This window comes from Tursiops truncatus, chromosome 4 (assembly GCF_011762595.2).
Source record: "Tursiops truncatus isolate mTurTru1 chromosome 4, mTurTru1.mat.Y, whole genome shotgun sequence".
Lineage (NCBI taxonomy): Eukaryota > Metazoa > Chordata > Mammalia > Artiodactyla > Delphinidae > Tursiops > Tursiops truncatus.
The window spans coordinates 21,445,605-21,509,309 of record NC_047037.1 but is presented as its reverse complement, the minus strand read 5'-3'; the positions used below and the strand labels follow the sequence as shown (position 1 = coordinate 21,509,309).

General features: G+C 38.0%; 1 protein-coding gene across 4 annotated transcripts; it reads right to left on the bottom strand.

Moving 5' to 3' along the window:
* Positions 1-29,297: 29,297 nt before the first annotated feature.
* On the bottom strand, positions 29,298-60,235 carry PLSCR1 (phospholipid scramblase 1). Of its 4 annotated transcripts, none has more exons than XM_004314009.4 (9): positions 59,693-60,224; positions 53,525-53,550; positions 50,933-51,013; positions 46,111-46,313; positions 44,084-44,126; positions 41,134-41,354; positions 39,448-39,609; positions 32,643-32,804; positions 29,298-30,298 (listed from the first exon to the last, which is right to left on the bottom strand). In XM_004314009.4, the coding sequence occupies exons 2-9, from the start codon at positions 53,535-53,537 to the stop codon at positions 30,245-30,247; spliced, it is 939 nt and encodes a 312-aa protein (XP_004314057.1). In that variant the 5' UTR covers positions 53,538-53,550; positions 59,693-60,224; the 3' UTR covers positions 29,298-30,244. The 4 variants fall into 4 exon arrangements, with proteins under 4 accessions (XP_004314057.1, XP_019789877.1, XP_019789878.1 ...); XM_019934318.3 differs by having other exon boundaries at positions 59,882-60,224; XM_019934319.3 differs by lacking the exon at positions 59,693-60,224 and adding an exon at positions 54,608-54,634.
* Between the last annotated feature and the right edge of the window lie 3,470 nt (positions 60,236-63,705).

Here is a 63,705-nt window from a genome sequence, read left to right as displayed (position 1 = left end):
GTTCTACCGTAAAAGATTGAAACATTTATCTAAAATATCAGAAAATCACCTTCCTGCTACAGTAACTGCATTGAGAAGCTGTGTTGACATAGATTGCTCCTAGCTCAGTCTCCTCAGTCCATACTCACTGACACCTTTGACATGTCTTCCACAGACTGGACTTGTCAGGAAGTTCAGGACAGTTTAACATGGACCAGCCATAGAGAAGCCAATTTTCTCAGCGGCTTTGGGAGAGTGAATCAGCTAGTGGACCTTATACAGGAATGTCCAGTTTTGTATCATTTCACAGGTACTTCTGAGAGAGTAACAATGATTGCCATTCACTTGAGTTACTAAACACCAACATCTTCCCTTAGCGCACACTTTAATTAGGAAAAGGTTGGAGAGGGCAGGGAACATGACTAGGATTAGGGCACAAGAGAGGAAAGAGAGGTTGGGAATACCATTAGATAAACTTTTTATCTTAGTTTTACTTCCGAATTACTCCCAAGAGGGACATTTGACAGGCCTATTATCTATTACACTTGAGTCCTTCCAGCAAAAGGAAAGAAATCTCCTTGAGGACAGACCGATCATACCTTATACAATTTTACATCGTTCCTAATTTGTGAACACAGAACATTGACTGAAATGCCATATTTCCTTAAATATCTGTTGTATAAATTAATGAACAAGTTAATGAATTTGGTGAATAAGTTAATGAATAGATTTTGAAATGAATAAAATTGAAAGTGACTTAACTGAGCATGAATGTTTAGTCATGTTGTTGATTACAGGAGGGTAGAGAGAACACAATCCATGCTTAATTCAAGACTTTTTCTTCTATGAAAACACAACCAGATGGGAGAGGGGTCTGAACGTGTCTTATAATTTTTCAAAAGTGGCCACTAAAATGGTTTATCATCCCTTTAAAAATATTCTAGGATCTTAAAATGTAGGATTAAACGATAAAACAGGGCTTTCCTGGTGGCGCAGTGGTTGAGAGTCCGCCTGCCGATGCGGGGGACACGGGTTCGTGCCCCGGTCCGGGAAGATCCCACATGCCGCGGAGTGGCTGGGCCCGTGAGCCATGGCCACTGCGCCTGCGCGTCCGGAGCCTGTGCTCCGCAACGGGAGAGGCCACAACAGTGAGAGGCCCGCGTACCGCAAAAAAAAAAAAAAAAAAAAAGTCCTGTACATTTTGTGCTCCTTGTTGATAACCTGAAAAGAGGGTATTTTAATTTTCTAGGTGTTTATATACAGGAAATGTAACGTTTTCTGTAGATTAAGATTAAATGTAGTTATCCAGTTTACTAAATTTTCTTAGTTTTTCAAATAGCTTTTCAGTTGTTTCATTTGGATATTCAAGGAATACAACCATATTATGCATAAAGGTGGTTTTTGCATCTTCTTTTTCCATTCAGAGTAACGTGTTCTACCTAATTTGCTTGGCTGTACAATTCACAGTATTATCACATTGATTGTGTGATGGTGAACATTCTTGTCCTTTTCAAATTTGACGGAGATGATAGTAGTGTTTTACCATTAAACATGTCAGAACAACAGAAGATTATCTGTATATTCCTATCAGAGAGACGTGCAACTTAAAATACTAATTTATAACGCTTTAAGTAGGTGAGAAATGAACTTAGTACACACATATTTTCTTCACCTAGACCTGTTTAGGTGGCTCCAATTTTAAATATGTGATATAAAATTTAAAACTCAATGCAGGTTCTCAGTAAAGGTAAACAAAGGGGGAGAATATAAAATTAAGAGAAAACCTAAGTCTAGAAATATGTTTTATTTTACATGTAAGTGCATCCCGATATAATTACATCTCTCCAGTATGCCTGAATGCAAAGGGATAGATGGGTTCTTCCTGTACCCCCGCCCGTCAGGCCCGCCCGTCAAGAAGTGATTACAAACCCTTTTACCTGCGAGTCGACCTGACCCGGTTCCCCAGAGCTACGCGGAGGGAGCACCCGCCGGAGACCGCAGCTGAGTCGCATCCGGCGGGACCCGGCCTGCGGGACAGAAACAGGCGGGTGGCGGGCGGCCCCGGGCGGCGGGAGGCGCGCCAGGAGAGGCGGGAAAGGGGCGCAGCTCGGCCAGGCAGCGCAGCCCGCTCTCCGGGGCGCGCTTCTGCGCAGGCACAACGGTCTTCCCAACACAGACTCCGTCTGGGGACCACGGCCGCCGACTTCAGATCCAAAGGACCCCGACCCCTACTCAGCGCCCGAGACCGCTCCCTCCCGGCAGTCCCGAAACTTCGGGAACCACCTGAGGATGTGGCGCGGGGCGGCCTCCGGCCTCGGGCCTTTCCTCGCGGCTCCCGCGACTCGGCTCTCCGCCCGCCCGGCCCCACTCACCTCCCGGCCCGCTGTCCGCACGGCACCCACGACGCCAGGACTGGGGGTCTGAGTTTATCCAGGGAGGAAAGAGAAAGGGACGGGGCCGGGAAAGGGAGAAGGAAGAGGAAGATTTTCTAATTAAAACCAAACAGAGCCCCGCCGGGCAGGGGACAGGGGGCAGGGGGCGGGGGTCGGGGGCGTGACCACGCGGGCGGGGACCCTCCCCGGGCGCCGTCTCCCCGCCCCGTCCCGCCCCCGCGCTGGGTGCTCCGCCGCCCCGGCTCAGCTGCCCCCTGGAGGCGTGGGCCGCCGCTGAAGCCGGCTTTCAAGTAAAAAACACACCGGACAGGAAAAGAGGGCAAACTAGTTGTCACCGCTCACATGTGAGGTGAAGAAAAAGATAAGAGCAAGTCGACGGCTGCCTCTAATCCTAAAGGCACTTTCTAGAGCCTGTGAGGCAGGGCTTCGTGGCAGAGATTAAAGAGCCCAGAAAGGAAAAGAAGAAGACACTTTTCGTAAGAGCCCTGTTAATTTGCACCTGTCAGTCCCTCACACGCTTGGCTTGGAGAATTGGCCTTGGCGATGCAATGTTGGCTGGAAACACTGGAGCGCGGGGGCTCGGGCATTTGTTTTCCTTTCCACAGGATTGGAGGAGGCCAGTTTGATGTTGGAGGGAGGGAGGAAGGGGTGCCAGGAAAGAGAGGTGCGGGAGCTGTGTTGCCTGTGTTTTCTGGCATTGGGAGAACAAAGCCATGTGTTAATTACTGTTGTTAGGCACAAGTATTGTTTTCAGACTACTGAAGTTCAGGTTTGTGGTCCGTGGGGAGGAACATAATTCACTTGTCGCTGTTGGGTCAGCGTGCCCTAAGTGTAGTAAAGCCAATCTACTGACCTGGGGTCGTGGTGAAGGAAGGTGCAGTGTTTCTTGCCGGGCGCCAAGCAAGCAGTCTAGGCAGCTAGTGCTTAAAAGACCTGAACTCTCTGATGGCTTTCAGGCAAAGGTTTTTAAAGCCAGGGTGAAGGAGGCAGGTTGTGGCCTGAGCCATCAGCTGGTGGACATTCTTCTGATTGGTTGGTTGTGAGGTAATCAGGAGTCAACATCATCAACCTTCTGCTTCCCATCAGTCTGGGGCCTGAGTGTTTGTGGGCAGCATACCGTTAACTTCTTCCACCTGGTGGCGGTTTCAGTATCTGCAAAATAGCTCAAAGATATGGCTCAGAATATTATGTATGGCCCTTGAGGAGGAACTAAAGGTCCTCGACTTTGTTTAATGGCTAAAACTATTATAGGATTATTTTGTCTTGCTTGACTGTTTTCATTTCTTTCTGCATTTTCTCACTTCTCTGATTAAATGTATTCTTTGGAACTCAGTGAAGACCTAGGAGGCTAAAGTTTTTCTACAGACAAGAGGCAGGTGGAGAATTTTGGGTGGGGGTGGTCTGTCCCAGAAAGGCCCCACAGAGTCCTGCTTGGTTACTCACTGGAAGGATAAGACTCTAGAGGTCCCAGACCTCTAGATTAAGCAATCAAAACTGGACAAAAATGGATTAAGCTCTGAAGAGTACTTCGCAGTGCCCCAGTATGGGAGAAGTTTGGATAGAGGAAAGCATATGGGAGGGGAGTTCTGCAATTTTCCATCTTCCTTTGTTTGCATGCTATTTGTCAGTATGTGTGTGAGAATAAATTTTTAAAATCATACTGTAGTTTTCCTTAGAAATTGCACAGGACATTTCCCTTTTTCTTTTTCTAAAATTTTCTTATTGAACAGGACATTTTTCAAATGTAGAAAGTGTGTTAAAATATAAAACAAAGAAACAGGCACCAAAGCTATGACGAGTTAAACTCAAGTCTTTCTCAAAGTCAGGATCTAATGATGTTCCAACTTGAATAAGTCATGTGAGAACAACTGCATCTTTTTTGTTTTATGTATTTGTTTCCACTTGTCTTGATGTTTTTAGCTGCATCTTTTTGTGTTGTGTGTTGTTATTTTTAACCAGTTGCTCTTATGTTGTCACAGTCCACTTAGAGTTAATATTATGTCACTTCGTACAAAATTTAAAAATTTGCAACAGTATGTTTCAGTTTCTCAATCCTTTATGTCATTGTTGTCACATATTTTACATGGACATATGATATAAATTTCACGTACATTGTTATAACTTTGGCATAGAGTCAGTTCTCTTTTATAGGTATTAAGAGAAGGGAAAAAAGAAGATAGATCTTATACTTACCCACATATACATAAGTCCATGTGCATTTTATTCTTTCTTGGACATTGGAGTTTCATATAGTGTCACCTCTCCTTGGACTAAAGAATTTCCTTTTGGATATCCTAAAGTGCAGATCTGCTTGCAGTAAGTTCTCTCGGCTTTTATTAATCTGAAAATATATTTATTTTGCTTTCATTTTTGAGATTCATCTTTACTAAATATAGAATTGTGGATTGACAGTGTTTTATTTTATTTCCGCACATTTTAAAGATAGTATCACTTTGATTTCCATTTTTATCTGTCGAGTAGGCTGTCATTGTTTTATATCTTTGGCTTTCCTGCAGTTAGTCTAAAATATGTTAAAATAGTTAGTCTAAAATATGTGGTTTTCTTTGTGTCTTTCCTGCTGGGAGTTCTCTGAGCTTTGTGGATATGTCAGCTGATTTTTTCCCCAAAATGTGGTTACATTTCAGCCAGTTTTCTTTTAAAATATTCTCTGTTCCATTCTTTCCCTTATTTCCAGGAATCCAACTGAATATATGCCAGAACTCTAGATAGTGTCCCACAGATCACTGAGGATTTATTTGTATTTTCTTTCTTTTATTCTTTTCCTAGAACTGGATATTTTCTTTGAATCTCTCTACAGGCTTTGACCTTTATTTCAATCTGCTGTTAAGCCTCTCCAGTGATTTTTCCATTTCAGGTGTTACACTTTTCAGTTCTATTCTTTTTTTACATCTTTATTAGAGTCTAATTGCTTTACAATGGTGTGTTAGTTTCTGCTTTATAACAAAGTGAATCAGTTATACATATGTTCCCATATCTCTTCCCTCTTGCGACTCCCTCCCTCCCACCCTCCCTAGCCCACCCCTCCAAGCGGTCACAAAGCACCGAGCTGATCTCCCTGTGCTATGCGGCTGCTTCCCACTAGCTATCTACCTTACATTTGGTAGTGTATATATGTCCATGCCTCTCTCTTGCTTTGTCACAGCTTCCCCTTCCCCTTCCCCATATCCTCAAGTCCATTCTCTAGTAAGTCTGTGTCTTCATTCCTGTCTTACCCCTAGGTTCTTCATGACATATTTTTTCTTATATTCCATATATATGTATTAGCAAACGATATTTGTCTTTCTCTTTCAGACTTACTTCACTCTGTATGACAGACTCTAGGTCTATCCACCTCATTACAAATAGCTCAATTTCGTTTCTTTTTATGGATGAGTAATATTCCATTGTATATATGTGCCACATCTTCTTTATCCATTCATCCGATGATGGACACTTAGGTTGTTTCCATCTCTGTGCTATTGTAAATGGAGCTGCAATGCACATTTTGGTACATGACTCTTTTTGAATTATGGTTTTCGCAGGCTATATGCCCAGTAGTGGGATTGCTGGGTCGTATGGTAGTTCTATTTTTAGTTTTTTAAAGAACCTCCATACTGTTCTCCACAGTGGCTGTACCAATTCACATTCCCACCAGCAGTGCAAGGATGTTCCCTTTTCTCCACACCCTCTCCAGCATTTACTGTTTCTAGATTTTTTGATTTTGGCCATTCTGACTGGTGTGAGATGATATCTCATTGTAGTTTTGATTTGCATTTCTCTAATGATTAATGATGTTGAGCATTCTTTCATGTGTTTGTTGGCAGACTGTATATCTTCTTTGGAGAAATGTCTATTTAGGTCTTCTGCCCACTTCTGGATTGGGTTGTTTGTTTTTTTGTTATTGAGCTGCATGAGCTGCTTATAAATTTTGGAGATTAATCCTTTGTCAGTTGCTTCATTTGCAAATATTTTCTCCCATTCTGAGGGTTGTCTTTTGTCCTTGTTTATGGTTTCCTTTGCTGTGCAAAAGCTTTGAAGTTTCATTAGGTCCTATTTGTTTATTTTTGTTTTTATTTACATTTCTCTAGGAGGTGAGTCAAAAAGGATCTTGCTGTGATTTATGTCATAGAGTGTTCTGCCTATGTTTTCCTCTAAGAGTTTGATAGTTTCTGGCCTTACATTTAGGTCTTTAATCCACTGTGAGCTTATTTCTGTGTATGGTGTTAGGGAGTGATCTGATCTCATACTTTTACATGTACCTGTCCAGTTTTCCCAGCACCACTTATTGAAGAGGCTGTCCTTTCTCCACTGTACATTCCTGCCTCCTTTATCAAAGATAAGGTGACCATATGTGCGTGGGTTTATCTCTGGGCTTTCTATCCTGTTCCATTGATCTATCTTTCTGGTTTTGAGCCAGTACCATACTGTCTTGATTACTGTAGCTTTGTAGTATAGTCTGAAGTCAGGGAGCCTGATTCCTCCAGCTCTGTTTTTCGTACTCAAGATTGCTTTGGCTATTCGGGGTCTTTTGTGTTTCCATACAAATTGTGAAATTTTTTGTTCTAGTTCTGTGAAAAATGCCAGTGGTAGTGTGATAGGGATTGCATTGAATCTGTAGATTGCTTTGGGTAGTAGAGTCATTTTCACAATGTTGATTCTTCCAATCCAAGAACATGGTATATCTCTCCATCTATTTGTATCATCTTTAACTTCTTTCATCAGTGTCTTATAATTTTCTGTATACAGGTCTTTTGTCTCCTTAGGTAGGTATATTCCTAGATGTTTTATTCTTTTTGTTGCAGTGGTAAATGGGAGTGTTTTCTTGAATTCACTTTGAGATTTTTCCTCGTTAGTGTCTAGGAATGTTAGAGATTTCTGTGCATTAATTTTGTATCCTGCTACTTTACCACATTAATTGATTAGCTCTAGCAGTTTTCTGGTAGCATCTTTAGGATTCTCTATGTATAGTATCATGTCATCTGCAAACAGTGACAGCTTTACTTCTTCTTTTCTGATTTGGATTCCTTTTATTTCCTTTTCTTCCCTGATTGCTGTAGCTAAAACTTCCAAAACTTTGTTAAATAAGAGTGGTGAGAGTGGGCAACTTTGTGTTTTTCCTGATCTTAGTGGAAATGCTTTCAGTTTTTCAACCATTGAGGATGATGTTGGCTGTGGGTTTGTCATATATGGACTTTATTATGTTGAGGAAAGTTCCCTCTATGCCTACTTTCTGGAGGGTTTTTATCATAAATGGGTGTTGAATTTTGTCGGAAGCTTTCTCTGCATCTATTGAGATGATCATATGGTTTTTCTCCTTTAATTTGTTAATATGGTGTATCACATTGATTGATTTGCATATATTGAAGAATCCTTGCATTCCTGGAATAAACCCCACTTGATCGTGGTGTATGATCCTTTTGATATGCTGTTGGATTCTCTTTGCTAGTATTTTGTTGAAGATTTTTGCATCTATGTTCATCAGTGATATTGGCCTGTAGTTTTCTTTCTTTGTGACATTCTTGTCTGGTTTTGGTATCAAGGTGATGGTGGCCTCGTAGAATGAGTTTGGGAGTGTTCCTCCCTCTGCTATATTTTGGAAGAGTTTGAGAAGGATAGGTGTTAGCTCTTCTCTAAATGTTTGATAGAATTTGCCTGTGAAGCCAGCTGGTCCTGGGCTTTTGTTTGTTGGATGATTTTTTTTTTTTTTTTTTTTTTTTTTTTTTTTTTTGGTTTTTTGTTTTTGCGGTACGCGGGCCTCTCACCGCTGTGGCCTCTCCCGTTGCGGAGCACAGGCTCCGGACGCGCAGGCCCAGAGGCCATGGCTCACGGGCCCAGCCGCTCCGCGGCATGTGGGATGTGGGATCTTCGCGGACCGAGGCACGAACCCGCGTCCCCCGCAGCGGCAGGCGGACTCTCAACCACTGCGCCACCAGGGAAGCCCATGTTGGATGATTTTTAATCACAGTTTCAATTTCAGTGCTTGTGATTGGTCTGTTCATATTTTCTATTTCTTCCTGAGTCAGTCTTGGCAGGTTGTGCATTTCTAAGAATTTGTCCATTTCTTCCAGGTTGTCCACTTTATTGGCATAGAGTTGCTTGTAGTAATCTCTCATGATCTTTTGTGTTTCTGCAGTGTCATTTGTTACATCTTCTTTTTCACTTCTAATTCTATTGATTTGAGTCTTCTGCCTTTTTTTCTTGATGAGTCCGGCTAATGGTTTATCAATTTTGTTTATCTTCTCAAAGAACCAGCTTTAGTTTTATTGATCTTTGCTATCATTTCCTTCATTTCTTTTTCATTTATTTCTGATCTGATCTTTATGATTTCTTTCCTTCTGCTAACTTTGGGGGTTTTTTGTTCTTCTTTCTCTAATTGCTTTAGGTGCAAGGTTAAGTTGTTTTTTCGAGATGTTTCCTGTTTCTTAAGGTAGGATGGTATTGCTGTACACTTCCCTCTTAGAACTGCTTTTGCTGCATCCCATAGATTTTGGGTTGTCGAGTCTCCATTGTCATTTGTTTCTATGTATTTTTTTGATTTCCTCCTTGATTTCTTCAGTGATCACTTCGTTATTAAGTAGTGTATTGTTTAGCCTCCATGTGTTTGTATTTTTTACAGATCTTTTCTTATAATTGATATCTAGTCTCATACTTTGTGGTTGGAAAAGATACCTGATACAATTTCAATTTTCTTAAATTTACCAAGACTTGATTTGTGACCCAAGATATCATCTATCCTGGAGAATGTTCCATGAGCATTTGAGAAAAATGTGTATTCTGTTGATTTTGGATGGAATGTCCTATAAATATCAATTAAGTCCATCTTGTTTAATGTATCATTTAAAGCTTGTGTCTCCTTATTTAGTTTCATTTTGGATGATCTGTCCATTGGTGAAAGTGGGGTGTTAAAGTCCCCTACTATGAATCTGTTACTATTGATTTCCCCTTTTATGGCTGTTAGTATTTGCCTTATGTATTGAGGTGCTCCTATGTTGGGTACATAAATATTTACAATTGTTATATCTTCTTCTTGGATCGATCCCTTGATCATTATGTAGTGTCCTTCTTTGTCTCTTCTAATAGTCTTTATTTTAAAGTCTATTTTGTCTGATATGAGAATTGCTACTCCAGCTTTCTTTTGGTTTCCATTTGCATGGAATATCTTTTTCCATCTGTATGTGTCTTACTTACTTTCAGTCTGTATGTGTCTCTAGGTCTGAAGTGGGTCTCTTGTAGACAGCATATATATGGGTCTTGTTTTTGTATCCATTCAGCCAATCTGTGTCTTTTGGTGGGAGCATTTAGTCCATTTACATTTAAGGTAGTTATTAATTTGTATGTTCCTATTCCCATTTTCTTAATTGTTTTGGGTTCGTTATTGTAGGTCTTTTCCTTCTCTTGTGTTTCTTGCCTAGAGAAGTTTCTTTAGCACTTGTTGTAAAGCTGATTTGGTGGTGCTGAACTCTCTCAGCTTTTGCTTGTCTGTAAAGGTTTTAATTTCTCCATCAAATCTGAATGAGATCCTTGCTGGGTAGAGTAATGTTGGTTGCAGGTTTTTCTCCTTCATCACTTTAAATATGTCCTGCCAGTCCCTTCTGGCTTGCAGAGTTTCTGCTGAAAGATCAGCTGTTAACCTTATGGGGATTCCCTTGTGTGTTATTTGTTGTTTTTCCCTTGCTGCTTTTAATATGTTTTCTTTGTATTTAATTTGTGACAGTTTGATTAATATGTGTCTTGGCATATTTCTCCTTGGATTTATCCTGTATGGGAGTCTCTGTGCTTCCTGGGCTTGATTAACTATTTCCTTTCCCATATTAGGGAAATTTTCAACTATAATCTCTTCAAATATTTTCTCAGTCCCTTTCTTTTTCTCTTCTTCTTCTGGAACCCCTATAATTCAAATGTTCTTGCGTTTAATGTTGTCCCAGAGGTCTCTGAAACTCTCCTCAGTTCTTTTCATTTTTTTTTTTTTTTATTCTGTTCTGCAGTAGTTATTTCCACTATTTTATCTTCCTGGTCACTTATCCGTTCTTCTGCCTCAGTTATTCTGCTTTTGATCCCTTCTAGAGTATTTTTAATTTCATTTATTGTGTTGTTCATCATTTTTTTGTTTCATCTTTAGTTCTTCTAGGTCCTTGTTATATGTTTCTTGCATTTTGTCTGTTCTATTTCCAAGATTTTGGATCATCTTTATTATCATTATTATGAATTCTTTTTCAGGTAGACTGCTTATTTCCTCTTCATTTGTTAGGTCTGGTGGGTTTTTATCTTGCTCCTTCATTTGCAGTGTGTTTTTCTGTCTTCTCATTTTGCTTATCTTACTGTGTTTGGGGTCTCCTTTTTGCAGGCTGCAGGTTCATAATTCCTGTTGTTTTTGGTGTCTGTCCCCAGTGGCTAAGTTTGGTTCAGTGGGTTGTGTAGGCTTCCTGGTGGAGGGGACTAGTGTCTGTGTTCTGGTGGATGAGGCTGGATCTTGTTTTTCTGTTGGGCAGGTCCACGTCTGTTGGTGTGTTTTAGGGTGTCTGTGGACTTATTATGATATTATGCAGCCTCTCTGCTAATGGGTGGGGTTGTGTTCCTGTTTTGCTAGTTGTTTGGCATAGGATGTCCAGCACTGTAGCTTGCTGGTCGTTGAATGAAGCTGGGTGCTTGTGTTGAGATGGAGATCTCTGGGGGATTTTCGCCATTTGATATTATGTGGAGCTGGGAGGTCTTTTGTGGACCAGTGTCCTGAAGTTGGCTCTCCCACCTCAGAGGCACAGCACTGACTCCTGGCTGCAGCACCAAGAGCCTTTCATCCACACGGCTCAGAATAAAAGGGAGAAAAAGTAGAAAGAAAGTATTAGTAGAAGTAGAAAGAAAGATAGATAGAAAGGTAGAAAGAAAGAAAGAAAGGATGGAGGGAGGTACAAAGCAAGGAGGGAAGGAAGGAAAAAATGAAAGAAAGAAGATAAAGTAAAATAAAGTAAGATGAAATATAATAAAGTATTATAATAAAAAATAACTATTAAGAAAAAAAGATTAAAAAAAAAAAGGACAGATAGAACCCTAGGACAAATGGTGGAAGCAAAGCTATACAGACAGAATCTCACACAGAAGCATACACATACACACTCACAAAAAGGAAAAGGGGAAAAAATCATAAGTCTTGCTCTCAATGTCCACCTCCTCAATTTGGGATGATTCGTTGTCTGTTCATGTATTCCACAGATGCGGGATACATCTAGTTGATTGTGGACCTTTAATCCACTGCTTCTGAGGCTGCTGGGAGAGATTTCCCTTTCTCTTCTTTGTTCTCACAGCTCCCAGGAGCTCAGCTTTGGATTTGGCCCTGCCTTTGCGTGTAGGTCGAAAGTGGGTGTCTGTTCTTCACTCAGACAGGACGGGGATAAAGGATCAGGTGATTTGGGGCCTCTGGCTCACTCAGGCCGGGGGTAGGGAGGGGCACGGAGTGTGGTGCGAGCCTGCGGCGGCAGAGGCATGTGACGTTACACCAGCCTGAGGCGTGCCGTGCGTTCTCCCGGGGAAGTTGTCCCTGGATCCTGGGACCCTGGCAGTGGCGGGCTGCACAGGCTCCCCGGAAGGGGGGTGTGGATAGTGACCTGTGCTCGCACACAGGCTTCTTGGTGGCGGCAACAGTACCCTTAGCGTCTCATGCCCGTCTCTGGGGTCCGCGCTTTTAGCCGCGGCTCGCGCCCGTCTCTGGAGCTCCTTTAAGCAGCACTCTTAATCCCCTCTCCTCCCGCACCAGGAAACAAAAAGGCAAGAAAAAGTCTCTTGCCTCTTTGGCAGGTCCAGAATTTTCCTCGGACTCCCTCCCGGCTAGCCGTGGTGCACTAACCTCCTGCAGGCTGTGTTCATGCCACCAAAACCAGTCCTCTCCCTGCATCCGACCGAAGCCTGAGCCTCAGCTCCCAGCCCCGGCTGCCCCAGCGGGTGAGCAGACAAGCCTCTCGGGCTGGTCAGTGCTGGTTGGTACCGATCCTCTGTGCGGGAATCTCTCCGCTTTGCCCTCTGCACTCCTGTTGCTGTCCTCTCCTCCGCGGCTCCGAAGCTTTCCCCCTCCAACCACCCGCAGTCTCCGCTCGTGAAGGGGCTTCCTAGTGTGTGGAAACCTTTCCTCTTTCACAGCTCCCTCCCACTGGTGCAGGTCCCATCCCTATTCTTTTGTCTCTGTTTATTCTTTTTTCTTTTGCCCTACCCAGGTACGTGGGGAGTTTCTTGCCTTTTGGGAGGTCTGAGGTCTTCTGCCAGCGTTTAGTAGGTGTTCTGTAGGAGTTGTTCCACGTGTAGATGTATTTCTGGTGTATCTGTAGGGAGGAAGGTGATCTCCACGTCTTACTCTTCTGCCATCTTCCCCTCGTCTCCCTGCCTGTTTTAAGCTACGGAGCTTTAGGGGTTCTTATGCATCGTTATTGTGGCAAAAACGGACACAAATCTCTTGTACAGTTCAGTGTTGCATCTTCTAATAGCTGCCATTTAAGCATTTGTAGCTAGTAAAGAAATCTTATTTTTAAAATTTATTTTTAATTTAAAAATATTTTTTAAAATAAAAAATATAGAAGATAATTTACCAACAACCATAATCCTACCACTGGACATAGCAGATAGTAACATTTCCCCATTTTGATTCCTATAGCAAGAAATTTTAAACTTCATCAAAAGTCATTCAAAAAGTAAAAATTATAATTCTTTATGGAAAGCTTCAAATATGAACAATGAGTTACAACTGAAAAGTAATCAGAACTAGGTGATACTTACCTAAATTTCAGATAGCCTTTTAAAAAGAGAAAATCCCTATAATAAAGTTATTTCAACTTTGAAAAAATTAATTGGTATTTGTGATGCAAGAAGGAATATATATTTAGTTTTTCTGTCTGATTCCTGGCATAGAGCTCTAAAACTCTTATAACTTTCTGAGTGATAGGAATTGTAGGAGAGTTTTAAAATTATAACATGTGATCTTTGTCCCAGGTTCCTGGCACACATATGCTAAAAGCTTTGGAAACTTCTGAGTGATAAATCTTTAGTGGGCTTATGAGATGACTGGCTGTGGGCCACTGAGAGCTTCAGGATTGGGGCTGGTCACCAGAAAGCCCAAGCCAAGGATTAGAGACTTGGCAAGTGGAAGGGGAGTGGGGCTTGTGGGGGAGAAGTCGGGGAGAGGCTACAGATTGACCTAATAACCAATGGCCAATGATTTAGTCAACCAAACTAAATGATGGGGTTCGGAGATCTTCCAGGGTGGTGAATGCATCCATATTCTTAGAGGTTGGTGCATCCCAGCACCATGAAGACAGATGTTGTTCTGTTCAGTACCTTTTCAGACCTCACCCTATATACATGCATACCTTGGATATATTGCAGTTTTGGTTCAAGACCACTGCAATAAAGTGCATATCACAATAAAGTGAGTACATGAAATTCTGGTTTTCCAGTACATATAAAAGCTATTTGTAAATTATACTGTAGCCTATTAAGTGTGCAATAGCATTATGTCTTAAAAAAATGTACATACATTAATTAAATATACTTTATTGCTAAAAAATGCTAACCACATTCCAGCCATCAGTAAGTCATAATCTTTTTGCTGGTGGAGGGTTTGAAATATTGTAAGAATTACCAGTTTGTGACACAGAGACATGAAGTGAGCAAATGCTGTTGGAAAAATGGTGCTGGTAGACTTGCTTCACTCAAGGTTGCCATGAACCTTCTATTTGTAAAAAGTGCAATATCTGCAAAGTGCAATAAAGTGAAATGCAAATAAAAGAGGTATGCTTGTACTTCATCTTGCTGTTCATCTGTATCCTGATAATATCCTTTATAAAACCCATTATCATGAGTAAAATGTGTTTCTGAGTTCTGTGATCCATTCCAGCAAATTTTTGCCTCTGAGAATGGAATTGTGAGAACCGCTGCTTTATAGAAGGTTGGTCAGAAGTGCAGGAGTTCTGGGACTTGTGATTAGTATCTGAAGTAGGGGCAGTCTAGTGTGACTGAGTCCTTAACCTGTGGGGTATGCATCAACCCCAATTAGTGTCAAATTGTAGGACAACCAGTTGGTGCCTAGAGAGTTGGAGAATTGTTTGGTGTGAGAAAAATATTCATACATTTGGTGTCAGAACTGTGGGTTAAAAATAACATTATGGGGCTTCCCTGGTGGCGCAGTGGTTGAGAGTCTGCCTGCCGATGCAGGGGACACGGGTTTGTGCCCCGGTCCGGGAGGATCCCGCATGCCGCGGAGCAGCTGGGCCCGTGAGCCATGGCCACTGAGCCTGCGCATCCAGAACCTGTGCTCTGCAATGGGAGAGGCCACAACAGTGAGAGGCCCGCGTACCACAAAAAAAAAATAATAATAAAATAAAAGCGTTATGTATATTACATTTGAATTGAATTCACAAATCCATAAATTTAGTACCAATAACTATTAAGATATTCTAAAAAGAAAACTATAGACTCACATAATATAAATGCAAAAATCCCAATAGAAAACTAGCGCATAAAGCTAGGTAAGTATCAAAAGAATATACTATCATAAGTGTGAAATGCTAGAAAATTGATACAATTAAAAACAAATGATCGTATCAGTGGTTGCTGAAAAGATATTATTTAATAATTAAGCATTTATATAACATTTAGTATATGGATGACATACAAAGGCTTTACAATTGTTAGGTAACTTAATGTACATAATAACCTTGCATGTTACATACTATTATTATATACATTTTCCATATATAAAAACAGAAGCAAAGAAAGATTAAGTAATTTGTCTAATGTTACACAGATAAGAAATTGTAGTCATGGGTTTCAAACCAAGGCATTCTGGCTCCAGGGTCTGCGCTCTTGATCGTTATAACATTCTTCCTTTTAAAAAGTTGATACTTAACTTTTAAAATTCCTAATGAAAATCTTAGTCTGGAGGTAGCAAACAATGGTCAGTGGGCCACATCTGCCTGCCTTCTGTTTTTGTAAATAAAGTTTAATGGTACACAAACATGACCATTCATTTATATATTGCCTATGACTACTTTTATGCTACAACAGTAGAATTGAGTAGTTGTGACAATGAATACATGACCCATATAACCTTAAATGTTTTCTATCTGGCCCTCTACACAAAAATTTTTTTTTCATTCCTGCTTTAGGTAGATAGGAATAGAAAAAAATGGTATGAAAACAATAGTAATATCTTTCTAAATTATTAAATATTTGTTACTATTTCAATTGAAATAATCAAATTGGTAGGTATTCCCACTATTATCGTCATCATTATTATTACTGATGTGTAGGTAGGCTGGAAAAAAATGAACAAACTGGCACATAAACATTAGAGCAGCTACCATCTCATTTGCACTGTGATTTTATACCCAGAAAAACTAAGTAAATAAAGCAAAAACACCTAAATTTAATATTAGAATACAGTCATATGACTGAATAAAGGTAAAGAAAAATATCTCTTCTCATCATTTAAAATAAGCACCTCAAAATGTAAATATTTCTTCTTAATAATGAGAATGGCTATACATTACTTAGGAATAACTTAACAGAAAAGGCAGAGGTTCTGTATGAAGAAAACTATATGGCCTTATGAAGAATACAAAATAATATATGAATTAAAAGACATAACACTACTGGGATGGGACAGGTTTAGCGTCTCATACATGCTAATTTTAAAAAATGATAAACAGATTTTACACAATACTGATTAGATTCTAACCTCTGAAAAATTGAATGAAAAGGTCTTACTGTTCATATAAAAGGAAATATCAGATAATTCAAGAAAATATGAGAAGGAGAATAATGAGCGATCATTTTGCTATGACTAGACAGAGGACATATCATTAAGGCATCATAAGCATCATAAGGCATTGCTGTGAAAAGAGATAGATCACTGCAACAGAGCATAGAATCTCTAATAAAATTGCTGGTGAGTTAAAGATTTAAATATAAAATATTAAAAAAGTTAGATAAAACATAAGGTTTGAGAGGTACCTTTATAATTAATACAAGAGAACCAGAAGCTATGAAAATAGCCATACTTAACCACATTAAGTAAATTGATACAGTCACTATGGAGAACAGTATGGAGGTTCCTTAAAAAACTAAAAATAGAACGATCATATGACCCAGCAATCCCACTCCTGGGCATATAGCCAGAGAAAACCATAATGCAAAAGGATACATGCACCCCAGTATTCATTGCAGCAATATTTACAATAGCCAGGACATGGAAGCCACCAAAATGTCCATCAACAAAGGAATGGATAAAGGAGATGTGGTACATATATACAGTGGAATATTACTCAGCCATAAAAAGGGACAAAACTGTGCCATTTGCAAAGGTGTGGATGGACATAGAGATTGTCATACAGAGTGAAGTAAGTCAGAAAGAGAAAAACGAATATCGTATAATATTGCTTGTATATGGAATCTAGAAAAATGATACAGATGAACATATCTGCAAAGCAGACATAGAGACACAGATGTAGAGAACAAATGTATGGACACCAAGGGGGGTAAGGGGGAGTGGGATGATTGGGAGATTGGGATTGACATATACACTACTATGTATAAAATAGATAACTAATGAGAACCTACTTATAGCACAGGGAACTCTACTCAGTGCTCTGTGGTGACCTAAATGGGAAGGAAATCCAAATGAGAGGGGATATATGTATATGTATAGTTGATTCACTTTTCTGTACAGCAGAAACTAACACAACATTGTAAAACAACCATACTCCAATAAATATTAATTAAAAAATAAAAAATAAAATTTCTGTACGGCAAATATATAAAAATAAAGTATGAAAACAAAGGGTAGATTTGTGGAAAAATTTGCAAATCAGAGAAGAGATGCAGGATCAATGTCTCCAATGCACAAATTATTTTTGTAAATTGACAATAAAATGTAAATGACCCAATAGATAAATGGATATTAATACACAATGCAAAAAGAGCAAATACAAACGGCTAGTAAAGGAAGAGTAAAATGCTCAAAATCTTAATTGTAGGTATTACATGTTAAAGTAGAGATAACTTTCCCCCTTGTCACTTGCTGATTTTAGATTTCCATTTTTAGTTTGAAGTTTGCTGTTTATTTAAGCTGTACCTGAGTGTCCTTTCTTTTTCTTACCCAGAACTCCTGGCAATCTCTGAATTGGAGTATCCATAGCGTAAGGTCTGAAAGAATCTTAGCAATTTATCTCTTTAAATATTATTTAAGCACATTCTCTGTCTTGTCTTTCTTTGTATCTCCTCTGTAGCATATGCACAAGCAATTTTTTCTAGCTTCTATGTCCCTCAATTTTATTTTTGTCTCTTCAAATTGATGTCTTTTTCCCACCTCCTCTTTATTTTCTTCATATGGATCATCCAGTTCACTAATTCTCTCTTTACTTGCATCTAATTTTCAGCTCAACCTTTTTAATGTTTTTGTTTGTTTGTTTGTTTGCGGTATGCGGGCCTCTCACTGTTGTGGCCTCTCCTGTTGCAGAGCACAGGCTCCGGACGCGTAGGCTCAGCGGCCATGGCTCATGGGCCCAGCTGCTCTGCGGTATGTGGGATCTTCCCAGACCGGGGCATGAACCTGTGTCCCCTGCATCGGCAGGCGGACTCTCAACCACTGCACCACCAGGGAAGCCCTGTTGTTGTTTTTTTAATCAGTGACTGTTCCTTATTTCTGAAGGTTCTTCTGGCTTGTTTTCAAACTCTTTTCATTCTCCTCTTGTGATCTTCCTTGTTTCTTCTTTAGTCTCTTTAATATTTATTTAGGTATTTCTTATATAATTGATTGCTGACTTTTCTATTATATGCAGTTCATTCCTGGTGGATTAGTTCCTAGAGCAGTATATAATTTATGAATCTGCTCATGTGAAGATAGGCTTTTTCTGTAGGAATAGAAGGTGCCGTTGATGAAAATCTTTTAGTGTGCTTTGCATCCGATCCTGACATCTGTATCACCACTCCAGGTCAATTTCTATGTTTTGAGATTCCTGAACTAAAATGGAGGTATGTATTCAGACTTCAAAGTCACAGAGCGTGCTGGATTGGTTTCAGTTTCATGTAGGCATATTTTTTCCCCCACCAAGAGTCCTGGAAGAAGACAGATTTGCCTATCATCTCCATGGGACAGAAAGTCTACTTGGCTTTCTTCTACTCATTCTTGGGATAATCTTCTCATGGGTTTAACTACCATCTGTATGCTGAAAACTTCCCAACCTTTTCCTCTACATACCTAAAATTGAACATGACACAAATACAAATCATTAGCTTCCCACAGATCAACTGTTTCTCCTCCAATGTTCTTTTTTTAAAAAAAAAATTTTTATTTATTTTATTTTTGGCTGCACTGGGTCTTCATTGCTGTGCATGGCCTTTTCTCTGTTTGCAGCGAGCAGGGGCTACTCTTTATTGCAGTGCGCAGGCTTCTCATTGCAGTGGCTTCCCTTGTGGAGCATGGGCTCTAGCCACGTGGGCTTCAGTAGTTGTGGCACACGGGGTCAGTAGTTGTGGCTCGTGGGCTCTAGAGGGCAGGCTCAGTAGTTTTAGCTCACGGGCTTAGTTGCTCCGTGGCATGTGGGATCTTCCTGGACCAGGGCTCGAACCTGTGTCCTCTGCATTGGCAGGCAGATTCTTAACCACTGTGCCACCAGGGAAGCCCTCCTCCAATGTTCTTAACTTGGCCAGTGGATCATTATTCATTCAGCTTCTCAAACATGAGACATCAGAATCATCTCCAAATTTTTTTCTTCCTCAAATGACATCAAATCTATGAATCAGTTTCACTCAGTTCCTTATAAAATATCTCTGAATTATTTTCTCCTTTAGAATAACACCTGCTCCTTCATGTTCAGGCTCTTATCCCTTTCTACTTCAACTTTCACAGACCATTGATACCATGATGGAGTCTCTGTTCCATAGTGGTCCCTCATACTGATAAATCCAGCCTTAAGGTGTCGAGCTTTCCATCAGAAATTGATTCAAGTGACTATTTCTGAATTATCTGAAAGAATACCTAGTTAGCACCATTCTAGAAGTACAGGAGAGAAGTTAATTCATTACATATAATGTATGTTTTAAGGCATTCATTGGGAAGGATTGCTGGATGAAATCTAAATTTCTCAGCATTAAATATCAGAGTTTCAAAATGTATTCTGTGTTTTCACTTATCTCCACCAAATAAACTATCTGCCAGCTAAACTTCTGTTAATACTGTTCCTTGAATGAATAATTATCTTTCCACTGCTCTGAATCTTTGATAGACATACCATCCTCTACATGGAGAACTGATATTATATATACTTCTATAAAGTCCATTTACATATATATCACACACACATTATATGTATCTCTTTAAAAGAGCCTTTATAAGGTCTCTTTATACAATACTAGTTGTTGTTTTCGTAGGTTTGCCCATCTCTCTCATTAGACTAGGAAGTCCATGTGAAGTGATTCATCTTTAAATAACCAGTCTAACACAGGAATTGAAAACTACTAGGGAAGCTAGGCAGATAATGTAAAAGAAAGATGCTGGATAGTGGAAAATCTTAGGCAGTTAGGGGACAGTGGCAGAGTTCCCACATCTTATCATAAGGGGACAGTCCTGCTCAGTGTTAGGAGATTTTTGTCCCTTCTGTGGAAATGTGGATGTAATTGAACAGATTTTATGATTTTCTAATAGAATCATTATATTAAGATTAAGTTATAAGGCACCCAAACTTTATACGTTTGCATCTAAATAATATAAAGGCTATAAGGCTAGACCACCTGCTGGAAAACTGCTGTGATAGAATTTCTTCATGTAGTAAATACACAGATATATTGTGATTTACAGTGACTCAATTAATGCAAAGACAAGGGCCATAGAGAAGCATAATCGCACCGTATGTCTTACACCATTTTTCTTAAAATTCTCTTTGTGTAAGTGAGCTTTTCATAGGAATTCAAAGATGTCAGAGCTTCTGAAGAGGGTCTGTCTGGCAGTCTGTGTTTCAGACTAAGGAAATACCATGTGCTTTGGCATTCAGATTTAGTGACAAGGTTAATGTTCTTTTTAAAATGATAATATCCAGTGCGTCCATACAAAACCCACCATATTTAAATGTTAGATGCTTTGCTTATGTTTTTTTTGACTATAAGGCTCTGCTTCTCTTTTTCCCTTTTAATATAATCAACACTGACATTTAATCAGAGCAATAATTACCTCTGATCAAAGTTAAAAACATGAGCACATTATCTTCCTCTTGAGATATCAGTTTAAAAATATTTATTTAATATATTTATAACATCCTACAAAATTATATTCTCCTTATATTAGGAAAGCACATCCTATAAATATATCACATCTCTTACCTTAAATTCAACATTTCCACAAGTGTTGCACACAAAATATGGGCCTATAATTCTTAGAACATCCTTTTTATTCTCAGTTTGAAGTGTAAACTTTGGCAGATATGGGTGCCAGGTCTGAGTAACATAACCTATTGGTATACCAGGAGGAACATAGATTTCTATCTACAAAAACAAAAGAGTACAGGTAATATGTAATCATCATCATCATCATAACAATGTCTGATAATAGCTCTCATTTACTGAATACTTGTTTTTCAATTAGTCATATTCTTTTCTCCCATCTTTACTGAGGTACAGTTGACATACAAAATTGTAGTATGTTTAAAGTGTACAATGTGATGACCTGGTATACATACACATTGTAGAAAGATTACCACATTTAAGTTAAATGAAACAACCATCACGTCATATAGGTAACTTTTTTTTTTTTGGTACGAACACATGAGATCTATCTCTTAGCAAATTTCAAGTATACAGTATAGTATTATTAACTGTAGTCCCCATGCTGCACATTAGATCCTCAGAACTTATTCATCTTATCACTGAAAGTTTGGAGTGTTTGACTAGCATACCCCAATTCTCCCACCACCCAGCCCCTGGCAATTACCATTATACTCTCTGTATCTATGAGTTAGACATTTTTTTTCAGATTCGACTTATACGTGATACCATACGGTATTTGTCTTTTTTATCTGGCTTATTTCAGTTAGCATAATGCTTTCAGGTGCATGTATATTGTCACAAATGGCAAGATTTTCTTCTGTTTTTTGGCTGAATAATATTTTATGTGTGTATATATGTACATGCATTTATATATACACACACATATATAAAGTTATTTATATATATCCATACATATCTCACATTTTCTTTATCCAATCATCAGTCAATAGACACTAAGGATGTTTCCATATTGTGGCTACTAAATAAGCGTTCAATAAACACATGAGTGCAGAAACTTCTTTGAAACCTGTTTTTATTTCCTTAGGATATATACTGAAATGTTGGATTGCTGGCTCATATGGTAGTTCTATTGTTAATTATCTGAGGAGACTTGATACTTTTTTCCATAATGGCTATACCAACTTACATTCCCACCAAAAGTGTACAGAAGTTCCCTTTTTTTCTACATCCTTGCCAACATATGTCTTGTCTTTGTGATAACAGACATTCTAACAGGTGTGATGTGATATGTCATTGTGGTTTTGATTTTCATTTTTCTGATCATTAGTTATTTTGAGCAGCTTTTCATATATATCTTTTGGCCATTTGTATGTTTTCTTTGAAAAAGACATTTCTTTAATGTCTATTTGGATCCTTTGCTCATTTTCTAAGTGCAAAACAGTGTTCTATGCACCACTTAATTCATAATACATTCTTAGCAGGTTGGTACTATTATTCCTATTTATAGAGGAACAGAGAGGTAAATTAATTTGTGTTAAGATTCCACAGCTGCAAAGTGGAAGGGAAGAGACACAAACTGCATACACAGTCTCCACTCTGAAGTACTGCTCTACTGGCCTCCTATATTTAAAAATTTTCTCTTTTATTCATACTTATGAAAAATATCTAAATTATTAAAAACTCTTTTCTTAAACTCCTTTAAAAACAGTGGTTTAGATGTATGGACAGAGCTCTGATCACTGGGGCAATTTTCAAATATGAATGGCAATTGTGCTAGGATGAAAAGAAAATGGGGCCTGGAATCTTGGCTCTGCACCTTAGCTGGGTGACCTGGAGAGCATCTCAGCATGTTCCTCTGTAAATAAGGACTTCTTAGGTCTATTTTTTAAGACCAAATGTATAATGTATGCTAATGTGCTCTATAAGTTGTAGAGAATATTCCGTCCAACTCTCAGTTTTTCCTCACCTACTCTAAAGCAAGTGACATGGAAAACAAAATTTAGTATGAATAAGGTCAGTTATCCTTTCAAAATAAGTGCAGTATTGGACATCAAATCTCTATGTGCTTGTATGTCTGTGTGCTCTGCTCTCACAGCTACCTGTATGGATGACTGAGTGACCTAGGCAGCACTGGTCTCAGGCCAATGGAGATATAGGCAAATGCCGACTTCCTATAAACACTCTGTGCCCTGGCGTCTCCCCTGAGATCCATGTTCTCTATCAGAGGGCTGTCAAGTACTATGAAAGAGACACCTGGTCTTCATGGAGCTCAAGGATCTAAGATCTCACCCCCGGAGGGCACACTGCTCAGGGACATGGGGCTAACTGCTCACTCTTTTCCACCTGCCTTTCTTCCTACAATTTATCCTCAAGCATAAACCAATAGCTGGTGGATCACTTTTCCTTTAAATCTCATTTGATTATATAAATTCAATGATAGGGTAAAAATTCTTACTGAACTACTTTACAAAGTACCCGGGTAATTGCTCACCGACCTCCTGCAGGCAGCAGGGAAAACAACAGCTGGTATACCTTAGTGGTCTCTTCAGAGTTATGACTTCTTGGCCCTTAAGGTCATGAATCCTCATGATAAAAGGCCTATAAGATCCATAGCAAAATCGGGTGCACAAAGCAGTATCCTCTGCTGCATAGTATATCCTCTGTCCAAGGCTGTTCTTAATTTCATCTTTGTTATTGGTTTCATAACTTATTATGACTAAGAACATAGAAGAGGAAACCGTAATCACCAGTATGTTAAAACTATCTAGAATCTAAATATTTTAGACTTAACATATTTTTGGACATTACTTTAGATTATATTTACCAAATAGATAGAAAAGGAAAGGTGTTTAGAGATGATCTTGACAGAGAAAAATAGGCAAAGAAAAAAAGGAGGAAATGGTATTACGGTACTGAGAAATTAAGAGCATCTATGTAAGACTTGGAAGAGAAAACAACTTGTATCTTTCTAATTCCATAGACCCGTATCAGAAAGGGAGACTTTGCTGTGAAGGATGGTGCAGTGCTGCTGATGGCGACAGTCCTTTTAAGTGAATGCAGAAAATGTCTACTTGTTCATGTATTCAGCTATGGAGGGGAATATAGGAAGATTGCTATGTTTATGCACCGTATAGTATTATATTAAGTAAATTTGCTTGAGATTTAGTTTTATAAACCACAGTCATGGCTTCTCTTTCTGCACTGTGTGAGGAAGGTGTGAGAGGGCTTTCTCTCAATGCACACGTGAAGAGGGAGAGAGTGAAAATGCAAGGTGAGGTAGAACGTCACCCTGGGCCCAGGGCACCCTTGTTTAGCTCAGCAGTGGTTGTTCAGCAGTGGGAAATGGGTATTAGACAAGGAGAAAGGCGCTTGGCAACCAAGGCTGCAAGTCAGAGGATAACTAGACCACTGGCATCCTAAGTGAACTCTGTACCTTAGCAGGGGCTAACCTCTTCACGGGGGAAACAGAGATGTGCTGACATCTGACACCCACGTGGTATCTTAGGGCTTCCCATATTGAATCACACTTTGGAAACCTCTCCTTGCTTAAAGCCAGGAGGGAGCAATTCATGAGTCCACAGCCCTCATTAACATGGGTCATAGGATGTCAGAAGCCATGAAAATAATGAGCAAAAAGAAACACTTGGAGACAAAAATCACTTTTAAATATCTGTGTCGATGGATTTAGTCAAATAGGAATATCGTTCACAAGTTCTATCACCGTGACCTCCTTTAAATGTTTTTTACTCAGACAGGCCCTGGGCTTTGCCTTAAAAGAACCATCCTTGACCTCTCTATCTCCCAGTCAAATGTCTAATGAGAAAAAAATTAAACTGATTCATGAGATAGAATCTATTATCTAGCTGATTTCATTAAGTACCTTAATCTCAAAAGTCTTTAGTTTGTTCATCTCTAAAATGAGATCAATGTTTTTACACAATCTCTAAGTTTCCTTCTAATTACTGAAAAAAATGAAAACAAATATAAGAATTCTATAGTTATATCTTTCTGGTGTATTAAATTTTGAACTGGGGACAGCTATAAATAAGTGCTTGTCTTAGTCTCAGATGCTAAAAATAAACTGAGTAAACTTTATCACTTTATACTACTCAATGTTAAAATATGATATAGACTTTCTATTTGAGAAAAAAAGAAAATTAAAGACATCTATTTTAAAAACTGAAACTTAACAACTAGTAAATTTGTTACTTTACATTTCATGCCAAAGATATGTGTTTTCACACATCAATATAAACTTTTTAATCTAAGAATTCTGTAAAATGTGTCATATCTGGTCTTTTGAGTTTTATAATCTCAATGAAATATACCTTAGAATAAAATGTTAAAAAAATTCAGAATACAAGCTATCAAACATTAAAGAGCTCCTTTCCAGAGAAAACTTAGATTCAAAAGACTAAACAAACTCAATAATTTTATAAATATCTAATAATGTATATATAAGTAATTTTTAAGATGATACTTTGAATTATTTTTATTGAGATGTAATTGGCATAGACCATTGTATTGATTTTAGGTGTACAACATTATGATTTGGTATCTGTGTATATGTGAAATGAATACTACAAGTTTAGTTAATATCCTTACCATACATACATTCAAAATTTTTTTTCTTGTGTGAGAAATTTTAAGATCTACTCTCTTAGTAACTTTCAAATACACTATATAGTACTGTTAATTATGGTCACCATGCTGTACATTATGTCCCTAGGATATTTCTTTATCTTATAACTGAAAGTTTGTACCTTTTCACCACCTTCTCCAACCCACTACCCCCATACGTATGGCAACCACCAATCTATTCTCTGAGTTTAGTTTCTTTCAGATTCCACAGATAAGTGAGATCATACAGTATTTGCCTTCTCTAACTTATTTCACTTTCACTCTAACTATTTCACTTATTTCACTTTTCATATTCTGTTGGTCAAATCTAAATTGTATAGTAACTAACATCAGCTGTGTTCCTTCTTCCATGGTATAGAATTGTTGTTGAGAATTGGAGGTCTAGCTTAGAACTACAGTTCCTTGTATCTAGATGAGACCATGTGAGTGAATTTCTGGCAACAGACGTGAGATGAATCAAATATGTTACCTCCAGGCCAAGGTTCTCAGAAGTAGATGAGCCTTCATCATGCTGTTCCCCCCACCCCCCATTGCAGTTGGCTTGATGCAGGTGAGATGTGAAGAAAAAAAGAACTACAAAACAGAAGGTTATTGTGGTCCTGAAACCATGTGGATAAAAGCTGCCTACAGATCAGAAACCCACTTTGATAGTTTTTAGTAGAGAAATACAATGCTATTGGGAAAAACCATTGAAATTTTCTAATCGTAGCTAACACTATCCGACGTAATCACTCTTGGAAAAGTTGGGCAGGCAACATTTATAAAAGGCCATACACTACGCTGGAGAGATTGGATTTTATTTTGGAGGATGGATTGAAGAATCATATACTTCCTGGTGTGAGAAAGACACTATTAGACTCTTGCTTTAGAAAAACTAAATTAGTGACGGGGTGCAGGATGATTTGTAAAACAGCAGCTGGGAAATCATTTAGTGACAATTCCAGATGCAAAATAATGTAATCCTAAAAAGCTAGGTATTGTTTAGTAAATTTAGAAGGGGGGAGGGGCGTTCAGAGATGAAGAAGGAGGAGGAGGAAGAGGGAAAGAAATTGGAGTAGAAGAAACATGGTGTTTGGTGAGTAAACAGATTTGGGAGAGGGGAAGGGAAGACGATTATTTTAAGAAGGTTTCCAGCTGAGCAGTTGCATGGGTGGCAGTGCACACATGTAGAGAGGGATCACAGGATGAGATTCGGGGTAAAGTCCAGTTAAATTAATGAATTTAAGATGCCTATGGGACATCAAAGTAGAGACAACTGGTAGGTAAAGAGCACTGGTTCTTCATGTATTGCCTAAAGAAGATTGAAAGGGAGGGCAAGAAGAAATTTGTAAAACAGAAGTGTGATGGTTCTGAAACTCAGATGGGAGAGACTTTGAATGAGAAGTGGTCAAAGGAGGCACAAGATACAGGAAGTAAAAGAAGTTGTGGCTGTGGTGGTCTAGTCCTGCTGCTCAGGTCACAGGGTCATGTCCTTTTGTTTGTACCTAATGACAAGGAAACAGTGCTCACACATACCTTCTGGTTAACAACAATGTCTAATTCATTGTGCCCTTCTCTTCCCCAGTTCCAGAAGGGAAGGGAGATCACCAGTCAGAAGACATTATTTACAGTCTTATCTACAATCTGAAGCATGGTAGGTAGATGGTATCAGTGTGAAGAAAGTAGGATTTCACTCTTTAGAATTCTAACTACCTCAGCATTTATTATGATCACTTTGGTCCCGTGACATACCAGTTGTGCTTTTCATTGTCATTCCTGAATATAATCTGATGCTGATAAGCAGTGAAATGTGTCATATCCTTGATTCTCCACCCCATTACTCTATTCACTACTCCTGGTTGAGGTAGCACCAGTTATTGCCCTGGCATGACTGGATGGGGTGCATCGTTGCATTTACACCTGTTTTGTCATGTGGACCAGTCCTGATTCCCTCTCAGTCCTCTACTGGAAGTTCTGCAAGGCTCACTCCCTCCCTGGGAGGCCAGCCTCTCAGGGTCATTCAAGTTAAACTTTACCATTTGTTGTGCCTATAAGAAATATTTACTTTAAGCTTTCAGATTTGAAAAAGTGCTGCTGCTTTTTTCAGGGCTTAACTTTGGCATCATAGATAATAAATAGATACAAATCTGCTGTAACTCCAAATGATACCAGAAGTTTTCTGTGTGGTGTGTTGTGGAGAGTCCTATTTTGAATTAGAGTTTGTGAAAATTTAGAATCCATTCTTTGGAGAAGAATTGAGAACTTGGATAACCATAGAATTTGGCTTAGTGAATTGGAACAATCTCTCAAAATAAGAGCATTGTGTCCTAATATAATAATGAGTTGATCCATTCTTTGCAAAATAATAGTGAGTGCTTTCTCACAAATTGTCTACAAGTCTTCACAGAAGAGATGGACCATTTCATTTAAAAAAGTGTTCTTATGAACTGTAACACAGAACACACAGATTTAGGAGACACGCTTCAGTTATCCCTTCTCACCCACTTTCAAAGGCTCACCTCAGACTCCAGTGTTTGACACAGCTAACTGGAGAGTAAGAGAGATAATAATCCACATTTGTAGATTTGGAAATGGCAACAAATTACTTCTTCTGTTATGGCTACATTTTCCATGACTACTATTTTTTTTTTATTGGAGTGTAATTGTTTTACAATGTTGTATTAGTTTCTGCTGTACAATGACGTGAATCAGCCATATATATACCTGTATCCCCTCCCTCTTGGACCTCCCTCCCACCCCACCTGCCATCCCACTCATCTAGGCACCGAGCTGAAATTCCTGTGTTTTTTTTTTTTTTTTTTTTTGCGGTATGCGGGCCTCTCACCGTTGTGGCCTCTCCTGTTGTGGAGCACAGGCTCCGGACGTGCAGGCTCAGCGGCCATGGCTCACAGGCCCAGCCGCTCCGCGGCATGTGGGATCTTCCCGGACCGGGGCACGAACCCGTGTCCCCTGCATCAGCAGGCGGACTCTCAACCACTGAGCCACCAGGGAAGCCCAGAATGTTCCTTTTTCTCTACTGCCTGTTCCAGAAATAAATATGCAACATTTCCTCAAATCTCATTGAGATTACAAATGAAGATATTTGTTTCAAGTCCTGATATTTTTCTCACTTAAATTTCTAATTTTCCATGTATGATGAGTCTTTTCTTTGTAAATATTTAATGAGAGCACATTTTTCTAGTATTTGAACTTAAATAGATTCTGCTGATAGTGTGTGGGTTTCTGCTCAGACCTTCTTTGCATAGTTGAAGAAGGAAGGAGCTGTTCAGATAAGTTGCAGTTTTACTTTGCTTAACCAGAGATCTTGAGTCCTATGCAAAGAAGGAGTAGGAGTAGGGGAGATTGGGAGGAGGAGGGGGAAGTGAAAGCAAGATGTAGCTGTCACAGGGATAATGTCAGTCTCTTAGCCTCATTTTGGGTTGGTTGTGGTACCTGACAGCGGGCTTGGAAAACCCTCCCTTCTCTAACTGGCATAGCTAATGCCACTAGGTCCAGCTGTGCAAGTACCTCGCCTTACCTGGCATGCTGTCTGTACCCACTATAAACTGAATGTGAATGCCTCGGTTACATGTCATCATAGGAATCTGGCATCTGGTGCATTATTTAGGCTAATGAAAGGTGGTCTGGACATCACCTTTTCTGCAGCTTCCTGCCATCCCAGTGTTCTCAACATTAGGAGCTGATGGTGTTGGAGTTCTGCTGAGGATGAAAGGGAATCTCTCCCCTAAGTTCTTATTTCCTAAACACACTTTTCCTTTCCATGAGGTAAAGTGTGGGTTGGACATCTCCTCTCACTTGATTCAGTTTTCCCTACAAAACAGGGTATAAAAATTCCTTTAACTTTCTGACAGGAAGAAAACTTAAGTTTCCAGCACAGGTATATATTTTGCTAAAGATTATCCTATGCTTTTGCTCTTTTAAAGGAGATTCGAAAGGGAAGGGGAGGTAAATGTGTAAAGTTCAGAATATCATGTGAGTTGACTGTTCACAGTTTGTTTAAAAACAAAAATCAAATATGCAAAGAAATATATCAGCAATTTTTTATTTTAGTTATTTGATTGTTGGTAAAAATAATCTAATAGACCATTGTAGACATTTATACTCAGAATATATATGTTCTATTTAATTAACACCTGAGTGATCTGAAAACTATTATGTTCCATGAATGACAGAATACAGAACAGGAGCTAACCATTCCATATATAAATAATTACTTCAAAAATTATAACAATATCCCAGTATTAGAGTGAGTGAGTCTTTAAATGTGTCTTTCTTGGGGACAGAATCATTCTTTTTTCACGAAAAATCATTATCAAAAATTGGTAATTTATAGTCTTGTCAAAATGAAAATGTTATTTATAGTTGCAGATTAGCTTATAGGAGAAGTTAAATGTAGTGTGATTTTCTGATCAAAAAAATGATTTTACTTTCCCTTGACATATGAATATTGAGTATTATTTGAATGTAATTTTAAAAAAACACTGAAATTATGTTCATTTTGAATTCTTTTGAATATACGGTATTTGCAAAATAACAGTTGTTACATATGAAATAAATTGTAACTAGATTTAATAAAATAATGTGTAAGTTTATATTAAAATTACTTTAAAAAGTCTTTAATTAATTTTGCGATACAAATTGAAAATAAAGCAGAGACTGTAGTTCAAAGTAATTAATCATAGGAAGTTATGTTTAAATGTAAAAATTTCTATATCCTTTCTCCAAAATACACAATGAAACAGAAAATGTATAAAAGAAAATGTATAAAAACATTTATAAGTAAGTGATATTAAAAATAAACTCTTTAATTTGAAAAGTAAAATCATATATCTGGAGCTTCAGGCATCACAGTGTAATTCACATATGCTATAATAAGTCATTTACATAAAGAGGAAAATCCACCAGTTCTTCTTTTACATAGTCCCAATCGATATAGGGACTTCAGATTTTCTGAGGAGATGTCAATGAATGCATTACCACACTCCTGCTCTCTGTTCATTTCTAGTCCTTTCAAAAAACATGAAGTCCTAGATAAAAACAAAATACGGAAATGGGTTTTCAGCAACAAAACAGAGATCAGCTCTCAGATGCATAAATGCTAAGGGATCTGATGAAACACAATAACGTATTTGCTAAACAAGAAAAATCAACTAATAGGTAGATCTGGGAAAGGTTGATAGCTTCAGCTTTCCATTTTAATGGCAATTAAATCCTGTAATTCTATTCACTTATTGATACCTGTATGAACTTAATTAATCCTCTGGTAATTTCTCTAAATTCCACTTTTTTCATGCCTCTTAGAATGTTCCTCTTTCAATCTTTGTTCCTCAACTTTTTGTACTCCTTCTCTAGTAATATAACTTGTGTTGTGACTGGAGTTCCATGTACAATTTTTAGATTGTTTCTGGAGAATGACAGCCATCTTAGAGTTAGAATAACATCCTAGAATTTTTTGGCCCAGTTTTATGATTTCTCTTCCAAACTTGTTGTCCACTGTGTTCCTCAGCTTGTCTTACTCCATCAATTTCTAACCAGACCCTCTCCCCTACAACTTCTGTCAGGTCCTGTGGATTGTACCTCTCTCACATCTATCATTTTCCTTTTTCTCTTTACAAAGAAATAATTGAATCTTTATCACCGTTCACTTGCAATTGCACTATTACAATTTTACCTCTCTTCAATCCATTTGGTACACAGTCACCAGGACTTATCTTTCTAAAATTTGGGTTTATAACTCTTTTATTTATGCATAGCTTAAAATTAACCAGTTAACTAAACAATTTTCAGTATCTTCCCAAGGTCTATAAGATTGGGAAGACTGCCCAATCTACCCCATATTCACTTCCTAATAACCGCACCACCACCACCCCAATCCCATTTCTCACCTATCCAAACACCCCAGACTACTCTCTCCACCCTGTACACACTGTATCTTTGGTTATGGTGTGTAAACCTTTGCTTAAACAGTTCCCCAAGTTAAGGTTAAAATTTTCTTCTCATGTGAGATAAACACTTACTGAAAACATAGTTTTTAGATAGAACTGTGGTTATATTTAAAAGTTTATATAAAAAATACTAAGCCTGTCCCAAAGTAGATAGAATAGTATAAATAAAGTCCCAATGACCACTCACCCAGCTTGGTTCACCAGTTACTCCATCCGCTGTGTCCCTTTTCCCTCACCCCCATTATTTAAAAGCAAATCTGTGATACCATGTCATTTTATACCGAAATACTTCAGTATGTGCCCTTAAAGAAAATGGACTGTTTTTGTATAACCACAATAACATCATATTTTTTTAAAAAACCTTAATAATTCATTAATATCATCAAATTGCCAATGTTCACATTTCCCTGAGTGTCTTGTAAATGTCTTTTTATATTGGTTTGTTTAAATCAGTTTCCAAACATGGTCTACAAACTACATTAAGCTGATGTTTCTTTCTTTTTATTTTATTTTTATTTTATTTTCCTGATATGTATCTGTTGACGTAACTGGATCCTTTTTCTGTATGTTCTTTTACTTTTTATTTTTTTTCTGATTGCATCCATATGCCAATATTTAAGGTATTAATCTAGTGACTCCAAACCTTGCTTGCTTTGGAATCATATGATAGCTCGAACAGCTTGAAGGCTTGGATCCACCTCAGGATTTGGTTTACTAGATCTGGGTACATAGTCTTGACACAGGGAGTGTGAAAGCTACCCAGGTGTTTCTACTGTGCAGCTAAGGTTGAAAACCACTGCTCTGTCCCAGGAGCCCTTGACATCGGCTGTATATGGAATCATCTGAGGAGCTACACAAACTTTTAATTCTGAGCTTCTGATTTAGTTAAACTGGAATACGGCCTACTACTAAAAGCTCCCTAGGTAATTTAATGTGAAGACAAGTTCAAAGTCATTGCTGTATCTCATATATTTCCTCTTAATTGGTAGTTCTGTCTAAGGCTTGATTGAATGTAGATTCTTACTACAATTTGTATTTCTGTATTAGATGGTTTAATTTAATAATGAATCAGGCAGAAATCTCTTTGTTTCACTGAGACTTATTCCATTTAAACACACTGGAAGATTCAGACTCTTTTCCAAATCACCAATTTTTTTTTTTTTTTTTACTAAAACCAGAGCCTCTCCTTAATATATAAGATCCTCTTGTTACAATGTGAAACTGCATAGACCCTCCAGAGAGAAGCTAGTCATTTGTGAACCCAGAGTAGCAGAAGAAAATGGAATTTCAGAGCTAAAATTAAATAGGACCACTTTCAATAAAACCTACAAATTTAAGGTCATTTAAAAATGTAAAATTTACCAAATTATTTCAGAATGATCCTAGAGAAACCATCTATACCCCAGATTAGCAAGAATAAACTTACAATGAGGAAACATGCGCCGAGCATCACAGCTTTCATTTTCACATCAAGGTCTAAAGGGAACTGGATGCCAAAGTTATCGACATCTGTAAATAACTCTCTCACAAGGCCAGTCCACTGCTTGGAAATCTTGCCAACCGCATATTTATCGTCAAGAGATTTAATCTAATTTTAAAAAAAGACAAAGAATTCTAGAAAACTAATAATAAAGCTGCTTTCCAAGTAGGAGTAAAATAAAACAAATATTATATTAAAATTATACGCCATTCATAACTATGAACATTATATCACTCATTACATGCATGTAGATTCCTATATCCATTTATAGATTCATTTAAAAAAACTGTTTCTTTGGTACAGAGAATATGAAAGTAGTTTAGCTGAAATATTTAACATTTTCTATTCTCCATTAAGACATACAGTAATAAGTTAGTTGAATTGAGCCAAAATAAAATTTAAGCAGGAAATATTTCTTTGATGAAATTTCTAGAAGCCATCAGGAAGGTAGTAAGTGAAACTCCTATCTGACTTCTGCTTTAACACAAGCACAGAGAGTTGATATAGGCAGAGTTTTAAAGGTGATGGGAGGCCCCATTATCACCCACTGTCAGTAGGAAAACATGAAATGCCAAGAGCCTGGTAAAGAGGACTGGCAGTTTTGAGTGAAGGTTAAGTAACCAATAGTAACTTGATGAGATGCCTCAGGTCAAAGGTTGGGGTACGACTCGACAACAGGAGGAGGATGAACAACAAAAGAGGAAATGTGTATGGAACAAAAAAAGCTCCAAAGTAAAGTTCTTCTAATTTTTCAGTTCTGCCTGAGGAAAGCTCAGGGCCATGATAAAGAGTTGAACAGCTTATAGCCAGAGAAATGCACCCCACCAAGTGGGCATGTGGAGGCTGAATGTAGTCCACACTTGTCAGGGTATATATAGGCAGAGTTGTGTCAAACCAGTAAGAGAAGTGTCCTTTTCAAATATGCACAAGGTACCACACGTGCTGGCAACAACCTTTGAAGACCTAGCTTAGGTTGGGACAGCTACATAAATGTGGGCAAATTAGAAACAGTTGACTCATTTTATTTGGATGTGGGTGGTTAAGTTCTTTAAAAACTTGAAACCTCTAATATGAAAAAAACTGTGATAGCATGGATTACTGTTCATCAAATAGTCATTTCAGTCCCCTCCCTCTGTAAGCCCAGTATACTTTCCTGCACATTGAAATTAGGCTTGGCCTTGTGCCTTGTTTGACCAGTGGAGTGTTAGTGGATGTGACACCAGCAGAGACCTTAAACATGGCTGAGTGGTTTTGCCTTGGTCTTGCTCTCCAGTGATCAGCCACTAGAAAGCATGATCCAGGCAGCTGCTGTTGCTGAAGCTCCAGGATGAACATACCTGGAGCAGACCTGAGACCAACTGGAAGCCTAAATCAGAGCCATCTGTCTGAGCCTAGGTATATCATTTGACCTTCAGACCCATAAGCATGTTTTCTTAAGCCACTGAGCTTTAGGGATTATTTGTTACACTCTTGTGGCAAAACAAACTAATACAAATTCCCTATTGCACACCTTCATGTTTTGTCTGCTCATAGCTGTCATGTAAGGATTTGAAGCTAGTAATAACACCTTACATTTTATTTTTTAATTCAATTATTTTTAATTTTTGAAAAATAATTTTTAACAAAATATACAAAAGATAATCAGCCATCATAATCCTACTACTACACTTACCAGATATTAACACTTCCCCATTTTGATTACTATAGCAAGAAATTTAAAAATTCACCAAAAATTTATGTAAGAGGTAGACATATAATGTTTTAAAGGAAAGGAACAGAAAAGTGAATAAGGATCTACACCTGAAAAGTCAACAGGACTAGATAATTTTTAGCTAAATTCTAGAAAATATTTTAAAAACAGAAAATCTACATAATAAAATGATTGCAACTTCTGGAAGTAATAAACTGGTATTATATTACTATTAAATTTATAAACCTATAAATTTAATACAAATAATTGATAAAGGTATTCTAAAAAGAAATCTATAGGTTCATCTCACAATATAAATACAAAAATCCAAATAGTACATTAGCACATAGAGCCCAGTATAAAAAATACTATAATAAAGTACAAAATACTAAAAAAAGAAATCATATAATTCAAAAATATGAGTGTATCCATAGGTCCTGAAAAGGTATTTTATTTACTTACTAATTAAGCATTTATATAACATTTAGTATATGCTAGGCATATAAATGCTTTACAAGTCTTAGGTAATTTTTTCCTCATAATTTCTCTATAGGATATATAGTATTATTACACACAATTTTCATATGAATAAACCAAAGCAAAGAGAGGTGAGTCACTTGTCCAAGTTCACACAAATAAGAAGTCATGGAAATAGATTTCAAACCCAAGTGTTCTTCTCCAGAGTCTATATTCATGACTGTTATGATGCTCTGCTGTTTAGAAAGTTAAGTATCAATTCTTAATAAAAATCTAGGTCAGGGTCAGCAGGCAAAGGTCAATGAGCCAAATTTAGTCTGCACCCTGTTTTTGTAAGTTTTATTTGGACACAGTTACACCCAATATTTGTGTATTGTGTATGACTACTTTCATGCTAAAATGGCAGACCTGAGTAGTTGTAACAATGACCATATGGCCCAAAACTCTAAAATGTTTTCTATCTCTTCCTTTACCAAAAAAAAAAAAAAAAAGTATGTTGATTCTTGCTCTAGGTAAAACAGGAATAGAAAAATACTATGAAAAATAGCCAGTATCTTTCTAATATGAAACATTTGCTGCTATTTCAATTGAAATCATCAACTTAGTAGGTATACACAAAATTGGCAAATATTATTCAGTTTTGCTGTAAGAAGTAGGCTGGAAAAGAAAATAAGTTAATTGGCAAATTAGAAGAGCTTCCATTTGCTATATGATTTTATACCTAGATAAACCAAGTAAGTATAGCAAAAATGCCTTCCAAATTAAATACTAGAATATAGTCACAAGGCTGAATAAGAGGTAAACAAAAATAAATAGCTTTTCTCAATATTAACAATAAGTACCTACAAATAGAAATATTCCTGATTAGTAGTGATAATGCCTATAAATTACTTACAAAAATTTAAAAAAAGAGATAGAAGTTCTATATGGTCTTATGAAGAGTACAAAATTAGATATAAATGAATTAAAATATATTACACTTTTGGGATGAGACACGTTTAGCATCATAAATATATTAATTTTAAAAAAATCATAGACAATACAATACTAATTGGATTCTAACTTCTGAAAAATTTAATGAAATGATCTTAAGGTTCACATGAAAGGAAACATCTGACAATAGCAAGAAAATATGATAAAACAGAATGATTAGTGACTGTGTGGCTATGACTAAATATAGGATACATCACTGTTACCATAATTGAATTATAAGGCACTACTGTAAGAAAAGTGGTAACAATGCAATAGAAGAATGAATCTAGAAATTGCTTGTGGAAATTTAATGTATGTCATTTCAGCTTAGCAAGAAATGAATAGTTTACTTAATAAATTGTGATGACACAGTTGTCCAGCCAACTGAGATATATTTATAAAACAAAGTACAAAGGGGGTAGATTTGTGGAAAATATTTGCAGATCAGAGGACAGAAATACAGATGCAGGGTCAATGTCTTCAACACACAAACTATATTTATGAATTGACAAGAAAAAAATAAACAACCCAATAGAAAATACAGGCAACCAATATTAAAAGATAATTCAAAGAGCAAATACAAGTAGCTAGTAAACTTAGAGAAATGTTCATAATCCCTAATGGTCAGAGAATTACGTATTAGAAATAATCTTCCCCACTCCCATTTGATGATTTTAGATTTCCTATTTTAGTTTGCAGTTTGCAGTTTATCTAAGCTGTATCTGGGTGTTATTTCTTTTTCTTACCAGAACTCCTTGCAATTTCTGAATCTGAGAACCAATGGCATCAAGTCTGCAAGATTCTTAGCTATGTATCTCTTTGAATATTGTATCAAAACATTTCTGTCTCCTCTTTTTTTGTAACTCATCTTTGGCATATGCAGTAGTTTATTCTAGCTTCCATGTCCCTTCAAGTTTATATCTTTTGCCCACCAACCTCCTCTTTATATTCCTAATATGGGTGATCCAGTTCACTAACTCTCTCTTCACCTGTGTCTAATCTGTAGCTCATCCTTTCAAATGAGGTTTTATCAATGACTGTTCCTCATTTCTGGAGGTTCTATTTGGCTTGTTTTTATATCCTCCTGGCCTTTATTATTTGTTTCATCCTCCCCTTATGACCCTTTTTGTTTCTTTGTTAGGCTCTTTAATGTCTATTTAGGTATTTCTTGTATGACTGATAACAGACTGTTCTATTATATGCGGTTTGGTTTTGGTAGATTAGTTCCTAGAACAGTATGTTAATTTTTGAATCTGCTCATGTGGAGATAGGTTTGTTCTGTAGGGAAAGAGGGTGACCTTGGTGATCAATCTCCATCTAGTATGTTTTTGCATTCAATTCTCCCATGTGTATCACCACTCAAGATCAGTTTCTATGTCTTAAGATTCATGAATCATACTGGTGTTATAAATTTTTGTTTTGTTTTGGTTTGGTTTTTGGTTTTTTTTGGCGGTACGTGGGCCTCTCACTGCTGTGGCCTCTCCTGCTGCGGAGCACAGGCTCCGGACGCGCAGGCCCAGCGGCCATGGCTTACGGGCCCAGCCGCTCTGCGGCACGTGGGATCCTCCCGGACCGGGGCACGAACCTGTGTCCCCTGCATCGGCAGGCAGACTCTCAACCACTGCACCACCAGGGAAGCCCCATACTGGTGTTATAAATTCAGACCTCAAAATCATAGAGGGGGCTAGATTGGGATATCAGTTTCATGTAGGCATATTTTTTTCCTACTCCTAATAGCCCTGGAATAAGACAGATTCCCTCATTATCTCTAAGGGTTACAAAGTCTACTTGTCCTTCTTCTACTCACCCGTGGGATAATCTCATGGCTTCAACTGCCATGCCAGTTGCCATGCCAGTATGCCAAAAACTCTAAAATTTTCCCTTACACACCTAAAACCAACATGACTCAAAAACAAATCATTAGCTTCCCACAAATTAACTGTTTCTCCTTCAGGATTCTTACCCTGGTCAATGGCATCATCATTTAGCTTCTTAAACATTCAGCTTCTTAAACATCAGACATCAGACATCAGACCAATAAGACTTTAGAATCATGTCTAAATTTTCTTTCTTCCTCCACTGACATCAAATCTATGAATCAGTACCACTGGGTACACTTATAAATGTCTCTGAATTATTTTTTTCCTTTAGAATGACTCTTTTCCATGTTCCATAGTGGTCCCTCATACTGATAATTCCTGCTTTCAAAATTTCTATTATCTAGTATATAGAAAGTGATTCAAGGTACTATTTTCTCAATTCCCTCAAAGATGTTATCTAGTTAGCACCATTCTAGATGCACAGGAGAGAAGTTAATTCATTGCCTATAATAGATGCTTTAAGGTATCCACTGAGAAGGGTTGCTGAATGATTTCCAACTTTCTTATCATTAAATATAAGAGCTTCACACTCCAGTGTGACTTACTTCACCAGTATTTTTACTTATTTTACATAGATAAAATATATGTCAGCAAAACTTCCATTAATATTCCCTGAAACAACAATTACCTTTCAGTCTTCTGAATCTTTTATGGGAATGATAACCCCTACATAGAGAACTGTTATTATACACAAACCTATAAAATCTTTAAACATACATAGTTTATATCCCCCCCCCCACACTATGCCTTCTTTGTAAGAGTCTTTATAAAGTCTCTAATTACATCATATGTACTTTTCTTAGAATTGCCTGTCTGCCTCATTAGACACTGAAGTCAATGAGAGGAGTGATCCATCTTTATATAACAGAGGAATTAAAAATCATATGACTAGCAAAGACAGGCAGATAATATAAAAGAATGAAGCTGGATAGTGGAAAACCTTGTCAAGTCAGGGGCAGTGGCAGAGTTCCCACTTACTTATCATAAGGGGGCAGTCCTGCTCAGTTTTAGATTTTTGTCCCTTCTGTGGAAATTGTCCAGTTTACCAGATTTTATGCTTATACAAGAGAATCGTGGTATCAAGATTAAGTTTTATAATCTCTCAACTTATTTGCAACTAAATAATTTGGGCCATAAGTCTGGGCCCCATTTGTTGAAAAACTGCTGTGATGCAATTCCTCCAGGTAGTAAATACACAGATATATTGTGATTTCTAATGAATGAATTTAATACAAAGATAAAGGAGAGATCATAGAGAAGCATGATTGGGTAGTACATCATATATTTGTTAAAATTCTCTTTGCATAACTGGGCTTTTTGTAGGAACTCAAAGATGTCGGAGATTTTGAAGAGGGCCTAGAGCACTGGCAGCCTGTGTTTCATGCTAAGGAAGAACCATATGCTTTGGCAATCAGACTTTGATGACAAGGTTAATGTTCCACTTAAAATGGATAACGTACAGTACCTCTACACAAAAACCACCAATGTTAGATGCTTTGTTTATATTTATTTGACTACAAATCTCTGTTTCTCTTTTTTCCATTTAACACAATCAACACTGATGCTTAATCAGAGCAATAACCATCTCTCTGACCAAAGATAAATATGAAGGACACTGAGACCCTCTTGAGATATCAGGACATATTCATTTACTATATTCGTAACATCCTCCCAGCTTATGTTATTCTTATACTAGGAAAGCAAAACCCATAAATGTTATCACACCTCTTACCTCAAAATCAACATCTGCACAACAGCTGCAGACAATACATGGACCAGTAAGTCTTAGCACATCCTCTCTCCTCTCATTTTGAAGTGTAAACTTTGGCAGGCATGGGTGCCAGGTCTGAGTAACATAACCTACTGGTACACCAGGAGGAGCCTGGATTTCTATCTACAAAAGCAAAAGAATATATAAACTGTAATCATAACAATGTCTAATAAGAACTCTCATTTACTGAATACTTTCTAAGTGTCAGACACTGTTCTAAGCACCACTTAACTCACTCCACATCCTTACCACGTTGGTACTATTATCCCTGTTTATACAGGAAGTAACTGAGGAACAGAGAGGTTAATTAACTTGTATCAGATTCCCCAGCTGCAAAGTGGAAGAGATGAGACACAGACTCGGGGAGGCTGCATGCACTGTCTCCATTCTGAAGCACTGCTCTACTGGTCTTGTATATTTTAAAATTTCCATACTTATAAAAAATGTCTAAATTATTAATAGCTATTTCCTCAAATTCCTTTAAAAACAGTGGCTTAAGTGTATGGACAGAGCCCTGATCACTGGGGCAGTTTTCAAATATAAGTGGCAATAGTGCTAGCATGGAAAGAAAATGGGGCCTGGAATCTTGGCTCTGAACATTAGCTGGGTGACCTTGACAGCATCTCAACATGTTTATCTGTAACTTAGGACTTCCTAGATCTCTTTATTAAGACCAATTGTATAATGTATGCTAAGGTGCTCTATAAATTATAGAGCATATTCCATCACACTCAGTTTTCCCTCAGCTATTCCAATGAATATTATTACATCTAAACTAACTGACATGGAAAACAAAATAATTCAGTATGAACAACTTCAGTTATCCTTTCAAAATAAGAGCAGTGTTAGACATCAAATCTCTATGTGCTTGTATCTTTGTGTGCCCTGCTCTCACAGCTACCAGTAAGGATGACTGAGTGACCCAGGCAGCTCTGGTCTCAGACCAGTGGAGATACAGGCAAAGGCCAACTTCCTATAAACACTCAGTGCCCTGGCGTCTCCCCTGAGATCCATGTTCTTTATCAGAGGGCTGTCAAGTACTATGAAAGAGACACCTGGTCCTTATGGAGCTGAAGGTGTTCACAATTCGCATACCCCTATTACAGGGACTCAAATATATTACTTGTTTTTTTCAAATGGAGAACTGAAAAATACAGGAGTTGAGATTTCTCAGAGGGGGCCTCTCCTAGGTTTGCTCCTTGTAGGTTGGCTAAAATAATGAGATGAACTGAACATATGTGTTCTTTCCCTCACTCTTCTGTCCACTTGCCTCTGGGATGGCATTCGAGGATATTCTCTATTGGGCCCTCCTCTGGCTTTGGCCAGGCCCTCATGGTCATTTCAGGTGAGGGACTTGACCAAGGTGACCTACGTTCTCAGCTCTCCCTGAAGATCAAGAAGTCTGGTCTCTGAGATCCCTGATCTCACCCCCGGGGGGCACACTGCTCAGGGACATGGGGCTAACTGCTCACTCTTTTCCACCTGCCTTCCTTCCTACCATTTACCCTCAAGCATAAACCAATAGCTGGTGGACCACTTTTCCTTTAAATCTCATTTGATTACATAAATTAACCAATAAGGTGAAAATTCTTGCAGAACTACTTTGCAAAGTATTTGTAAAAATTACCCTGGTAATTGCTCACTGACCTCCTGCAGGCAGCAGGGAAAACAACAGCTGGTACACCTTAGTGGTCTGTCCAGAGTTATGACTTCTCGGCCCATATTATCAAGAATCCTCATCGTAAAAGGCCTAGAAGGCCCACAGCAATTTCGGGTACAGCAATCAGTATCCTCTGCTGCAAAGTAAATTCTCTGTCCAAGGCTGTTCTTAATTTCATACTTGTTACAAGTTTCAAAACCTGTTAAGACTAAAAACATAAAAGAGGGATTCACTATGACTATTGTGTTAAAAGAATAATCAGTCTATCCTAAGATACTACAATATCTAGTTATACCATTTTAAGATGATACTTCATATAATACAGGAGGAAGAAAAGGAAAGATGTTTAGAGATGATCTAAACAGAGAAAAAAAGGCAAAGGGAATGGATGAGAGGGTATTAAGTACAAAGAAATTAGGAATTCCTGTATGAGACATGAAAGAGAAAACAACTCGTATCTTCCTAATTCCATAGACCCATGTCAGAAAGGGAGACTTTGCTGTGAGGGATGGTGCAGTGCTGCCGATGGCGACAGTCCTTTTAAGTGAATGCAGAAAATGTCTACTTGTTCATGTATTCAGCTATGGAGGGGAATATAGGAAGATTGCTATGTTTATGCACCGTATAGTATTATATTAAGTAAATTTGCTTGAGATTTAGTTTTATAAACCACAGTCATGGCTTCTCTTTCTGCACTGTGTGAGGAAGGTGTGAGAGGGCTTTCTCTCAATGCACACGTGAAGAGGGAGAGAGTGAAAATGCAAGGTGAGGTAGAACGTCACCCTGGGCCCAGGGCACCCTTGTTTAGCTCAGCAGTGGTTGTTCAGAAGTGGCAAATGGGTGTTAGACAAGGGGAAAGGCCCTTGGCAACCAAGGCTGCAAGTCGGAGGATTCCAGGCCACTGGCATCCTAAGTGAACTCTGTACCTTAGCAGGGGCTAATCTCTTCACAGGGGAAACAGATGGGCTGACATCTGACACCCACGTGGTATCTTACCAAAGGGCTTCCCACATTGAACCACACTTTGGAAACCTCTCCTTGCTTAAAGCCAGGAGGGAGCAATTCATGGTGCCACTTGTCCATAGCCCTGATTAACGTGGGTCATAGGGTATTAGAAGCCACCAACACAATGAGCAATTAAAAGAAACATAGAGACAAAAATCACTCTCTAATATTGGTGTGGATGGACTTTTAGTCAGATAGAGATGTTCTTCACAAATTTTATCACCATGACCTCCCTTAAGTATCTCTGCTCTGACTCAGACAGGCCCTGACCCTGCCTTTAATAGAACCACCCTTTACCTCAATATCGGCCAGTCAAATATTTCATGTGAAAAAATTAAACTGATTCATGAAATGGGATCTATTACCTAACTGTTTCATTAAGTAGCTTAATCTGAAAATTCTTCAGCTTGTTTATCTGTGTAATGAGATCAGTGGGCTTACACAATCTAAGCTTCCTTCTAGTTACTTAAAAAATGAAAACAAATAAAACAAGAGAATTCTATGGTTATGTCTTTATTGTCTATTAAGTTTTGAATTGGGAAATGTATAAGTGCCTGTCATAGTCTCAGGTGCTAAAAATGAACTGAGTAATCTTTATTTCTTTATACTGCTCATAATGTTAAAATATAAACTTTCAGTTGGAGACAAAAAGAAAAGAAAATTAGACATCCTTCTTTAAAAAACTGAAGAATTTATAACTACTAAATTTGAAATTTATATTTCATGATTAATACATATATATTTCCAAATGTATACATAAAACTTATAAATCTTAAAACTATAAATGGAGTGCTATATAATGTATAGTGTCTGTTTTTTTGTTTTTTATAATATCAAGAATAAATTCCCTAAAATGAATCATTAAAAAAGTTAAGAATATAAATTATCATATGAAGAGTTCCTTTCCAGAGAAAATGTAATATAAACAAACTAATGAAAATGAGAACATTCTAAATATCTAAGTGTACATTACAAGTAATTTAAGTGTAATAAGCAACAATTATATATTCTAACCAAATATCAACCGTATTTCTACAGTAGTACAGTTCACATAATTTCTATCAATGGAAAAGAACTTTGCAAAGATGTGAAGAAAGAGTTAATAGATATATTCTAAAATCTATTAGAGTTTTCACTGACCTCTTTATACCTATAAGGAGGATACTGTAGTGCATGAATCTACCCAGATTCCCTTTCCCCCGGCAGCAGTCCTGAAACATCTAGTGGCTTCTTAAGTTTACTTTGCACCTGACGAGCACTGGACCTAAGGAAACAGCTGTAGGAGTCAGGCCCTGTTCAAAGGAGCACCAGTGGCATTCTAGGAAGTCAGGCCTCTTGGCCGGCTGGTCAACACCCTCCAGTGCAGTGTCCCTGTGCCCAAGGTGATATCCACAGCCTGTGGAAAAAAGGGTTTTATAGGGTTCCTCTGGACCCCCAAGAGAAACTGTGGGCAGTAATGCAATTTTCCAAAACATTCCCATCCATCCAAATTCAGAGTTCACTTGCTCTGGAAATATATTTACTAAGGGAACTGAACTATTGCATGTGGCTCTGTGACAACTGCAAGGACATCACAAACTGGGGGAAAAACGGTTGAAGGGACAGAGGTTAGGCAAAGTGATAGAATCACTGAAATGATTTCTAGAGAGAAGGGGGAACAACAGTAAGTTTTGACTGGTTTCCTTCTAAGTTAGGGTCTGTATCATGAGGAGAGATGTCCAGCATAATAGTATTTTACCACTTGGCTCCTAACTCAAGAAATGAGCTGCTGATAATCCTTATCAATTCATTATCACGAAGAGAGACATTTGTAAATAACCAGTTTTAATATCCAGCATCACTGAAGGTGTTATATCTGTGGTTGGTGATATGCCTTTATCTGCATAAATGTCCTCTCTTCCTAGAAATATGATAAATACAATGAATACATACCTTCCAGAAGTTCAATTTGCTGATGAATCAATAGTTGATCTATCTATTATAATAAAAAAAATTAAGCTGTAACTATATGTTATTAAGCCAAACAAATTAACATTAGTGTTCTTATATTTTAGAAGAATGTATGTAATCAATTATCAACATTTATCAATATTTAATAATTGTTTATATTACTTCTAGATATAAAATTAAAGTTAATATGTTCCTTCCAGAAGGGCCTAAGAAATATTAAGACCTTTTCATCCATTTAAAGAGCTTTTTTCTACAAATCTAAACATTTTTTCTTCCTTTTGATATCATCATTTGTAGTAGGTGACAACGTCCCCAAATATTTTGTAAGGGCCTCATTTAAAAAAAAAAATCTGCTTAGGGTATTTCTTAGAGAACTTAGGAGCTACCAAAATTCTTTTTTTTTTTTAAACATCTTTATTGGAGTATAATTGCTTTACAATGGTGTGTTAGTTTCTGCTATATAACAAAGTGAAGCAGCCATATGTATACATATATCCCCATATCTGCTCCCTCTTGCGTCTCCCTCCCATCCTCCCTATCCCACCCCTCTAGGTAGACACAAAGCACCGAGACGATTTCCCTGTGCTATGCAGCTGCTTCCCACTAGCTAGCTATTTTACATTTGGTAGTGTGTATATGTCAATGCCACTCTCTCACTTCGTCCCAGCTTAACCTTCCCACTCCCCGTGTCCTCAAGTCCATTCTCTACGTCTGCGTCTTTATCCTGTCCTGCCCCTAGGTTCGTCAGAACCATATATTTTTTTTTTAGATTCCATATATATGTGTTAGCATACGGTATTTGTTTTTCTCTTTCTGACTTACTTCACTCTGTATGACAGACTATAGGTCCATCCACCTCACTACAAATAACTCAATTTTGTTTCTTTTCATGGCTGAGTAATATTCCATTGTATGTATGTGCCACATCTTCTTTATCCATTCATCTGTTGATGGACACTTAGGTTGCTTTCAAATACTGGCTATTGTAAATAGTGCTGCAATGAACATTGTGGTACATGACTCTTTTCGAATTATGGTTTTCTCAGGGTATATGCCCAGTAGTGGGATTGCTGGGTTATATGGTAGTTCTATTTGTAGTTTTTTAAGGAACCTCCATACTGTTCTCCATAGTGGCTGTATCAATTTACATTCCCACCAACAGTGCAAAATTCTTATATTATAGGCTGCCCAAGTGCATTGTAGTAAATTAAATTAGTGCAGACAGTGCAAGAGAGACAATTCATTTACTGAAAACTAACCTACCAGATTTCTAATGGCAGACAAATACTAAATCTCACATTGCTGAGATAAGCTATCATGTAGTACATTAAAATCCAGGAATTTTTTTTTTCTTATTGGTAGCATTAATAAAATTGGGTCTTCCAAAGAACAAAAGGAACATAAAAATGTAATTTTCTTAAGTATAATGAAAGGTAGGTCATATTATACACAAATCAATAACTCCTTTCTTGGTACCACTTACGGAAAATCAACACTAAATCGAGTTTGATGGTTCTTTCCAACTCCTAGGAAATTATTCAGTATTGGGATTAAAGGGCAGGATCCAGAACTAAGGTTCCAGAAGTAAAAAGCCATTCCCAATTCCTCTGCATTTTGATGTTAAGCAAATTATGTAACTTCTCTGGACCTCAGTTTCTTCTTCTGTAAAATGGTGATAATTAGAGCACTTGTATATCACAGAATTTTTAAAAAAGAATTTAAATGAGTAAGTACATGAATTATACTTAGGAACAAAGCCTGGAAGCTTAATAAAGGTTTGCTATTAGCTATTATTGCAGATTATATTCAAGATCATAGAAAATACAATTTCCTAAGACATTTTCATTTTGCTTTAAAAGTAAACCTGACCTAGAAGAATTAGAGTAATCTGTAAGCAAAACATGTTGTTTTACCATTTCAGACTTTTGTGAATTAGCCAGTTGTTAATCTCATTAAGTAAACTGGAAGCACAGTTTTGTTTTTAATGAGTCTTTTATTCATTGAATTACCTGAGTCAAATATTCCAATCCGGGTGGACAGTTTAATGGAGGTGATGGTGCTGGCATCCATGGTACCCCTGCAGGTGCGCCTGGCTGACTAGTCACTGGTTGGTATGGGACAGGAAAGCCGACTGGGCCAGCACCTGAATAGCCAGCTGGCGGGACTGGATAGCCAGCCTGGGTGCCAGGATAGGCAGTATATCCTGGAGGTCCTGAAATATGAACATGTGAAATTATTTGTAACTGCAGAGAAAAATGCAAACTTCAACTCTTTTAGGATCACCCAGCTATCTACAAACTACAATTTCTACTTAGAAATCCTGTTTCTATGAAGCTTAAGGTTTGTGTTTTTCTCTCTCAGTGACTTTTCAATGAAATACCTGTGGTTTCAGGTCTACTCCTATTCTGAGGGTTTTAGGCTGTGTTTAGAGTTGCCCCACAGCCTTACCCTTATCATTCAAAACTCAGGTGAAAATATGCTTGAAATCTAATAAAGTGAAAGAAAGTCAACAACGATCTAGAATCAGGTACATAAAAATTCTGGAATGGCTTCCAGGAAAAGAGGGATGGCATTGAGTAGAAAGCCCAGAATAAAGGGTTTGAGTCAGCATTTCTAGGACCAAACCACCCTGTAAAAAATGATAATTCTAGAATTCCAACATGTGACATTTCTTATCTGTATAGAACTGATAGTGGTTTTGTCCCCTCATGGCATATTTGGCAAGGTCTGGAGACCCTTCTGGCTGTCATAATTGAAGGGAAGGGGATACTGGCATCTGGTGGGTAGAAGCCAGGGATGCTGTTAAATATCCTACAAGGACCAGAATGGTGCCTTGAAAAAAGCAAAAGAATTATCCATCCCGAAATACTGTAGTATCTTTGTTGAGAAACCCTAGTATAGTGGTAAGGGTATGTCATTCCTTCCAGTACTGCCCAGATACTCCTCCGGGTTAACAATTTGCCTGAAGTTTTAACCCACGGTGTATCCCATTCCTAAAACCCTCCATGTGAAAAAAAAAAATGTTATGATATTAGGTTACAAATGTAAATTTCACAGTTTAGCACCCTAAGCTCTCTGGAAAATACAGTTTGAGAACCAAGGAAGGTAAAACCTTATAGTAGGCAAAATTGTCTCAAGTACTTATTACGCACAGTAGAGGAAGAAATGAGTATATACTCTATTCCACATGAATGTGTGATTACAAATATGAAGCTTCATAACTTTATAACTTAAATGAATAGTCTGCAGAGTAGCTGTTCCATAGGAATGGAGGAGGTAGTTGCAAAGAACTGTGTCCCACAATATTTTAACAGTTAAGGCTATGCAAAATTTAACACTTAGAGCAGGAAAATTGTAAATACTTTTAAGTGGAATACTGACGACAAAATACATACACCAATAAAAAGTAAGACTCAGAAGACAGACTAAACCTCATAGCAATGTCTTTTAAGTATAGTTTTATAACTTATTCCCTCTTAAATGAATAAATATTTACAGATGATCTATAATGTGATTGGGTCTAGAATCAGAGGATACAGCTATCAACAAGGCAACCTGCTCTCAGGGAGCTTAGAGGCAACTTCTAGGAGACAGAAAATAAATTTTAAAAAAAGATTTCAGATTGACCTGATGAAGAAAATACACGGGGAAAAGGGCAAGGTATCAACCAATTACTTTAGATAGATAAAATTTATGGTTGACACCTAAAAGTTGAGAAGGGAAAAAGTGTGTGTGAAGATATGGTAAGAAATATTCCAGGAGGCAGGAATACCAAATACAAAATCTCTGACTTTAGGAATAAATCTGACATGTTTGAGAAAGAGAGGGACGTTATAAGGGAGAGGAAGAACGGAAACAGCTGTCAGTAAAGAAATAGGATCAATTCATCTTGAGAGCCCCTTAATAAGGAGTGTGGATTTTATTCCAAGTGTGATTGACAGGCTTTAGGGATTTTAAACAGAAGACTGAGTTCCATGATCTGTGTGGTATCTTGCAAAGTTTTTAGGAGTACCAAGCACTGGGATTTAAAATGGGAAATGCAAATGCAACCCCTGCCCTCATTGCCTAATGGGAGAGAGAATTTTACACTCACCCTTACTCTAGGGATCTACAACACCAGTGTCAGTAAGTGATTAACTAAAATCAGAGACAAGCGCTTTGAAGGGAGGGACCAGGGTTTTATGTGCCAAAGGAAGGCATTTAGATGGGGAGAGACAGAGGGAGGGAGTTGGGACAGCCTCCCTGAGGAGCACCCTCAGCTGAGATCTGAGGAATACAAAGGAGTTGAGTAGGTGGGCAGCAGGGAATGAATATTTCAGAAAGAAGCCCTGGGATAGTAACAAACACAGTGCATTTAAAAATCTGCAAAAAGGCCAGTCTACCTGAACAGGACAGACAGTCTTAAGAGACAGATAAGGAGAAGGCAGGGGAGCCCCTTGGGTTTGGTGGACCAAACTAAGCATTTTGGTCTTTATCCTGAAAGCAAAAGGAAGCCAATGATGTACCCATTGGGTACTGTCTGTAATATTAACAGATAACTATTTTTAAACATCACTGACTACAGTGCAAAGATGAAACCACAGGCAAGCCAGTGAGGGGGAGGAGATGTGAATTAATTGGTTACATTATTAGCATTATTAAACCTTCACGAGATTCTTAGAGAGGATAATTATTTCCCAAATCAATGGATTAAGCATATAGAATTACCTGAAATTTAATTTACCTAAAGCCCAATTGATTTAATATATTATTAATATAATAGTTAGTAAATATTTGTCATTTATTAATTGTAAGGCATTGTGCTAGTTGCTTTACACATACTCTCATTTAATCTCCAAAACGCCTGAATTACAAAATATTATGCCCATTTTATAGATAAGAACTGAGGCTTGGAGGTACAGCAACTTGCTTAAAACCACAACACAACTATTAAGTACAGAAGCCAGAACTTGAAGCCTGATCCAGCCTCTCTATGCCAGTTTTCCCACTTGCATAATGGTGATAATTAATAGTATTTACCCCATAATATTGTCTGAGAATTAAATGAGTTAATTCACATTAGGCACAATAAACTCTCAGTTTTAATCTATTACTATTGTTAGCATCACTGTCATAAAAGACCTGTGCTATACTGGCCTTCGACTTGAGAAATAAATTTGAGCTATTTTTCTCACAGACTCTCAAGTCTCATTATAACTTAATTATGTATCGCCTACTATTATTTAGCCATGGGTGGATTAAAATATCCTCCAAGTGCCTTGGGTGCATACTATAGACTTGCTAATAATTCTTCAAACACCAACCATTTAAAAATTGACAGCAGCAGTTCTCAGCCCTGGCTGCACATTAGAATCACCTGCGAAATTAAAAAATTACCAATCCTGGGGTCCCACAACCAGAGCTTCTGTTTCAGTTTTCCTGGGATAGTGCCCTGGTACTAGTGTTTTCAGCAGTTTACAAGTAATACTTAAGTATAGGCACCTTTGAGAACTATCATCTTAGAGCCTTGGGAGTCTTTCTACCTCGCATTCGTTTAAATGCAAACATCTGGATGCGATCCAGGCTCCACTGAGGTTTCTGGCTAGACAACTAAACAAGCCATTCAGCTCCTAAACAGATTTGTTTGCTCAGAGTAGAATAAAAAATGCATACACCCTTCTGGCCAAACAAGACTCCTTTTGATCCTAAGTCCTCAGGATGGTCTCTCAAGATGTGGGTAGCCGGCCTACTTGCAAATGTAGGTGTACCATGAACTCTGCCATTTGGTAAAGTTCTGGTAACGTTTTTTATTTTATTTTATTTTATTTCTGGCTGTGTTGGGTCTTTGCTGCTGCGCGCGGGCTTTTCTCTAGTTGCGGAGAGCGGGGGCTACTCTCCGTTGCGGTGTGCAGGTTTCTCACTGTGGTGGCTTCTCTTGTTATGAAGCACGGGCTCTAGGCGCATGGGCTTCAGTAGTTGTGGCACACGGGCTCAGCAGTTGTGGCTCGCGGGCTCTAGAGTGCAGGCTCAGTGGGTGTGACGGGCTTAGTTGCTCCGCGGCATGTGGGATCTTCCTGGACCAGGGCCTGAACCCATGTCCCCTGCATTGGCAGGAGGATTCTTAACCACTGAGCCACCAGGGAAGCCCAAGTTCTGGTAATGTTGATAACTGCATTTGTCTAAATGAAAATCTCTGAAGTCTTCTATGCAGTGGTTCAAAAGAAATAATATATTACTTGGTATGTAGCGATATGACTCAGTTACTTTTCTTAGAAAGGCAAGGCATGTATATAAAAGCAAAGGTTTCACATTTTTGTATGTTACAAAATAAAAATGAGAATTATCCCAGGTAGCTATGTTTCTATTGCTTGAAGCTTCCAGGCTTAAGCAGTCATCTCTTTTGCATGACAATCACTTAACATAATTAACCCTAGATAATAAATGACTCAAAAACACCCAGAGATAAATCTCCTAAATGTGACTGCATGACCATAATTTTCAGAACGAATGGAGAATCGATAAAATCTGTTACTTAATATGTGTATTTTGGGGTTTAATTTATGTGCAACCTTATATCTTATTTGCTAAATGTCAATTCATTACTGTTTTTATTAACACAACACTTTTACTATTCTGTATAAATAAAAAATATTTTAATGATATTTATGATAACGTATAGTCAAAGAAAAAAATCCAGAACTAGGCTACAAATTTCATTATTGAACTTTTAGTAAAAGACACTACTAAAATACAGAGACAGACAGACAGACAGACACACACACACACACACCCTTTGGGGAATATCAATAACTCATAAATTTTGTTTTTTTATTCTTTAAGCCAGTGTTTTACCTGGGAAAGCTGCCGGAGGATGTTCAGGGGGATACCCGCCTGGCAACTGTGTTCCTGGGGGAGGATCATTCATTTGCACATCTGCAATTCAAGGAGAGGTAAACATATATCTTCTTAAAAAAATACATATCAGAAAAAAAATGCATTGTTCTTAGATAATTTCATTTATATGCTCCTGTGTTGTATTGAAACAAAGTGAATTCTTCACTTAACAAAAGCTATGCCTGTTATCAGAGTTAGTCTGCAGTAGAATCTTGTTTCAAACAAATTCCCTTCTGATAAAATAGGCAGCTAATTACTGGGGCTGAATTTCTAGTTTTCAAATATGCCTGATGAGTGTTCTCTCCCATACACTGATTTTGTTGTTACTAGGAAAAATAGATTGTTTCAAAACTACATAGACTCTTTTTGAATTATGGTTTTCTCAGGGATAGGGAGGGTGGGAGGGAGGGAGACATAAGAGGGAAGAGATATGGAGACATATGTATATGTATAACTGATTCAATTTGTTATAAAGCAGAAACTAACACACCATTGTAAAGCAATTATACTCCAATAAAGATGTTAAAAAAAAAAACAACTACATAGACTGTGAAGAAGGAGATAAATGAACCTAGTTGGATGTGGGTTTGGTAATAGAAGGATAATAGGTGATTTTAAAGATATCTATAATTGTTGCTATAAGAATTATGTTTTAAATATTTAAAATAATACATGCAATTCAGTATTTAAATATCCTTTTTATGCTTACTCTGGAACTACCCCATTAAGTTTGAACTATAGGAAATTCCCAGTATTTGACTGATTTTGAACTACAAAAATCATAACTGACTTAGTTACAATAAATAAACATATTAACTTTTGTTATCTGCTAATCAATGTAGTTTGAATAATCTTTAATATGTATGTACAAATGGTTCAGTTTCCTAGTTCTTCATATTTGTGTTTACCTAATCATTCCTTTAGCAAGCACCCTGGCCAGAAAATAAATATTTAGTACTAGCATCTCCTGTGTCACCCTCAGTTAGGCTCTCCGGCTACACTGGCTCTGCCTTCATGGAATTTATGGTCTAGTGGACACTACACTTACACCATATTCTCGTCTCTTCCCTATGGCTTATTAACTGTAAATTCAAAATAGTTTATTTTTGAATAATGGGGACATGGCAACGGTGCAGAAGAAAAAGTTGACCAAACTTTCAATCTGACACATTTCCTGTATGTATCATGGGTCTTGAAAGACTTAAAGACCCATCCTTAAATGATATGTCACATTTTGGCACCTCTTAACAGGTACCACTGTTTAAACAAGAGTAAATATACACACATATCAAGGAGTTGACATATTCAAGAAATTAGGAGCTCATAATCCCTGGGGTTTTGGTACTAGAGCAATGATCCTGGTTTCAGGAATTCCAGGGGAATTTATACAAAGAGAAAATAAATGCATGGGCGAGTGCTCAAGTAGATCAGAGAGCATATGAATTATGGATGGATTTCTGCATTTGTGAAATGCAACTTAGAATAACTTACAAAAATCACAGGACTTTCATATTGTCAACAAGTTATTGTTATTTCTCTCTATATTTATATACATACATACATTCTATTTCAATTTATGCACACATATACATACAAACACATGCATTTGTATATAGGAAGCTGAAGAGTTAAAAGGTAATTGTCACCATGACCCAATGATTTTTTTTTTTTTCCAATGATTTTTTAAAGTGATTTGAAGCATCCTATTTTTGTAGCAAAGAAAATAGCTTAATACTATATAAATTTACGTTTAAAAAGTAAAGTAAGTATTGTTAATACAATTAAATTAGTACAGCAAGCATTAAGAAAAATCATGAAACTTTGTGAAGGAAAGTCAAGGTTTCTGGTCCTAAAGAGTATCTAGTATATGTAGCAAGGCTGGCATTGTGGTAGAGATAAATATCTCTTCAGCTATCTAAACAAACATAGGGAATAGAAATCCTTCAGAAAACAGGATTTTGTTTTCCCTATTTTTCCCATAGGATTTTTTTTCTCTTCAGAAACTTGAATTTTTTAAAAGACAAAGTCTTTTTTTACATGTTTGGTTAATACTCATCTTATTTAGAATTTTCTTGAAAAAAAAGCCATAAAATAAAGTTGTATTTATTTAAACCTATTCACATGTGTATTTTATGAGATATATATTGGGGATGTATCTGAGCATTTTATTACAATGTCCTGGCATATTAAAGTCATTGTTTGTTAAACAATATGATGGGAACAGTCTTTCTGTATATGAAATGCACAAAGAAAAGGGAAACTTGATTCAGATGAAATGTAATATAAATTATACAACATATTTCCCAGTAAGCCTAAAATTTCTTAGGTTTATCTAAGGCTTTTTTATTTTTAAAGGAAAAATTAGTGGTCATGGATATTTGTGTACATCTTCTCTATAGCCAAAACACTGGCCCAGACTTAGGATTCTGGAACATAAACAACACAAAGCAAATTATATCCTTTCAGAAACTGAATAGAACATTATGACAAATAACACATTAACAAGAGATTTAACATTATAGGTGGAAAGTAAACACTTAAATTACTTACTTTGTTTGTCCATGATTTAAACAGTTCTGAAAAAGAAGACCTGATATAAATATATAATTCAAATATGACAGTTGAAACAAGATACTCTGAAACTATATACACATGAGATATTCCTCTATTCATCTAGTCTTCCAGAATCTGGTCATTTAAACCCTTCAGTCTTGACTGTATTCCCTGCTGCTATGTTTCTGAGTAGGATTTTACAAGTTGTAGGTCAGTCCAGGATGGTGAACAATTTCTAAAAATCTTGGGAAGAGAGGGTTCAATGAGGCAGAAAGACAGAAACACTGTGAACCCAAGGCCCTCCAGTTAAAAACTGGAGCCTTCCAACCTACACAATCTACAGGGAGCGTGCAATCCAGCATCCAGCTGTAGGGCTGGGCTGCAGGCGTGGTCCAGCAGGAGAAGGAAAAAGGTTAGCTATCAGGTCACACTGCTGTAAATATCTCTGGAAATTCCAGGTCCTGAGGACATGTTCTGCCCAGCTTCAGCAACAAATTTGAGAAGGCCTGACCCCCTGTTTGTGTATCAATACATGATTTTAGCCTAAAAACATATACTCAGGGGTTATAGTAGCTGTAACACCATGATAATCCAACTGAAACTTTGTCTTGCGTATTTCTACAGAAAAATAATGATAAAAAACAGTATACTCAATACTTCTGCCTTCTACTGCCTTGATCCCATCCTAGTCTTTCCCACAATTATCCAGTCACTACTTTTCCTATCTCTCCACTTTAAATCCCAACCCCTATCTGCCTGTTAATTACAATTAACACATTAGGCAAAAACTTGCTACTCAGTTGTTTTCTCTGGGACCCACACACTAATATGAATTGGCTCTACCCTTCCCAGGCCTTCTCCAGTTTTTGCTGCCCCTCTACTAGCTCCTTCTACTGTGTTATCCTAAATGGTAAATAAAAGTCAACTGATCCTTCCATATCCTTAACTAAAATCCAATGTTCCCAAGAAGAAACTATATCCCTCTTCTCCTTTTCTAAGTTATCGATTTATCATTGCCTGTTATAAGCATAAAATTTAATAATATAGTAAAACTTTTAAGAATATTCCAATTACAGTCACCTCTTAATTATGTATACTCAAGGAGTTCAGTAATGGGTTTTCTTGGCCCTGGAATAAATTTAAAAATACGTTTTTTGTTATAGATTTGACTTCCTGGATTTTCTTAGAACAATACTACCCTGTTAGCATTAACTGGTCAGAAACCAAGTGCTATGGACCTCCTCAGGACAAAAGAACAAAAAGATTAAGATTTATGTTTTTCTGCAGCTATTCAAGAAGGTGAACAATAAGCTAATAAACACATGTAACAAAAGCATACCAAAAGTTTTCAAAGGCCATTATTGTGTTTTATGTTCTATCATATGAAGGACAACTAAGAAAGGAGACTAAATTCTTATATACAATAGACCATGATTACTTTTGTCAACATGCAGTTCTGTGATCAAAGACTGTATATTAAAATTCATACCCATTATCTTCAATACCCTAACATACATAAAACATTTAAAAACTACTCCATTTCTGGAGTAGAAATGCGTAGTATCCCTTAGTTAACAAACTGGACTAAACAGCTCAAGATTTTACTTAACTACTGTTTCTCATAGGACCACTTCATAATATGATTAGTTTTTTTAAAAAATGTTATATGGCCCTTCAATCAACTTAGCAATTTTAAGGGACTACTGTTTCAGTCATTCCTGCCTTGCCTAAAATGTCAGAAGGGCGCTCAGTTCAAGGAAAAATCCGAAATAATACCTGAGGTCTAATTTTTAGAATTAAACAATTTAGTTTTGTGAACAAATCACTGAATTGGCAAAAAAATTCCATAGTTTCTGGAGGGCAAGTCTATACATCTGAGAGGAAAAAAAAATTAGTTTTAATTTAAAATATATTTCTTCTTAGCATTTAGTTGTTTGAGCCTGGGAAATTCAGTGCCAGTCAGAAATAAAGAATGTGCTAGAAAGAGAGGGAATTCATACACGAGTGCTATGCATCACATTAGGAACAGGTGGAGGCTCTTAAGCAATGGAGCAATAAGTACCCAAGTCCTTGCAGAATGAGTACCAACTATGAATATGAGTATCTACTTTTCATGAAGCCAGAGATAATTCTCTCCTTGCACAGAAATCAAAGGAAAGGAAGTGAAACAGACTCAAACAGAGCTCATTTGTTCATATTTACTCTTTCCTTCCTACTTGGTCACAATATCTTGAGTCTTAAACTATAGTTTTGTGAGGATGAGTACCTGTTGGCAAAACTACTGCAGTATAATCTGGGTCCTCATTTTCCTGTAGTTTTTAGAATTTTCACAAGTTCCTAATATCTCAAGCATGAAAAATGTTACATCATAAGCTCTGGTGCAAAATGTGAAGTGACAGTTGAACCTGTATGTGTGCCACAGGCAGAATAACGCACTTGTGGACTAAAGACATCCCCCATGTTCATCCCTGTCTGCTCTCCTTTGCTGTTTTAAGGATGTTCTGGTTTTCTCAAACTTAATGGTTCTATTACAAGACATAACATCACTCAGTTTTGGGAATGATCGGGCTGTGTGTCCTGGATGAATTAATTTATTAGTTAATTAATTTAATATTATAACTTTTAAATAATGTCTTCCACTACTCCTAGTAAGAAACAAATCACAGCAAGACTTGCAAGAAAATCATATTTATCCTGTACTAAAAGAAAAAGAACTCTAATGAAGTCATATTATACATTGTACCACTGGAATCATAATTACTTCAGGACAAATACAGAATTCCAAATTATAATCTGATTACTACACACTTATCCTAACTTGTTAAATGAGAGCTTCTGAGGAAATTAAGGCATCATATACTATACATATAAGCATGTATCTGTTAAATTTATTCTATCAGACACCATTAAGACTTATTCTATTGGTGCTATGGGATACTAGATAATCATAAACCTCTACCACCCAGGAGAAGGGGAAATAGTGCACGTGATATCCAGTTGTGGCTCCACAATTCATATTACAGGAAACCCTTTGACCCATCTCTTGGGGTTCTGAAATTTCTATCTTATTTCGTCAAAAATATTAAAGTATAACCTGCAACCCAAAGGGGAAACATCCCTAATTCTGAAAGATCCTGAAACTACTAAGCCTATGAACTAGGCAGAAACTAGATTTGGGTTACTTATCCAATTTTACTTAACTGCCAAAAACCAAGCCAGTTGACAATTTTTCTCAGAGTCCCAAAATGGAGATATGTGTCCTTAATTATTTTAACAAAACTTTACTGCTCTAAACACAATCCCAGAATTCTATATCCCTAACTTCCTATGAATAAATGAAAATGAGATACTAGACTAGGGGGAGAGGAGGAATTAGACAGAGCTAGCGGAGAACCCAACCCTTGCTGAGGTAAGTCACAAATCAAGCAATTTCCATGTTGTTCAGCTTATGTTTGTAGGTAAATTTTATGCATTTAGAAAGGTTAACACCTAAGGTCAAAAGCACTTCATCTGTTGAACTGTGGTTTTGGTAAAACACAAGCAGAGCAAAAACAGATGGGTTCACACAAACAAGTGGCCAAGATGTTGATGAGGATTTGAATATACCAGTACACGTATGTCCAAGACAGGGGACCGAAGTGGGGTGGCTGAGGCCATCATCAGTGCAAGGAACCTGATAAGAGAGACTCTGCCTATAAAATACCACTTCTGTATTTTAGATTCAAGAAATCAAAACAAATATGCTCAGAACCACATTGGGATAGCATTTCATAGTAAACCTTGAAGAACAACGTAGACATTTCATCAGCTGGGACCAACAGAGAGAGAGGTGGTCAAGTGTTGTACAAAACTAGCAACTAAACCAAAGAGACCAAAGACACATAAACTAATCTTTATGTCAGCTATCCTAGTTTGGTTGCTTTATTACTCCTGAAGAGCCTTTCCTGACAACTGAGAGCTCTCTCACAAATCTGTGTTGTTCCCTTTCCTCCTTAAAAATGAGGAAACTAAGGCCAGAGAGGTTAATGGTTACTTAATGTCATACGGCTCAGTAACTAGCTCATATGAATGATTCACGATTCATTTCCTTTGCAGTCATGTCCTTGATTCACTGGAAAAAAAAAAAAAGACATTATCCCAAATTGCCAATTTTCAGAGAAATTTGTGAAGAGACTATCTTTATGGTGTTTTTCTTATGTAAGGCAGAGAGCAGGAATTTCAGATTTACTGCTGCCTATTTGTTTTTTTTACTAGGCCAGGCAAGAGTTTTTTGTAAGTACTTAGTATTTGAAAAATTTGAAAAATGTAAAGCACAATAGTTAGCACTGCTTAACTACAATGCTTTGGTTTTTTAAAATTTAGCACTATTAAAGAAAATGCAGTAGAGTATACACACTCATGTACACATATATAAATGCACATATACACATATAAATGTGTCTGTAAATAGTCACTCACTATAAAGTTTGTGCCTCTTTCCAAGGAATATTGCTTGAAGGCACAGAGCATGTAAGGCACTATAACAATCACTAGAACAAAATGGCAGACAATTAACAATATATTATTACAAATACTAGCGCTATGAATAAAAATAATGGTTCTATAAAAAGAGTTATGGAGGCACTAATTTAGATAGTGTAGTGGGGTTGTCAGAAAGTCACATCTGAGAGCCAAAGGCAGTTTAAAATCAACTAGGCTATGGAGGTGTGTATTTGGATGGGGTGAGGCATTAGAGGCAGGGGGAACTGCATAGGTAGCAGTCCTGAGGCTGGAGGGAGGGAGCTTGGCTCATTCAAGGGAATAAAGATCTGTGGGTCACAGAGCATAGAAGGAGAGAGATCACTGGACCAGAGGATGGAGAGGTGAACAGGGAACAGTTCTTACAGGTTTCCTGTCTAAGCTCTCAAAGGCCAGAGCATGGCCTGTCAGGACAAGACGCTTAATTGGTGCTTGCTGATTCAATAGTTGTGTACAGTATTATTTCACTCCCTTCAGTGAGAAAGGACAGTTACCTTACAGATGTGAAGGCTGGCTAATCTGTGACTCAGCTGTTTCATGTGACACTTCTATCCAACTGCAGAAACCCACTCACTTCCCTTTTATTTATTTTTCATTTCCTTGTGTTTGTTCAGTGTTCAAAGCCCTACAATTGTCATACTCGCCAGGGTGGTATTAAGAGAAAGTTCCATTGTTAAGAAAGCTCCAGGAAAAACAAGGGGACCCTGAATCTCCTGATACTTCACACTAAGCAAGTGACACTTGCACTAACCATGTATCTCAAACTGCTCAACTAGGAGAAACACTGACTGCCTGTTCCCGGAACTGGGAAGTGGCCATTCCAGGATTTGCTGGAATAGCTGTCTAAATAAAACCACATGGGAACCAGACAGTGAGCTTGGAGGATCAGGGACTTGCTCAAATATTTAAAGTAATAAATCTAATGTTTACTGAGTACACTCTGCAGTGCCAAAGTTATACGTCACACTCTAACTCTTGTAACTTTTGATCGTTACCCAGTTTCAGAGATGAGCCAAGGAAGGAACATGTAGGAAGAAACTGCCTGGGGGTCCACAGATATTAAGTAGTAGAGGCAGGTTCAAGTCAGGCAGGTGGGCTCCTGAGCTACTGGCTTTAGCCTCTATGTGATAAACCGCCTGTCTTCCCAATTCGTCTGGTGTCCCAGGGTGCCTACTATAGTTTTGGCTGCAGCCACACTCCTCATTAATACTGACTGTTCAACGACAGCTAGCAGGATCTATTAATCGTCCCTCTGAATACCCCTAAATGCTCGCAGATACCGCTGAGCCCAGGTTCTGGCCATGATCCAGCGCACTTCCGCGCTATTAAGAGATGGACTAAGCGCATTCGAACCTACGAGGCGGTTTCAGGCAGAAAACACCTTGGCCTTGGAAAGGTCCTGGGACGGGCCGGGATAGGACTAGGTCAGCCGGGCTCCCTGCTGAGTCCCTGGTCGGCTTCCGCGGTCGCTTCCCGAGGCCACTGGGGCCCGAGCCCCCCGCCCCCAACCTCAGCGCAAACGCAACCCGCCGGCCCTCGCGCCCCTCGCTCCCAAGCAGCCCCCAGTGCCCCCCGCCTGGCCTGGGAACCCGCGCCAGCCCCGCGCCCGGCACCCGCAGGAGGAGACCGGGCACGCCGCCCACCAACCTGTGGCCGCCGCAGCTCCGGCGCTGCCTGCGGTGAGACGAGCTCGGGGAACCCGGGCGCGGAGCCGATGCTCGGCTTCCGACCCTTGGCAGTCAAGAGTGCTCCTTACACAACCTTCCCTGAAGTTACCAGGAAAGAGACATCCGAAAGACCGTGGTGACGAAACCCGTGGCCTCTGGTTTCGTTTACCTAGATGCTGAGTTCCAAACGGGCTTCCCGCCCTCGTCCCCGGACTGGCGCTTCCGCGTAGCTGCGGGAGGCTTGAGACCCCGAGGCGGGACCGCCGCCCCAGTGCAGCGCGGAGAGATTGTCAGCTCCCTTTCTGATCCCTGGGAGGCTCCAAAAACGTTGGTTCTGAGGTTCAGGGCCGCGAGGCACTGGGAGGTCGAAACCAGCTGGAACTTGGTCATTAACAGGGGAGTGGCCGCCCCCGGGGTGGCCTCGCCAGGAAGCAGGAAGCGGTACAGAGTACAAATGAGGGCGAGTCAAACTTGTTTTTTCTTTATGGTGTCTTTTCTGTTTCTCTCTCGCTCTCTCTCTGTCTCTCTCTTTCCACTAAATGATGTTAACTCCTTTGGAGAGTCCAATCAACCAGATGTGTTTAGAATGTTAACTATTTCCAGCGCCCCTACTGGCAAACTGGCGCAGTAAGAAAATATTTGTTGACCTGAAGGATTCATTGTTGTTTTTCTAGTAAAATTTTTATTTACCAAAGTAACACATGATCTTCCAAACAAAGCTGGATATGGAGAAAAGAAGTGATATGTACCTTGCCGTTTAGCTTTCTGACTGCTGATATCTGCTGCAGAAGGAATAGGAAAACGGTAGAGATCCAGTACCTTCCATTTTCAATGTTTTTTTTTCAACCTCTCCTCCTCCATGAATATTGTTTTTGAATCTCTAGAAGTTTCTGTTATCTTTTAAACAGAAAAAAGCTCTTACACCTTGCTTAGGGTGGTATATACCATTGCCACATTCTCTCCGTGGCGAGAGTGAATGAGGGTTGGTGAATAGACCTGTGAATATAGACTTTCAAGCATTTCTCATTTTGATCTTTAATTTTCAACTTTATTCTCCCTTTTACTTGAAGTCACTAAGTCCTCAGTCTCTCTGGGATTCTGTGGTAGTAAGTTGGATCTCTTTATTCTTACATCTGTCTATACACACGTTGTAACTTCCTGTTATAAAATAGTTACCACATCTGCCTCTTTCCATTTTCTCAAACATGTTAAGATTTTATTCCCCTCTGTACATTAACATTTTCTTGTTCTTCTTGTGCTTTTTATATGTTTGGTTTTTTGTTCGTTTTGTTTTAACTGTATTTGCTTTCATTTTGTTATGATCTCTAAAGAAAAGTACTTTTAATTAGAAAATATCTTTAATTAGAAAATGTCTAGGCATAGCATAAACAATTAGTCGCCTACCCCAAACTCAGTATCTGCTTTTATATGGTAGAGTAGTGGGTCTCAAATTTTAACGTGCATCAGAAGCACCAGAAATTCTTGTTAAAACTCAATTTGTGAAGCCCTATCTTCAGTTTTTCTGAATCAGTAGGTTTGGGATGGAGCCTGAGAATGTGCTTTTCTGATAAGTTCATGTGTGGTGCTGATAATGTTGGTCCATGGACTTCACTTTGAGAACCACTTGGTAAGGGAATCCTATTTTGGTTACGTATTGGGGAGCAATGTGTTCATGGAACAAGTGTCCTAACCCGAAGTATGAATTTTCATTGGTAGACAATTGTATTGACACCGGCCTGTCTCCTTTGCCTGTGATTGGTGCACACGTGGGCATATTTCTCAGATTTGGCTGAGGAAAAATCTTCTTGAGGACTTTGAGAAAAGCATTCCTGCCTAATTTTATCTATGTATGTGTATATATATATTTCTGTATATACACACATACAAATGTACATACCTACACACATACATGTATATACACTTACATACACACACATGCACACACACATACATATAGGAATTGTGGAACGATCTCAAGAGCATAATGACCCCTTTGAGCCACAGCACTGACCCTGACTTACATAGTTCCAGATGACTTGTTATGTGTAAGCTGGCTGTGGTTATGGACTCACCAAGAGTATTTATTTTTGTTTTTCATCTGATTGCATACTAAAAATAAACAGGATTCTGTACTGCTGTCCTTTTCTGCATGGTGGGGTTTATGTCTTTATAATTTTACACCATGGTTATAGCTCTTCATGATTCTTTCTTTTTGTTTAAGCTGTTTAAAGTTATTTTTAAAATAATCTTAACATTGTACCACCGAGAATCTTAATATATTCTTTCCAAAATCCTCCTTTTTGCTTTTTGTTTTCTTGTTTAGGCCAACTGCTGTAGCCGATAGCTCCAAGAGAGTCCCGCAGCCCCACGGTGAAATTGGTACAATAGGGAAGCAGCAGAAGGTCCTGACATCTGAGTGCCTCAGGCTCACCATTGGTCAGGCAAATTTATCTATTTTGAAATATTAATGTTAGCAAAGATTTTTAATTTTCCAGGAGATCACCAAACATGAATTCTTTAGTCATCAACACTGGGCTGTATAATTTGGGATAATGCTGGTGGCATTATCAACCTCAAAACTTCAATGACATAACATAATAAAAGTTGTTTGTTTTTTTTATTCACAACATAACAGCCAAATGGAAGTGTTCCCTTTTGGTAGGCTGGGGGCTCTGCTTTACAGCATCACTCAAGGACCCAGGCTCATGGAAACACTGACATCTTTAACATATGGCTTTCGAGATTTTTCTGGGCTTTGACACTAAGTCTGCAGGGGAAAGAAGTTGGTTGCATATGAGAGGTTTTTATGGGCCAGATCTGAAATTGAGACACATCATTTCTGTCCACATTTCCTTGGTCAGAACTCAAATGTATGGCCACACCTAACTGCAAAGGAAGCTGAGAGATGATGTCTGGTGTCTCTTCAGAAAAATAAGGAAGTGAGTGTTATTAAGCAAAAGATTTTTATACCATCTTCTACAGGTTTTTCACTTAAGATTAAAAACACACAAAAAGCTCCTGTTTAACAAATTGTATATTACCAGTTGTATGATAACAGCTATTTATAAAATCATAAATCCTTTTACTTTACCAAAAATATTTTCATAAATTTGTAATAAGAATCGCTCCAAATGAGTCAGGTTTCATTTTCAACACTCATATTTTTTAGGTCCCACTGAGAAGAGAGATGAACATTTTTGAACTTAAAATGTACATAACTGAGTCTATCAAGATTTTCCAAGCACCTATTGCAACAAAAAAATATAGAACACATAGGGAGGATATTAATCCAGAAATAAGAGTTCTGTAATGGCTTTCTACACAAAAAGATTTCTCAGCTGCATTTTTAAAGATGAATAGAAGATAACCATGAGCAGAAGGCAGCAACATATGCCAAGGGATGCCATAGTGTATTTCAGGAGTACGAGGGTTAAGTATGGCTGCCATGCAACAGGGAGCAAGATAGGGAACGGAAGGAGACTTTTGATGTTGACGCAGAGAAAATGAACTGTTCGCCAAAATTTGTGTTCCTTCTTCCTTGGTATAGAGCTGCTGCTGACAAGTGGCCAGCTACTATTTGGCCATATGACTGAATTTCAGCCAACAGAGTGTGAGAAGAAACCAAGGTATTACTTCCAAACTAAGAATCTTAAGCTCTAGGTGAGCCTTCACCATACTGTTTCCTTCCCATTGGCTTGTTGCAGAAGATGCTGAGACCCTAAGGGATGACAGAACTACAAAACAGAGGCTTTCGTGGCCCTGAAACACTGTGTGAACGAAAGCTGCCCAGAGACTAGAAACTCTCACCTTGATAGTTATGGGAAAGAAAAAGAAAGTTGTATTAATAAAAGCCATTAAAATTTGTTATAGGAGCTATCATCAGCCAAACTAATTAATTCTGGAAAGGTTGGGCAGGAAGCATATGTAAAAGGTCCTACACTGTGCGGAAGAGATTGGGTTTGATCTTGGAGACTGGATTGAAGTATGATATAA

Coding starts and splice junctions, on each gene's coding strand:
- PLSCR1 (XM_004314009.4), bottom strand. Junction 44,127..46,110: donor GATTGGAATATTTGACTCAG/GTAATTCAATGA, acceptor TTATTATAATAG/ATAGATCAACTATTGATTCA. Junction 39,610..41,133: donor TTCCCTGCTGCCTGCAGGAG/GTCAGTGAGCAA, acceptor TTGCTTTTGTAG/ATAGAAATCCAGGCTCCTCC.